Source organism: Haliotis rufescens, unplaced genomic scaffold (genome assembly GCF_023055435.1).
Source record: "Haliotis rufescens isolate VD_foot unplaced genomic scaffold, xgHalRufe1.0.p SCAF_39, whole genome shotgun sequence".
Lineage (NCBI taxonomy): Eukaryota > Metazoa > Mollusca > Gastropoda > Lepetellida > Haliotidae > Haliotis > Haliotis rufescens.
The window spans coordinates 2,076,973-2,144,127 of record NW_025964101.1 but is presented as its reverse complement, the minus strand read 5'-3'; the positions used below and the strand labels follow the sequence as shown (position 1 = coordinate 2,144,127).

Genomic DNA, 67,155 nt, shown 5'->3' with positions numbered 1-67,155 from the left:
ATGGCACCTTCACTTGGCAGGACAACAGACCAGCACAATGGTAGAGTTAAATGTGTGCCTCTGTCTTCTGCACGTTCGCCGAGGAAGTATTTCATCGATGTTGAAAGTAATGACAGTGGGGCTGACAGCCACGTCAGCGTAAACATTCATTCTTCATGAAGACGAAGAGTCAAAGAAGAGACGTGTTTCGTGTACCAAACAATCGAACCAGTGAATGAAAATGCGAAACAATGGACTAAACGATACAGTACAATAACACTCTTCAATGATCCTCTGACTTTCAGTTATGTTAACAGTCTATGTGTTACCAACAAGTGTGATAAGGAAAACCCATAAAATTTGGATGTGTTAACTAATTCTAGGTATGGAAACAAGAGGTATGGGCATGTGCCCATTTAACCAGCTGATTGAGCATACTGATTTCATATGCATACGCATGGGAGTCGCATTGATGTTTGGGCGCATTTTTGGCTATGGGTCAGCAGACGCATTAATTTGGAGACGCATTAATTTCAAGATTTACAGTATATCATCAACATATGTATAGAGGAAGCCAAAGTGTAATTAACAGAATCTGTTTTGATTTATGTGTTTATACACACGTTCTTTATCGCATGTGAACAGTACAAATCAACGGCGCAGGATTTTCAAACTGTAACAGAGAGATTTCTCTGTCTAATTTCCTCAACACAATCAGTAAACGCGCTATCGGTTCACAGAATTGTCCTTCTCCAGATTCTATCACTGGATAGTTTGTCTCGAATGTCCACAGGCTTCCGTACTAAGGTAGGAGTATTGCTTGGTGTGGCGAACAAACAAGCAAATACTTTTTTATGTAAATTGTGGGTGCGGGTGCTACCGGTAGAGCAGGACATTTACCTTTTCGTGGACACCTGGTGTGATCACTGATTGTCTGTAATCCATTCATCTGTGTTTCATCATTATTTTGACTTTACGCTCAGTGGATCTGTTCAGGCAGATAATCGAGACTGGTTATTCTCTGTCCTTTATAAATTTCTAAAATTGAGGTGCATAATTGTTCATCAATGTTGACCCATGTTGTCCAGAGTTTATTGGGGTGTTTCTGTGATACATGTTTTCAAATGCTACACCGTCATTTGTTTAATCAGTTCTGTTGTGTGTCAGGTCGCTTTATTGTTATCGTGGGCATGCTGAAGACCCGAGTTCGCTTCCCCACATGGGTACAATGTGTGAAACCGTTTTTATGCTTCCCCCCGCCGTGATATTACAGGTTTATATTGCTAAAAGCGGTGTAATACCATACTCACTCATTTATTCACTTTACTGTTTTCAAAATATATTTACTTTATGTTTATACGTATTTGCGACTTATGGGGGGTTTCGTGCTTGCAAAATCTTAAAAAAGTATTTAGGGTCACACGAAAATTCTTTATCATGCATTTGGATATGATTATATACAAAGTCAACTTTAACAAAAATAATTTTGGAAAGCTACGAGACCGCTGTTGGAAGCGAAAGAATACACTCTGGTCAAGTAACAGAAATGGCGCTTTGCGAAACGAATAGTCGATTGACGAGTTAAATTAGCAATTTACAGTTTACAACGAACCATTTCCGAGAGAATAACAAACGGCAAGACGTGATATGAACTCCATAAATGACTATCTGTAATTATTTTGCCTTTTCAATGTGGAACTAGCGTAAAAAGGACAGTTGTCCATCGCTATTAATTATCCGAGCTAATTTACTGTTAAGTGTTGGCTTCCATTTGCCCATTGCTAATCACCTATCAGCGCCATGTAACTGTTGGCTTCCCTTGTTAAGTTTCCACCTTTGTTATCTTGTCACTTTTGTTGTTCTTACAGGTACATAATATATGCACTCTGCCTCATAGCATTTATCACCCGGTGAAGGAGTAAGCGTATACTCCTAAACATTGTGGTCCTCATAATAAAGAAGTTGACATCCATAAATTCTTTTCCTCACACATTGATGTTGCATTGTACACAGAAATTTCATCAGTTAGCGCAAAAATTGCAATAAATATTTACATCAACAATCATCCAGTCTCATTAAGGCCAAGTCTTTAAATCCACTACGACACCTACTTTTGTTAATATCTGCATGAGTACAATTCCATATCGCGCGCGTCAAGTGAATTTTCTAATAAGGAAATCAGCGGCGAGGCTTCAACAGTTGCGGTACGAGTGAGCGAATTATTCAGACAAGCATATCTGCATCTCGAATACGAATATAACCTAGGAGGTCCGAATGCAAAGTTATAAAGCAAGTTATAATTCATCTGATGAAGGAGAAAATGTGTACTCCGAAACGTTGTGTTCCTCATAATAAAGAAGTTGACATCCATAAATTCTCTTCCTTACGTGTTTCACTTCCAAATGCCTTTCAAAGACAAGCTATAATACTGAGGATATTTCATAAATTATGTTGTTTCTGAGCACTATGGCATCTACATCTAATGTGGAGTAACAGCAAATAGGTATATTTGTGTTTCTGGGTAGGTTTCAATATCTAGGCGATAAATAAAAGCGACAATACCTTATCCTTTCCATATTCATTAGAAAGTCGATTGTACGATTCCGACGAAAAGCTGAGCGTATCCTGCCCTACCGGTGGCACCCGTCACAAACACATGCAATGGCAAGTCAAGTGTTAACCTGAAACAAGAACACGAGAATGTGTTACCATGTGTTATGCTGAGAGCAACACTAACATGTTCACGTTTGTATAGGAAATATTAATTTATTTAAATGTTCAGTGTATTTGTCATCAGAACTTTGGGCTCCCACGGGGTCAGAACCCAGGGTCTCAATATGATCAGAACCTAGGCCCCAAACTGGATCAGAACCTAGGGTCCCAAATGGATCAAAACCTAGGGTCCCAACCGGATCAGAACCTAGGGTCCTAACTGGATCAGAACCTAGGGTCCCAACTGGATCAGAACCTAGGGTCATAAATGGATCAGAACCTAGGGTCCTAACTGGATCAGAACCTAGGGTCCCAACTGTTTCAGAACCTAGGGTCATAAATGGATCAGAACCTAGGGTCCTAACTGGATCAGAACCTAGGGTCCTAACTGGATCAGAACCTAGGGTCCTAACTGGATCAGAACCTAGGGTCCCAACTGGATCAGAACCTAGGGTCCTAACTGGATCAGAACCTAGGGTCCTAACTGGATCAGAACCTAGGGTCCAAAATGGATCAGAACCTAGGGTCCAGACCGGATCAGAACCTAGGGTCCCAGTATGATCAGAACCGAGGGTCCCAATACGATCCGAATCAGTGGTCCCAACTGGATGAGAACCTCGGAACCTATATCATCACACCCAGGACCCAAATATGATCAGAACCTAGGATCCCACTATGATCAAAATCTAGGGTCCCAAATGGATCAGAATTTAGGGTCCCAACTAGATCAAAAAGGTGCTCGCAAAAAGGGTAAGCATGTCCTGCCCTACCGGTAGCACCCGCCATTCCCACAATGTTTATGGAAAAAGTAAATGTTTATAGCCCGTTCTTCCGCCACGTGACGGCGGCCTGTAAACAAACCAGACAATCATGTGATCGATAGATCAGAAACCACAGCGACACGACAGTGCATCTATTGATTTTGTTGAAATGAATAAAAACGATATGAGAGCTTTGAATTTTTGTATGCACGGTTCTGCTGCTTATAAGTAAAGAAAAACGTTTAAAAATATATTCTAACATCCCAAACATCACGTCGTGTCAGCTTAGTCTGGACGGAAGTCTTTTAAGATAAGGATGACAATAAGGACAAACCTGGGATTCGAACCCACCGTCACACAATCATGGCACGCAACTCTATAGTAGGTGGACTGGTTTTTCAATTCAAACAATGGCACATACTAGCTCCTTCAAAGCATTGTGCAACACATATGTTTGCTTGCCTCGCATTGGTTGTTTGTTTGAGTGTTTTTTTGTTTGTTGCTTTAAGCCGCACCTAGCTGTATGACCACGGTATGTAAATAAACGAAACTGCCACAGACAATCCAGTGATTGACATCACGAACATCCATCTATGCAATTGGGTTACTATGACATGTATCATCCAAGTCAGCGAGTCTGTCCACCCGATCCCACTTCGCCACTTACGACAAGCATATCTTGTTAAAGACCAATACTTACCGGATCGTCATTGTCACCTGTCATTGTATGCAAGTGTACACTATTGGCGAACGCGTCGTCAAACAACCAATCAAACTAACCCATGGGTACGTGTCATACACTGGTTTCATTCGTGACCAACTCGTGTTATTCCGGGACAAGCCGAATAGCGACTCGTGCTCGTGGCCATTTTCGCAGGTTACGGAAAGGGGCGAGTGATGACGAATGACACTGGTTTAAGAAGATGCAATTTGCCATACAGACTTGCTTCCCTTGTCAGAAGCTGAATCGAAGGTTTGCCTTGTTGTTTACTTTCCATTCATAGTTTACAACATAGTCTAACACCATCCCAGTCAGTGTATTTACCACTAATATGTGACTGGCGGTATTGGAGGTTTGAAGTGTATCACAATATTTTACGATGTATAAAGCCGTATTGCGATACGTATCTCGATATTGTATAATTCTAAATTTTGAATTTAGAAGCAATCTGATTAATAGAGGTACGAATTGAAGTTCATAAATGGAACAAACAAGATGCTGGTACAACATGGCGTTTACTCAGTCAATAAATACGCAGCCATTTTGGGGGCCATGGATGCATGCATATAACATTAAAACATATAAAAAATCGCTATTTAAAATCACCCGATATATCACCCGAAAAATGATGTGATACGTACCGTGGAAAGTATGTGCCACAATTTACCGATATACCGATAATACCGCAAACCATAAACTGTCGAGGGGGGGGGGGGGGGGGTGTGTGTTGGGTGGCCCAGTCGTCTAAGGCGTCGCGATTCGCTGTGCAGAGTTGCAATCCCGGTTCGCCCTGATAATGTTTCTCGTGGGTTTCACCGAAGTGGTAAACGTCTGAGACCTGCATCACTTCGGGCTTTCCTCCCACATTAAGCTGACACGCCGTGATATAACTGGAATAATGTTAAAAGCGGTGTTAAACCCAACTCACTCACTCACTTAACTGCAGCTGGCGGTAGAGCGGGACATGCTTGCGGCTTAATAGACTGTCATCACCGATTGTCAGAGATACATTCATGTAATTGTCAGCACTATTTTTGCTTGTTTCGCCCAGTGGAATCTGTTTTGAATCTCACTTTGTTCAACATACAGTATTTCTGAGACCTGTATCACCTCGTGATAAAACTGGAATATTGTTCAAGGCGGCGTTATATCCAACTCACTCAATCCCCAAAATGTTTATCATTTATTTTTGAATTTGATGAAAATCGATAGAGCGGGCGGAACATTGATTGTAGTACATGTCCAACTTGCACAAAGCGATCTTAGCGCTACGACTATTGTAAGCCTATGTTAAAGTGTGAGACTTACGATCATCTAAGCGCTGAGATGGCTTTGTGCAAGTGGGCCCATGTCTTTGAAGCGACTGTAAAATCACGGGACGACGAGAGAGGTTATGTGTTATCTGCTTCCGTGTAATAGTGAGTGAGTCAGTATGGTTTTACGCCGCTTTGAGCAATATTCCAGCAATATCACGGCGGGGGACACCAGAAACGGGCTTCACACATTGTACCCATGTCGGGATTCGAACCCGGGTCTTCGGCGTGACGAGCGAACGCTTTAACAACTAGGCTACCCGACCGCCCCTTCCGTGTAATAGGTTGTCTATGTCTTTGACTGTTATGAAACAATGTTGACAGTGTTAATTCATAACTGATGTACGTTTGTTTCTGCTGATAATTCGGTAGTCCCATTCCATGTCCCCTTCTCTAATGTGTATACCGTATATGATCGTAGATAAGCCGATCACTTAGATATGCCGAGGTATTAACTTAGTTGACAGAAAATGAATACATATATCATAACTGCCATACTTTTACTCGTAAAAAAGTAATATTTGTGGTAGTTTGACGATTGAATGTACACATGTTGTTTCTGCGATGGAAATAGAGAGATCGCGAGAACCCTCAACGGTGATTTGTCAAATTGTTCCATGCGAAAAAAATATCCGACAATACACAAAAGTGCAGTTCAATAACCCTAGTTATGGTTATTATTATTTTGAAGATATATAGTAAAACCTGCAATTAACATAACACAATAGCAGAATAGATTATTCATAGTAAAATAGTAATTTAACATACTATTTTTTCCGATCTTTGCATCAAAATTCTTTTCCGGTAAATTATTGGGTATGTTTTAACGTAATCACCGGTAGATTGGCAGAACACGTGTATACAGCTGATTGCATTTCCGGCTTTGTTTACGAGACAATACACACGGTAATATTTATCCCTGCATATAAAACCATGCCTAGCATAACAAGAAACACAATCGAAATTGTAAATCATCATGTCTAGTGATGTTTAATTGCAAATTTCATATTTTCATTGACAAAGTTTGTCATAGCGTTGTTCATTTACCTGAATCGATACATAGAGGATAAAACACGTCCGAGGGTTGGTGATATTTAAAACCGCATCCCGAGGGAGTTTCCGAGGGAAAGGGTTTTAAATATCATGACTACCCGAGGGGAAGTGTTTTATCTTACTTATAAACCGATTTTGAATCTTAAAACAACATTTATCTCTATTTTTATGTTTCGAACATACTTTCCACGAACCTTAGGAAACGGGCATAAAATATCTGTTGCTGGCATACGAATCTTGAAAAGGACATTCTAAAAAGCAGTGCAACTTATCAACGCCCCTGTAGCCATCTGCCACACTCACTGGTCTACAGTTATGAAGATTGCGAGTTCCATCCTCGTGAATGTAATGACAACATTTCTCTTTTAATTTTACATTTCATTACATGTTACAATCTGAACGGAAGTTATATTAATAAAATATCCTGGACATTATAAAATCCCTGGGATATTTTAACACATTATATAGCAAATATGACTTGAATATCCTATAAAATCACGGGGATGTTATATAAAATCCCAGGGACATTACAACGAGATTTAACCCGACTGGAGAACAATAGGATGACGCCACCGGAGGTTTATAACGGTACACAAAACAATTCGATTGCAATTCATGAGACGTAATTAGCTCATACATCCCAAAATACAAGGATGGAAAAGGATATGCACATGAGACATTTCTGATTCCATGATTTTGTACCTCACAAAATGTTCAATGAGAGATGGATAATTGGTTCAGTAATACGCCAAAGTTAAACAACAAACAAACACTACGTTTTGAGAAGAAACAATTATTTCAGGTCGGGGTTTCGAGTTACAAAAGGATGATTGTTAAACGCGGCATAAACCAACACTCGCTTACTCACTCACTCATCGTATCAACTAGTAATACTTTCGAAAATACAAATATGGCATTTTCATATTTATCGCATCATCACTGAAGTGTGTTCGTCAAGGTACGCTAAATACAATAATTATTCCCAACAAGGGGATATTTGCCATCCCAAAACACACTCGCGTGATAATTGTCAATGCCTAATTAAAAAACGAGGCCTCTATGCAAACCTAACAAAAAACATGATGAAGGATTCCTTTGTTTCACACATCCAATGATGAGTTCACTGTGTTTAATTAACGACATCGTTTCATATATTTTATCGTTTTTTGCTCATTGAGGTCTTTTTTAATTGATCGTAAAGGTACGTTGTTGGTTCAAAGGTTCATCTGATACGATCCAGGTCATCTATTTTGTATATGGCCTTCCATGTTCATTTTATGTACATGTAATAAACAACTTCCATGTTAATATCTAACATTACAATCATAATACCCTAGGGTATATTTATGTACATGCTACGAGGGGCGATTGATAAGTTGTGAGCCTACCCCTGAGGGAGTGTGGTACGGATGAAGTCCTTTGTGGTGATGATAGACTGATCAAGTACAGTGACGTGACATACACGGGAGGGTTGTTGTATTGGACACATTATTTAGTTTAGTATAAGCTATTGACTACAAAGGGGGTTATGAGATGACTTAAAATAGAGAAACAGGAAAAGCGAGCTGTTATCAAATACCTTTACAAGAAAGGCTTAACACCCAATGCCATATATGAGGATATGTTATCCACACTAGGGGAAGATGCCCCGTCATGTGCAACAGTGAAAAGATGGACGGCAGAGTTTAAACGTGGGCGACCGAGCACTGATGATGAACCCCGTCCTGGTCCACCTGTTGTGTCTTCAACACCTGAAGGGGCGGTCGGGTAGCCTAGTGGTTAAAGCGTTAGCTCGTCACGCCGAAGACCCGGGTTCGATTCCCGACATGGGTACAATGTGTGAAGCCCATTTCTGGTGTCCCCTGCCGTGATATTGCTGGAATATTGCTAAAAGCGGCGTAAAACCTCACTCACTTACTCACTAACTTCAACACCTGAAATGGTACAGCGAATCCTTGACATAGTCATGGACGACCGACGAGTGACACAGCGACAGATAGCCAACTTAGTGGACATCTCTCAGGAGCGAGTGCATTTCATTCTGACAGATATTCTAGGAATGCACAAGGTTTCTGCTCGATGGGTCCCCAAACTGTTGACAGCTGATCAGAAACGTCAAAGAGAGAATCTCTCAAGGGAGAACCTCAAGATTTTTTAAGGTGATCCAGATAACTTTCTCAAACGATTTGTTACAATGGACGAAACATGGGTCCACCACTTTGAACCTGAATCAAAACAACAGTCTAAACAGTGGAAACATGTCACATCTCCTACTCCAAAGAAAGCAAAGTCTGTGCCTTCAGCTGGGAAAGTCATGGCATCCGTGTTTTGGGGTTTCATGGTGGACTGGCTTCCTAAAGGCCGTACTGTTACAGGGGCTTACTATGTGGAACTTCTGAGACAGTTAAGAGAGAAAATCAAAGTAACGCGACGTGGAAAGTTGACGAAAGGTGTGCTTTATCATCACGACAATGCTCCAGCACACACATCACTGATAGCAATGGCCAAAATCCATGAGTGAGGCTTTGAACTTCTCCAACATCCACCTTATTCACCTGATTTGGCTCCGTCGGACTATCATCTGTTCCCACAGTTGAAAAGGCATTTAGCTGGAACTCATTTCCAGTCAGATGATGACGTCACTACAGCGGTCAACAACTTTTTGAGTGACCAAGAAGTTAACTTCTACAAAAGTGGCATAATGGCATTGCAACATCGCTGGCAGAATTGTGTTGACCTTAAAGGGGACTATGTCGAAAAATAAAAAACTTTGGTATCAAACTGACTTTGTTTTCTTTGTTAGGCTGAGAACTTATCAATCGCCCCTCGTATATAATGAATGTTTTAGCCAGTATTATAGCTAAAATGGATAGAATTATCATTAAACCGCCCGCACGTTATCAGAAATGAGCGGGCCACTGTAACTTGATAATGCCCTCATATTGCTTGACGACGGGCCATTATCAAGCCCGTTGTGAGGTGACGTCATAGGGTAGAGAAAGTGACGTCACGTATTATAGTGACGTCATCTGGTTTGTTCTATGACGTTTCCATGTTTGTAAAATGGGGTCAGTAACATTCGTGTTGATTGCAGTAAATGTTTCAAAACCGATGTTGTTGTTTCGTTTTATTTGATAACAAATTCCATCCATTTTAGCTATAATAACGATAACGCTATTTTTCAGGGCAATTATCATATGCAGAAGCCCTCGGTCTTTTCAACTGCCCTCCTTCGTCGGGCAGTTAATGGAAAACCTCGGGCTTCTGCAAATGATAATGCCCTGAAAAATAGCGTTATCCTTAAACTATCAGCAAGATGGATCTGACATCCCACATCGTAAGGTAAGGTTTGTTGATGCCTCGGTGATCATGTCGCGTTAATAGTGCGGAGGATATTTGCAAAAGTTTTTCTACAACGGCCAACACTGTTAACATAAGGGTAAAGCTATTTTTCAGGGCATTATCATTTGCAGAAGCCCGAGGTCTTCCATTAACTGCCCGACGAAGGAGACTGAGGGCTTCTGCAAATGATTATGCTCTGTAATATAGCGTTACCGTTATTATAGCTAAAATGGATGGAATTTGTTATCAAATAGAAATAAACAATATCGGTTGTGAAAAATTTAGTGCAATCAACACGAATGTCACCGACCCACGTTTACAAATATGGAAACGTCATAGAACAAACCTGAAGGCGTCACTATTGAACGTGACGTCACCTATCCTTATGACGTCACCTAACAACGGGCGTGATAATGGCCCGTCGTCAAGCAATATGAGGGCATCAAGTTACAGCGGCCCGCTTATTTCTGATACCAGGCCGGCGGTTTAATGATAATTCTATCCATTTTAGCTATAATACGTAATATACGTTGATTATGTCAGTGTATTCTTTTAGTTCATCGCTGAAATTCAAACTTTCTTGTTACAAATGAGTCCGATTGACTCCATTAATTTGTAATGGAAAATGGATCATTTGTGAACTTCTCGCAGGCCGCAAATGTATTTTGGCAGATAGAACATGATGTTTCCGGTCGTTAATTCGCAAAAATGACAAGTATACATATAGTTACTTATATGATATAAATGTCCTTTAACAAATTAAGAAAACTTAAATATATATCAAGGGTTGGACATATAATTAGTCAATTCACGAAAACCTTGCATGTAAATCTTGGAATCTCGCACAGTCTCGCGTGAAAGTGCCCCTTGATCTCACGCAGGAGTGATCGGTCTCCAACTAGCCCCGTGGCCCGTCCCTCGGTGTATGGTCTCTGGTGAAACCCTCGAGCATGTCTATGGTGCTGATAAACCGAGAAACGTAATCAGGAATTTGGGATTCAAACCTGCGATAATAGGTGTCTGGCATGTCTAATATTTCTTGACACAGCTCTGGGCCGCCTTTGCCAACTGTGACACACCATCGGCTTGTTACAGAACATTCTCTATCCCAGGTAACCACAATGTCCGTATTGATGGACTTTCAAACCATGGCATTATACATGGGACACATACCCCTCAAGTTGATAATCCCGGGGATATAGTTCCCTTACATCAATATACTCTAATTTCAGTTGTGGACGTGGAAGATGACTGCCGGTGGCCGGTGTCCCGGTATAAACTCTCCCCCGTACAAAGATCTACTTTAACCAGCTGACGGCGGTCTGTAAATAATCGAGTCTGAACCAGACAATCCAGTGATTGACATCATGAGCATCGAACCACGCAATTGGGATAGATGACATGCATCAACCAAGTAAGCGAGCCTGACAACCCGATCCCGTTTGTCGCCTCTTACTACAAGCATAGTCGCCTTTTACAGCAAGCATGGGTTGTTGAAGACCTATTCTACCCCGGATCTTCACGGGTCTTATGCCTGCTTGAATCCAGCCCTACATAATCACGTAATATGTTGACACGATTGAATTAGTGATTCCAACATCAATGCATTGAAAATTACCCGTGAAGAAACAACCAATGCTTGCTGTAACAGGCGACTATGCTTGTAGTAAGAGGCGACTCACGGAATCGGGTGATCAGCCTCGAAGACTTGATTTGATGCATGCGTGTTAAAGATGTAATAATGTGTTTGCATCTGTAATGCTGTCCTATCACTGTTGATCCGTCATCGAATAAACCACAACTTTAATAGATATCTCTTTCTGACATACATACAAGTCATGAAATAATATAATATTCTGACCATGTTTACATGAGGATTGGCGTTAGTATTCTTAAACATACCTTATTTGGGAAACTGATTAACAGGAAAATAATAATTTTAGGTGGAATTTTAGAAGCTGTAGTATAAAGTAATTCAGAGTTGAAAGAACTTACGTGCCTTCCAGCTTACCCAATTCGGAACGTGCATGTTTTAACACCAACTTTGTGTAAAACTGTCACATATTTTAGGGAAGACTACGACAGAGTACATTGCCATGATGAAGAGTCACCTGGCGATCACCAACACGCTGATAGCGGACAGTGAAGCACACGTCGGGTGTTTCAGAGGCCTGTCAGATGTACGGTCCGGGTAGGTCACCACGCATTAAGTCACAGGGAGTAAAGAATAATGATATACAGGTATCATTATCCCAATACATATAGGTTACGTGATACTTAGATACATGTTACATGATACCGATATACGCACTCACTCTCGTACCGGCCCTCACACACGCCGAAACCCTGGGTTTGATTTCCCGCATGGGTACAATCTGAATAACCTATTACTAGTCTTCCCCGCCATGATATTAGTGGAACTGCAATCGTGTAGTGAACTGATGCGTTTTTCAATTAGATATCAAACTGATGTCTTTTGCTGGAGTTTAAATAAAGACGACAGTGGGAATCTGGTTTATCCATTCATTCATGTCAGTAATTAGGTCACAAGATTTAATGCTCCACTGTGTCAGTTGTTGATGGAAGCTAGAACGGGCACCTTGTTGATTCCTGGATGTTATACTGTTTAAAGATATTTAATCTTGAAATTAAGGTTTGAATCCAGATTTAATGAAAATAATTAATAATAAAAACTAATAATAATAGAAAAGAATAGAGTTTTATATTTTCTTGAAGTACAACAAGACACACTAATGAGAATTCATTATTAAATTTCATAGCGTAAGTCTGGCCTTCAGCAACCTATGCTTGTGGTAAGAGGCACCTAACGGGATGGGATGGTCAGGCTCACTGACCTGGTCGAGTCATGTCTTCTTTTCCCAGATGCTCGTGATTTTGATCACTGGATTGTCTGGTCCAGACTTGATTACTTACAGACTTATGGAATAGTGTGGCGTTATACACAAACACACGTGTTGTAAATATAGTCTTACGGTCCTGGAAACAATAGAATACATAACTTCCGTGCACAGTGTGTAGAATTTATTAAATAGCTGCCCCAGACAGTTATGTGAATGGTCAGTCGGGCAAACTACATACTGGTGTTTTCCGTCTCAAAATTTTATAAAAGTTTACACCTTGATGTCCATCACGCTAAGCCGTTTCTACCCGTACACATGCATGGTCGTCGGCTTACCAATGGGTGGATGCAAGGGAGTTTGGCCATCCTTAGGCGGGAGGTTTATCTATGAAAAAACTATTGATGATTATTTCAGATGTTATGAAAGCTATTTTCCTGACAGAAAGGAGGACATTAAATGACATATACGGACCCTCCCAAAGATTCTGTGGAAATTAACACAAAGTATGCGTGTGTGAGAGAGAGAGTGGGTGAGTGAGTGAGTGAGTGAGTGAGTGAGTGAGTGAGTGTGTGAGTGAGTGAGTTGAGTGAGTGAGTGAGTGAGTGAGTGAGTGAGTGAGTGAGTGAGTGAGTGTGTGTGTGTGAGTGAGTGAGTGAGTGAGTGAGTGAGTGAGGATAAACAGATCCATTAAGAACGTTGACACAGCAAAGAGAGCCCGGGGGCCTTATTTCCACGGATATAATTTACTTTTACATCGCTCTTCTACTGAGTGTTCGATGTTCGCTCGACTGGTTTTCCTATTTATGCACTCGATTGTGATATGCTGTTTCTGAATCACGTAACTACTCGTACCGTATTTACAGAGAGTATTTCCAAAAAATGTTTATCAAAGAATGAACTTTATCTGAACCGTATGCTCACACAACGACTGAAATGGAAATATTATGTGTGTAATTGAGTCGTTATTGGTTTCTACACCTGACCAGAAACGCTGTGTTCATCACCTGATGAAGGAGTAAGCACCTGATGAAGGAGTAAGCATATACTCCGAAAAGTTTTGTTCCTCATTATAAAGAAGTTGACATCCATACATTTTCTTCCTTATTAATGTTAGCAGTTCGTTTATTTTGTCTTTACATACATATGACATTACTGCACACAAGAGTCGAATCAAATTATATTCTCTGGGCATCCTGTAGGTCGACTGTATGTGTTTTTTTGTTTGTTTGTTGTTTAAATGAGCGATATTCTAGCTATATGACGGTCTGTAAAAAATCGAGTCTGGACCAGACAATCCAGTGATTGACATCATGAGCATCGATCCACGTAATTGGAATACGATGACATGCATTAACCAAGTCAGCGAGCCCGATCCCCCGATCCCGTTAGTCGCCTCTTACGACAAGCATAGTCGCCTCTTACGGCAAGCATAGTCGCCTCTTACGACAAGCATAGTCGCCTCTTACGTCAAGAATAGTCGCCTCTTGCGGCAATCATAGTCGCCTCTTACGTCAAGCATAGTCGCCTCTTACGACAAGCATAGTCGCCTCTTACGGCAAGCATAGTCGCCTCTTACGACAAGCATAGTCGCCTCTTACGGCAAGCATAATCGCCTCTTACGACAAGCATAGTCGCCTCTTACGACAAGCATAGTCGCCTCTTACGACAAGCATAGCCGCCTCTTACGACAAGCATAGTCGCCTCTTACGGCAAGCATAGTCGCCTCTTACGACAAGCATAGTCGCCTCTTACGGCAAGCATAGTCGCCTCTTACGACAAGCATAGTCGCCTCTTACGGCAAGCATAGTCGCCTCTTACGGCAAGCATAGTCGCCTCTTACGACAAGCATAGTCGCCTCTTACGGCAAGCATAGTCGCCTCTTACGACAAGCATAGTCGCCTCTTACGGCAAGCATAGTCGCCTCTTACGGCAAGCATAGTCGCCTCTTACGACAAGCATAGTCGCCTCTTACGGCAAGCATAGTCGCCTCTTACGGCAAGCATAGTCGCCTCTTACGGCAAGCATAGTCGCCTCTTACGGCAAGCATAGCCGCCTCTTACGACAAGCATAGTTTGCTGAAGACCAATTCATCTAAAAAGCCGTAAAGGAACACCACGAACATGGTGTGACGATGCTAATGCAAGTGGAAAGGTGTTGAGAGACATTTGAAGGCCAAGGTAACCCTTATTGTTGTTTCTGCTTCTTTGTCAACTGAATCAACACCCTGGATTGGTACAAAATTTACAATTATTAAGCATACGATTGCCTGAAATTGAGGTCAAAGTCGTTAAACAGGAAGTTCCCAGATTTTTCTAGTTTAGCTGGAGGAATTGATCTTTCTATTTTAAATCCGTATTTTTAAGAACATGTGTTTTCCAATCTGCCGGATATGTGTACTTCCGTTTTGAAGTAACTAGAGACATAAGAGTTTTGGGGTTACATTTAGAACATGCAGTTTTAACAAATCAGAAATGGCGTCAGTAGGCTTGAAGTGATGTCGTAGGAGCGGATAGGAAACTTTGTAGTTGAAGTTGTTTCAGTTCTTTGGTCATCGATACTCTTGATATCAATCACTGGATTGTCTGGCCCATTGTCTTTACAGACCGCCGTCATAGCTGGAGCTGAGTGAGGCCTTAAACAACTAACAAACAGACAAAACACGAGTTTTTTTAACACGGTCAACTCTGATACATCTGCGTGACAACAGCCAGTCATCGACGGAGTATCTAGACACAAGGTTGATGACAAAAAAAATAATGAGCCATGCGTTCTGGATCCAACAATCCAGTGATTGATATTATGATAGCCTTGATATTCACGCCGTGGGGTCACCAGTCCTGGCCACCCCATCCTTAAGTGAGTGAGTGAGTATGGTTTTACGCCTCTTTTAGCAATATTCCAGCAATATCACGGCGGGGGACTCCAGAAATGGGCTTCACACATTGTACCCATGTCGGGAATCGAACCCAGGTCTTCGGCGTGACATGCGAACGCTTTAACCACTAGGCTACCCGACCGCACCCCCCCCCCCCCCCCCCCCCCCCCCCCCCCCCATCCTTAAGTCCCCAGCAGAGGTTGGGTGGGACGAATTATAAGCTAGGAGTTTATTAAAGAGAATAGTTTGTTCCCCAAATAACCCAAATATCGCCTGAAGCCCACGTCTGGTGTCCCGTCGTCGAAGAGTTGGAATGTTCCTTAAGCTCCTACTCTCTCATACCTCCTTGTTTTGTATTCTATAAAAAGTTACAATTTTCAATAACTATCCTATTTATGACCCATAACCTTAATATTCCTCCCAAACAAGGCTTCATATGTTGTTGTTGTTTTTATATTGGCTGTGACAACTCATTACCAAACCAACAACGCTCGGAAAAAAACAATGATCAAATTGTATTTCAGCATCCAAGCTGAATGAAATACTAGTATTTGTGTAGCTTGCATGCAGCAAAATACAATGGTATTCGGATTCTTTAAGATTGGTAAATTATTTCACAGATTAATGTGTTCAGAGAATTGTCATTTCGCCATTGTTATACATCGGATGTTATTTGTTTTTATAAGACCTGTTGTTTTGCTAATTAAAGTACGTCTAATTAAAATACGAACGTATTGTGCAAAACCAGAAAGTTTTAGGGCATGATGACATTTCAAATACAGACACTTATTTTGATCCTTCATGCATATCCACGTTGTCACACAAACATTATTGGAAAGTATACAAATCTGATCCTGCTTCAAGCATGTTATTATTAATAAATATATGAATAAACAGTTTTTATATCACTATATAATATCGCGCTCATAATTCAGTACCAGACATAGGGGAATTTGTGAGATATAAGGTAAGACCTCATGTGACGATGATGCAGGGATAATCCTCTCTCTCATCTTTGAATATTGTACACCGTCAATTCAACTTTCAGAACGATCGGAATACTTTCAGGTTGGCCATCAAAGCAGATTACCATGAGAATGGAGAACTTCAAAGCCATGATCTGGCTGTTACCTACCCTACTGATGGCGTCCGTGGCCGCCGACATGGATGAGAAGTTGTACCTCCTGAAAATCCGACTGCGACCATCAGCGGGCAGTAACCAAGCGCAGGAGGTTTTTGCCATCAAGAACCTCCTCACAGATGTGTCTGGCATTGACGTTCTATTTCTTGTTAAGGTAATTGCGTCCCGAAATATGGATTTTATCCTGTACTAGGCGTTTTAAGAACTATGAGGGGTGGTTGAAAACTCTCTCTCTCTCTCTCAATGTGTCGTTTTGCTAAAATACAATGCTAGTGATAGTTTAGAAAGAATGAATTTTGATTTGTTCAATGATAACCTTGCTAATATTTTATCTTATACTCGTATACTGTTATGTCTGCACATTATTTTGTTTTACTTTCAGGAACTAGCCAATCCATATATTCTTGCAGGTAAGATTATTTCTTGTCATTTACGTAAAACCTACATCGATTTTTGTGTAAAAAGTACATAATCCACTATCACAAGAATGTTCACTTTCACGATTCCTTACATGATCCAATTCATATACATGTATATCAGTATAAGTCATTCAGGTCCACTCGGCCTCTTCCGCCACAGACCTCTGACAGCCAATGAGTATTAAAGTTCGTATAAAAGGTGGGCTGTAAAAAAATAGGTATACGCTTAGATTTGAAGACAAAGCTAACCTGAATCAATTTGGACAAGTTAATAATGTTTACAACTACCGTGAGTTTTGTATCCTAGTATAAACACAAGCACAACAACAATTCAAATATGGATTCCCGCAAATGCTGGACGAGGTCAAGTGAATGAGTATGGTTTTACGCCGCTTTTAGCAATATTCCAGCAATATCACGGTGGTGGACACCAGAAATGGGCTTCACTCATTGTACTCATGTCGGGAATCGAACCCGGGTCTTCAGCGTGACGAGTGAACGTTTTAACCACTAGGCTACCCGACCGCCCCTTAAATTGGACTGAGACATGCCTAATTTAGGATGTGTATATATCCCACGTCAACATCGGAGTACAACTAATCTCGATTATCCGCTGAAGCCATCGGGCGTAAAGTGCTACATAGCGGTGAAGATTGTCGGGATCGGGAACCAGTGATTACACTAGGTGCTCACTAAACGTGCAGGAGTAGGTTAAGATATTCACACGTCAACATGTATACATTAGTTAGTATTTTAGCAAATGTGTCATACACACAGAGTTTGTTTCATGTAATAATTTCAGTTGTGGACGTGGAAGATGACTGCCGGTGGCCAGCACTGACCAATGTCCTGTACAGTATGGATGACGAGTACTCGGCTCTACCGCTCTATGGCTGTGAGAACTTTGCCAAGGAACTAGATGTGGAGCTGACTGGATTGACCAGGGACTTCGGAAACGGGACACTGCACGTTACAGACATGCTTTTCTACACTACAGGTAATCACCACCATAACAGCAACCAGCTCAACCAAAACTGTAGCGAAATGTATCTGTTTACGCTTCCTGTGATCACGTGACTTGTCCTCCTGTTCTGCATCATTCCCTGAACCGTTATAAACATCTTAAAAGTGGAGCTGCTTGGTTTAAATTGACGACTCTAACAACCGCTTGGTCTTTGATCAAAGCCAAAGCCATAGCGCTGAGACCATAGTATATCCCATATATCAGCATTGACTTAAAAAAGAACCAATAATATTTCCATGGGCACCAATTGTGTTCCCCTTTTTGCTGATCTGTTTCTATATGTATAGGAATCGGAATTTCTGGTCGGATTTGCAAAATCAGTCAGCTTCCATCGATTACCCCCGAACTAGAAATACACGAGACTAATGACCGCCTCACCTGTTTTATATTATCAAGAATACTATATGGCACGAATGACCAGAACTTGCTACTAACCAACTTTTGATGTACATGAACAATAATGTTTTTAAAAAGCAAACACTTTTTGAGGTAAAATCAAGCATAACTTTCTGTGAGGATTTCAAAGAACGTCGAAAATTGTTTGATCAGGCTTATGATATTCAAGACCTTACTAAGGTTTTCTAGACGTGTTATGATTGACATGTGAAGGACAATTCCAAATATAACGCATCAGTGACCAAAATGATGTCCCATACAATTCACTTGACTGCCACTTGACATGCCTTTGCGTCTGTTAGTGCGGCAGGATAAACCTTGTCAACACTAATATGTGATTCACAACAATATGCATATGATATATTCGGAATTGTTCAACGCACTCTTATGATTTTTGATGATTGTTCTTAGTACAATTTGTGAAGTCCATTCATGCCCCCTCCCCCCTCCTCTCGTGATATTGCTACAATATTGCTACAACCGGCGTTAAACCATTCTCACTCAATCTCTGTGATTATTTGTTTTCGCTTGTATGTATGATAGTCGGCGCACTGAGGTCACTTTGTAGAGCAAGCGAGGTAAGTTATGAAGTTATGAAATAGCGTTGGGTGCTACATGCGTCTCTATTCCAAAGGGTACACCACCACTGAATACCTGGACATCCTGAAGGACCACCTCACCATCATCAACAATGCGATTGCAAACAACACTGCAAAGCTGGCTTGCTTCAGAGTGCTGTCCGACGTCCCAGTCAAGGTCAGTCATACAGAGATTCCGGGGTAGAACAGGTCTTCAGCAACCCATACTTGCCGTAAAAAGCGACTATGCTTGTCGTAAAAGGCGACTAACGGGATCGGGTGGTCAGGCTCGCTGACTTGGTTGATGCTTGTCACCGATCCCAATTGCGGGGATCGATGCTCATGATGATGCTCAGACTCGATTATTTTACAGCCCGCCGTCATATAGCTGGAATATTGCAGAGTGCGGCGTTAAACAACAAACAAACAAACAAACAGTCAAACAGGCACCTGGTGTCGCCCCATTCGTTAGTTACAACAACGTACTGTGTCAAAGAATGCACCCACTTTGAGTGAGGGTGGGGGTGAGGGTGAGGGATGGGGTGAGATTGAGGGTTGGGGTGATGCTAATGATAATGGTGAGGATTTGGGGTGAGGGTAAGCGTGTGACTTTGGGTGAGAGCGGGAGTGATGACAGGGTTTGGGTTAGGGTGAAAGTGAGGGTGTGTATGAGGGTAAGAGCGTGGGCTGGGGTGAGAGCGGGAGTGATGACAGGGTTTGGGTTAGGGTGAAAGTGAGGTTGAGTATGAGGGTAAGAGCGTGGGCTGGGGTGAGAGCGGGAGTGATGACAGGGTTTGGGTTAGGGTGAAAGTGAGGGTGTGTATGAGGGTAAGAGCGTGGGCTGGGGTGAGAGCGGGAGTGATGACAAGGTTTGGGTTAGGGTGAAAGTGAGGTTGAGTATGAGGGTATGAACGTGGGCTGGGGTGAGCGTGAGGAAGAGGGGATGATGTGAGGGTGAGCTTTGGGTGGAGTGGTAGTGAATGGTAGGATGAGGACTGGTGTGAGGTTGGGGTTAGCGTTTAGGGTGGTGGAGGAGGGAGAGGTTTAGGGTAGGGGACGGGCTGAGTACATGGTGAAGGTGGGGAAATAATCAGTAATACTTATACCAGAAACAAATTGTTTATTTGAAATCACCCCAACCCCAAGATGACATTTTCTGTGAGCAGGAGTATTGATGTTGTATGTGTTATCTCTATTCAGATGATCTACCTGACTAACGTTCATCCATCTCAAGTGGAAACACTTATGAAAGTGTCCAAGCTACCAGAAAGAGCACAAGTTACCGTCAGGGCTTATGACAACCTGAATGATTACTATTGCTAGAAATCCCATGTTTATGAGCCGTATACAACACAGAAGCTGAACGGTGAACTGGAGACAATGAGATCCTTTCCCGGTATTGGTCTAACATTCTGATTTTTTGATTTGCTACACTAATTTGGGTGTAAACAGAATAATATAAAATACACTTTAGGAATGTCAACTCGAAATAAATACAGTCCAAATAAAGTGGACACCATAAGATTCATTACCGTTGTTGCGTTATTCAGTCATTCATGACATTCAGTCATGGGACTGCGATGTTGTTTTGCGACACGTCGCAGCTCTTACTTATTTTAGAATGCGGATGTTGCTTACAAACCTACAGTGACGTCATCCTATTCTTCTTTAGGTTTCTTCAAGTAGTGGAAAGTCCGCTAACTCAGTTGCTCGTATCCATGTCAAGTCTTCTCGACTTTATAAATTACTGAAGAGTGTTACATCACCCAAAATTTATTAACATCTTATTAATATCCATCTAATGTTGATTTTTGACTGGTTAAGAGTCCAAAATTCCATGCAACCTTACATATCCCCTTCAGTAACCCTGTTTTCCCACTGAGGCACTGGCGCAAATGTAGTGACGTAAATGCATGTGTGTGGCGGCTTGTACCAGTCACGACTTATGGTGGTTTAACAGTGCTTGCGTATTGATATGCCATGCCGCAGTTTAACATGGATAACCCACTCAAACACAGCATACTGACTCCGTGCCGAACAGTCATTGTTTTAGCCCTTTTATGCCGAGCGCCAGGCAGGGCAACAACAAGTACATCTTTTAACCTATTTTGGTATGACTCGGCTAGGTGTAGACTTGCCGACCTTCACCTCTCCGGGCGGACGCTCTATCCACTATTTTATTCAATCTTCATGTTTTGCATGTAAAACTAGATTTATAGGCGGTCTGGGAAACGTTTCTTCTGCTGCTCTGCACTGTAATCACAGCTGGGGTTTGTTAACAAGTCAGAGAACGGTAAGCGACCGCTCGCTTTATACTACCCAGAAACCCAAACGATATCTCACCCACCAGAGGTACATACATGACATACAGAGACTTGGCCGACGTCTGGCAATATTTCTTACTTTCCTTAATACTCTTAATAATATGAAATATCGGTTACCAATTTTAGATTTACTGTAATGTTATCTTCAATGATGTGGCTCTGATTTTGACATGTGGCCATACCGATATAATATAGGTCCTGGTAGATGTGTATCCGTGTTGGTAGCTGTGAGATCCAACATTGGGACTGTGTACAGGGTACAGCTTGCACGATACCACAAGGACATCCTGAACATAAATAAAGACAAGTATCTGCAGGATTTACCCAATCTCGTTGCAATTTCATTGGTGGGAGTTTCAAGGGTAGGCATTAGTCATTAAAGGTTTTCAATTCAAATGCTACGAATATTTAATCAACTGGCATAGTTAACGGCGGCTTTGTACTCGTCCTTGTGACTTTTCACTACTCTCGGGAAAGTAAAGTTATCGAACACTTTAATAGTACATATGCGTTATGGGCATCAGACACCAGCTGAATGACCTCACTGTGCACTAGTTAGACAGTAAGACACTATGTTCTTCTCTAAGGTTAAATAGTGCATTCCTTTCATCCTAGCTTTGATAACAAATTATTTCAGATATATTGCAAGTTGGAGGTGGGTTTATAAATTGAAAGAAAAAACGTCCAGAATGTGCGATCCAATTGAAATGAACGCAACGTCATGACATACTTGCGACGAATTGCACAATTGTCGGAGTAACACGAGGAACAGTTTTTCTCTGTATAACGAGGACAGTTTCTACTTCCTGGCAAGACTATCAAATATCAGTTTCCGTGAACAGTTAGTGTTTGCCCTTTCTATCTCCTCGTTTGTGGCCTTGTGGCCTGTCCATGTACGCTTTCCTGGTGTAATATTTGAGTGCCCTAATTTCAAAACTTATCACTGTTTCGCTTCACTATAATACACCCTCGAAAGGAGAGGTTTGCACCTAGTTCAGGTTTATGCAAGTCAGTCAGGTTACCCATTCACCATGTTTGTTGCTGATCCAAATGAGGATCAGGTGGACTCATTGTGTGACTGACCGCCTCCGTGGTCTAGTGGTAGAGCGTCCGCCCGGAGTGCGGAATGTCCGGAGTTCGATCCCCGGCCGCGTCATAGCAAAAGACGTTAAAAGTAGGTACTTGTAACTACCCTGTCTGGCGCTCGGCATTAAGGGGCTAAAACAAGGACTGGTCGGCTCGTAGTCAGTATACTGTGTCTGAGTGGGGTATTCATGTTAAACTGCGACATGGTATCTCAGTGAGCTAGCACTATAAATCGGCATCAGTCCGGACTAGTACAAGCAGCCACACACACACACGTCGCTATATAAGTGCAATAATCTTGGACGCGACGTTTAACCCCATTTCACCTCACCTCATTGTGTGACTTGCATCGTAACCAGACTGCAAGAAACGTTGCTCATGATATCAAACACTTGTCTGCGTGTTTCAGACACGGTTATTAACATAGGTCACGATGGAGTTGATCATAGCTGTACACGGCACACCACAACACTCACCCGATCACGATAGAGTTGATCATAGCTGTACACGGCACACCACAACATTCACCCGATCACGACAGAGTTGATCATAGCTGTGCACGGCATACCACAACACTCACCCGACCACCTTTGCGTCTTCGACAGTTTGTTTGATGTGTAGCATCACACTCAGCAACATTCCAGCTACATGACCGCGTTGGACCAGACAAACCATTGATCGACATCGGGAGCATCGACCTACGCAAATTACCATGACATGCAATCAACCAAGTCACCGAGCCCGTACAACCGACCCGTTGTGCCAACATAGATTTTTAGTGGACTATTCTCTTTCCACAGGGCTGCAAATCAAAGCTCACAGTAAGAGATAACACGAAGTACGAAATTACAGCTGTATTTTTCTATCACTAATGCTACAAGGATAATAAATATTTCTGAAAATTCACTCTGACTGGAGCAGTGCTAACATCACACATTATACCTTTCATTTCCAACCAAGTATATTGAGACTGGACATTGATCAGTCTGACGTCCTGTCGACAAAGTCCAAGCACTGCTATGCTTGTCGGGAGAAGCAGACACGCGATCGGTGACTTGGATGATTGCCTGTCGTCGTACTCCGACACCCTCGGCTGTTGTTCATGCTATCAACCACTGGTTTGTCTGACCAGATTCGGTTATTGACAGGCCGCTGGGGGTATGGTTCGAATATTGAGGCTTGCTGCGTAAAACAACAAATAAATAAACAAATGACATCTGAAGTCCTTTCGTCGTTCACACGTTCATTTGTCAATATAGTGTGGAGACAACGGCATGAAACAAACGAACTGTAGATCTTGTTCATGTAACAACCTCACATATAAATAGCCGCCCCCTGGTCTAGTGGATAGAGCGTCTGCCTGTTGAGCGGACTGTCTCCGTGGCCTAGTGGATACAGCGTCTGCCCGAGGAGGGGGCGGTCGGGTAGCCTAGTGGTTAAAGCGTTCGCTCGTCACGCCGAAGACCCGGGTTCGATTCCCGACATGGGTACAATGTGTGAAGCTCATTTCTGGTGTCCCCCGCCGTGATAGTGCTGTAATATTACTTAAAGCGGCGTAAAACCAAACTCACTCACTGCCCGAACAGCGGACTGTCTCCGGGGTCTAGTGGATACAGCGTCTGCCCGTTGAGCGGAATGTCGGTGTTCGATGCCCTGGTAGCGTCATACCAAAGGACCTTGAGAGATGTTGAGAGATGATACTTGTTGCACTCGGCATCAAGGGGATAAGACGAGTAGGGGAAGGCTTCTATGCGCCGTGCTTGCTGACACTTTTACATCCACTATTATAAGTTGCATGAACCTTTTCCATATGAATGATTGGCCGTGCCCGAGTCAGCTTAAGGTGCCTTCGTAGGGTGCGCATGTTAAACTGCCACATGGTATCTCAGTTGGCTAGCACTATAAAACCGGCATTAGGCCGGACTAGTTCAAACAGCCACACATAGTACATGCACATCGCTACATACCCGTAATAATCCTGAATGCGACGTTAAACCCCATTTCACTCCACCTCTACATATAGCAATATCAGGACGTAAAATCAATACTTTTATGTATGTTTTAACGAGCACGTCAACACACTGTGTATCCTATACCGTTGTGTACTGTAGACTCATAGTTAATTCATCAGACCCGTCAACAACATGTTGTCGCATGGCTCGATGCATATATAGGGCAACCTGCGACCCCAGCTACCCTGATAAGCTCACTGCGTCCCTGTGCCTTGACTAACATGAGGACACTGGGGCATACAACATGCAGGGATAATATATACATGCAGAGTGGAACGTTTTACACAAACCTGGTGTTAGGTCAAGTCATGTAAGATGAGCTCAAATGCTGTTGTGAGGTTTTCTTACAGCGACAATTTGATACTTATGAATATACGTCGTCAGGAGTGTACGTTCACATATTCACGCGTGCAGAGGAATTTGTGTGAAGGGGAATTTCTGTCTTTACGTGAAGAAAATATCGCAGTAGAACTAATCAACAAGTTGTTGTGGTAAGGCGTCACGTACATCAGATGGGGAATTTCTGTCCACACGTGATGAACGCCTTGTAGCTGTCTGTTTCGTATGTGATCTTTGTCAGCATGTACACTTGATAACCCAGTGATGTTGAATGGGTTCTGCTGTGTGAATTGTATTTACAGTAAATCCTCATTAATCCGGACACCATTTATTCCGGACACCACTATTGTTGAAATGGTTTTGTCTATTTCATATACATATAAACAAAGTGAAAGTACTCGGTGCCCATAACTCGTTAATCCGGGCATTTGTTAATGCAGACGATATCGTCCGGATTAACGGGGTTCATTGAATATCCCCCCCAGTAAATGCACATTATTGACAAAAGCGATAATACATCACTCTAATACTACTATTTCTTGACACATGACTTTACAAATAAGTTGCAGGGCTGATTTGGGTGCAGGTCTTGGTGACAAAAGCATGATGCCTTGGGTAAAATAGTTTATAGTCTATAGTTTATAATAATAATAATAATAATAATAATAATAATAATGATAATAAAAAAATAATAAAAATAAAAATAAAAATAATGATGGAACATGGATTTTGGTGCAGTAAATAGTATTGATGATGATAATGATGATGTTGATGATGACGACGACGACGACAACAATCATTATCATCATCATCATCATTACTATTTACTGCACCAAAATCCATGTTCCATGCAAAGGTCATAATAACAGGACAATGTATGAGCATTAGTGCTCTCGTGTCATTCAGTGTAACAACTACTTACTGATATTATACAAGTATTATAGCTAGCCACATATAATACCATCATCTACACTCCACTTGCTTTGTATTGTGTCACCTGTATCCCTAACATGTATCCATGTCTATTTTCCTGTTTACTTGCGTCGGGAATTGTGTCCGTGAGTAGTAAATAGGTCACTTGACATCCGCAAGGTCAAGGGCAGTGTGCTCCGTGCAGTTTAGCTCATAGCAAGCCTATACAATTATTCCATTTTATAACCCTATTTAAAACATTACATGTTGATAAATGTTTCAATGCAAGTAATTCGAATATAACACATGTCAAATACCGAATTCCAAACTACCAAGACAACAGCCAATGCAACACAAGTATTAACCAATAGCATGCTTGTTTACATCACGTAACCAATCCAGCCACGTCCAGAATAATCTGGAGGAGATGAATGGTGTATATATACAAAACAGGACGCAGACAAACAGTTGATATTTTGAATGTCAAAGTTATCCCTTGAAGATTATTATGGCGTTAGCTAACTTGATACAGCATAGTAGCCCTGCACACAGGGTGCACAGATTGTCTTCGCAGCTGGATCGCACTGACTGTTTGGACGATGACTTTGAGGCGGTCGCTGAACGCTCACGGCTCATGAAATATGAGAGAAATCGGAGGGACAGTTTCAAAACCTGGCCGTCGTGGTGTTGTCAAAGGCCAGAGTGTTTGGCTAAAGCTGGGTTCTACTACACAGAGACCAGTGACAGAGTGCAGTGTCCATTTTGTTTCGGTGTCCTCAAGAAATGGGAGAGTTGGGATGAACCAGTGTCTGAACACAGACGTCATTTCCCCTATTGTAAATTCATCCGAGGAGAGGATGCTGGGAATGTGCCAATAGAAGACAATACAGAACTATTGCAGCATGGGACGATGCCTGCAAGTGCCAGAAGTGAAGCCCCAAGTACGGTTGACTTTAAAAAGGAAGCAAATCGGTTGGCATCATTTTCCAGATGGCCGCCAAATTTGAATCAGACTCCTGACGTTCTGGCTAGAGCAGGGTTCTACCACATTCCGTGTGAGGAGAAACCAGACCGAGTGAAATGTGCGTTTTGCCAGGGGAAAGTGTACAACTGGAACCCTGAAGACGACCCCTGGATGGAGCACGCTAAGTGCTTCCCTTCCTGTCCCTATATAAAGCTGTGTGTGGGACAAGATGTCACCGAGACTATGCACCGAGAGCATGGAGCTGTCGAGTGAGTAATATAGTTATAATATTTCATAATCGCTGTAGGGGGCACGGGTGGTCGTCTGAGGCGTAGCAATTCGCTGCGTTCCTTGTGCACACCAGAATGAGTGAGCATGGTTTTACGCCGCCTTTAGCAATATTCCAGCAATATCACAGAGGGGGGCACGAGACATGAGTTTTAAACATTGTAGCCATTAGGGGAATCAAACCCGGGTCTTCGGCTTGACAAATGAAGTCTTTAACCACCAGGGTACCCCGCCGCACCCCGCACGCCAGAACCTTAATTTCGGTTCGCCCTGATTATGTTTGTCAGCGCCATACCTGTGCTCGTGGGTTTCAGTAAAGTAGTAAAAGTTTGAGACCTGCTATCCTCCCACGAAGCTGACACGCCCTGATACAATTGAAAAACTGGTTAAAACGGCGTTGAACCGAAATCACTCACTCACTCATGTCACTGTTTCATTCTTAATCATCAGTTTCAATATGACATTTTTTCCAAAACACAGTTTCGTATTTGAGTACGCTGAATATGCATTCTGTTTTGAGTACGCTGAATATGCATTCAGTTTTGCAAGTGTCTCAAAGCCATGTTGTTTACTGATCTAAAAGCTGATCATCAATTCAGAAACAGAAACATGTGAAACTCACGGTAAGGGCAAATCTGGAAATAACTATCTGTTATACTGGGTAAGTGTACAGTCGCCATAGTGTTACCTGTGAACAAGGCTAATCAACAATGTAGACAAGTACAAAATAGTTTGTCTGGAAATAAGTATGGTATATTTTTGTCGAAAACATCAGGATTGGTTTCGGTTCAATGCTGCATTTTAAATAGGAAATATACAACATCAACGCCAAGGAATAATCATTCTCAGTCATCTGTGGCACAATCCACAAATATTGACTATAGTTTCTTATTATCTGCTCATTCAGGGAGAAAAACAATGCAGAATCTGGAAAAGAACCTGAAGATAACATGGCAAAACTCATGCGCAGTGAGGCAGCTCAAGCTGTTCTCCAGATGGGGTTTTCCCAAGAACTTGTTCAAGAGGTTTTGAAGAGGTACAGTAAATCAGGCAAAGGACATTGTTTCTCGGCACAAGAGTTGGCAAGTGATGTTCTTGACATGGAAAGTTCTCTTGAGACAACAAACACTATTTACCCAACTTCTTCTTCCACTGAAAGGACATATGGCAGTGGAGCAGGGGCATCTGACCCAGGCTCCAGAAAAACGTTTGTTCAACACTCAGCAACAAGCAATCCTGCATTTTTGGAAAATATCAGGGACGAGAACTCCCGAATGAAGGACCGGTACCTGTGTAAAATCTGCATGGAGACCCCTGTGAGGGTGACCTTCATGCCCTGTGGTCATCTGGCGTGCTGTGGACCCTGCTCGATGGCCGTGTCCAGTTGCCCCATCTGTCGGACTCCCATTACAGGTTGTGTACGGACTTACTTCTAGGATTGTGGAGAATGTCTTTGTGTCAAAGTTACACGGTTAAAGTAAAACCTATACAGACACCCTCATGGAAATGAATCTGGAGTAAAGGGGGTCAGTAAGGGTCCATGAGAAAGTGAAGGGACAGATAGAGTGTATATGAGATACATAGAAGGGGTTGGACGTGAGTGAGTGAGTGAGTTAATATTTAACGTCACATCGGCAGTATTTCAGCCATATCGTGACGAGAACTGTCATTTAATACATATATTTGAATGGAATAAATACCTGTCATCGAAGGACAGTAAAAATAACTAGAGTATCACAGTTTTGATTTTAAAACTAGTTGAGAACATTAAAAAGAATACATTTTCAATCAACAATACAATATAAAAATGGGCTATAGATCACCAACAATCAAAGTTAGGCCACCTTACTGGGGACCGTGGGGACTTACAATACTGGATTGGCCGTGATACTGTATGTGAGATATACAAATAACATACACAAATCATATAGAATGAGCGTGGATGTTTGAAGCAGGGAAAAACGGAGAGCGATGGTTCATGAAAGTACATGAAAGTTTCAAGCAGATGTACATCAGAAATGGAATTTAAATGCATTTACGTTCGAAATGAAGATTTCATGTTTGATAGCTGTTATTATTTTTTGTTTACATATGTGTTTACAATGCTGTTTTATTTTACTTAATAAAGATATTGTTAACGAGATATATTTTATTCATTTTTGACAGGTTACACTGTCAGATTCAAAGCTCCCAAAGTTAACCTGCATATTGGGAAGCAGAATTATATAGGCAGAGCACTGCTTTCGTGGGTAGTAGATAGTAGATAGTTGATAGTTGATAGTTGATAGTTGCAACTGATGTGATACCTGTCAAAGCAATGTTCCTGTCAGTTAACTGAAAGATATCAGCTGAATGTGACAAGTTTGTGTGGTTAGTGCCTTTTGAAAGATGTTTTCTCCAACAATACCCAAGTTCTAATACATAAAGCGAACATTCCCTTCGAGATTCACCCATATCTTCCCTTCGAGATTCATCCATTTCTTCCCTTCGAGATTCACCCATATCTTCCCTTCGAGATTCACCCATATCTTCCCTTCGAGATTCATCCATATCTTCCCTTCGAGATTCACCCATATCTTCCCTTCGAGATTCACCCATTTCTTCCCTTCGAGATTCACCAATTTCTTCCCTTCGAGATTTGACCCATATCTTCCCTTCGAGATTCACCCATTTCTTCCCTTCGAGATTGACCCATATCTTCCCTTCGAGATTCACCAATTTCTTCCCTTCGAGATTCACCCATATCTTCCCTTTGAGATCCACCCATATCTTCCCTTCGAGATTCACCCATATCTTCCCTTCGAGATTCACCCATATCTTCCCTTCGAGATTCACCCATATCTCCCCTTCGAGATTCACCCATATCTTCCCTTCGAGATTCACCCATATCTTCCCTTCGAGATTCACCCATATCTTCCCTTCGAGATTCACCCATATCTCCCCTTCGAGATTCACCCATATCTTCCCTTCGAGATTCACCCATATCTTCCCTTTGAGACACCCATATCTTCCCTTCGAGATTCAACCATATCTTCCCTTCGAGATTCACCCATATCTTCCCTTCGAGATTCACCCATATCTCCCCTTCGAGATTGACCCATATCTTCCCTTCGAGATTCACCCATATCTTCCCTTTGAGATTCACCCATATCTTCCCTTTGAGAAACACATATCTTCCCTATGAGACACACATATCTTCCCTTTGAGACACACATATCTTCCCTTCGAGATCACCCATTTCTTCCCTTTGAGATTCACCCATATCTTCCCTTTGAGATTCACCCATTTCTTCCCTTCGAGATTCACCCATATCTTCCCTTTGAGATTCACGCATATCTTCTCTTTGAGACACACATATCTTCCCTTTGAGATTCACCCATATCTTCCCTTTGAGATTCCCCCATATCTTTAGGGATGGGTTCTATTATGTTGATAATTTATTATACGCAACAAAAACTTGATGTTGATCACAATAGAGAACATTGTCATGTAATTCATTTAACAACCTGAAATAGTTTACTGTTTTTGCATAGATACTAGGGCTGAAACGATATCCCGGGACACCGATGCATCGCGATTCACTCCATACGATACGGTGTGCGATTTGTGAGGTGCTGTATCTCGATTTTTCACGATACGTTTTTTTCAAAGACGTATATACGTACGTCTTTGTTTTTGTACATAAACTTTTATCACAGATACGTTTTAAATGTGTTTAAACTCTTTCAGGCACCGGCCAAGCCTTAGTCACGTCAAAATAGTATATATTTTTCTGGACCTACCTGTCATACCATTCATTTATTAAATCTATCACATCTTACAATGTCTGAAATACGAATTCTATTTCAATTTATCATTTTTTATCGATAGATTAAAAAGTTATTCACTATTTCCCGCATTGTTATTGAAAGTATAATTCTCGGACGCACACTTCGACAACGGGTGCACATCGAATATGTCAAAGAGCAAAACAAAGACGTTTCAAGCAAATCTTTATATATATTATACAAAGTGATAAATAAAATCAACAAAAATATATCTAAAAGTGGTCCAACTTACAGCTAAGTTATTATTTCCATTTTTTCGTGCGATCGCGTGTAATGTTAGTCAAATGACATCTCGGCTTTCGGCGCCTCGAATTCTCGGCTCAGACACGATATTCAATGCCAAAATATTTGCATGAAAAATCTTTGTCACAGCTTGTAACCTAGTATGATACGTCCACGAAGCTCCATATTTTTAATATAGATCGCGATTTCCTGCTTAAAACGTTCAGAATAACACGATTTAACCAAAATATTTCGTAAAAATCTGAAATTCATCGTCCACGAGGATTTGTAATTTGATTGCCTGCCTCAGGTCACGTGCTCAAATTTGACCAATCATGAACCTTGTAGCAGATTTCGGCAAGAAAGCGTCATTAGGAACCATTTTTTATCCAATGAAACTTTATGTTATACCTACGAAAAGACTCCAGGCAATGTTACGAGCGTGTAGATGAAACAACAAGCTATCTAGCGATGTGTCATATGTCAGTCTTCGACGAACGTGTTATTCATACGAAGCTTTCGAAAACGGAGGTATTTCTTCATGTTACTTAGCGGACAGCCGCTGTTATCTGAAAATGGGTGAAATCAGATACTATTCATAATTCTTTTTAACATAATTTTCCAATTACGTAAATGAAAATAAAAAAGAAATAAGTAGATCTAGATCTTTTGAAATCTTATATTTGCCCCAAATCGTCAAATTTTCGCTTCCTTGGTCCTTAATCTGGACGTTATGAATGTGTTAGCTTACATTTTGTATATTTACAACGAACTTAATTAAGTTGTCAATGCATTATTTAAATAATGTTATAAACATAACTTTCATATTTATAAACACCAAGATTAGACCTTTCAAATAGTATGTAACATGGCTGTTGCTACAATTGTTTTTAATTGTTTTTTTTGCCTTTATACATGAAAATGGCAGATCATTAGTTACTGGACACTGGTACATTTAGTATTTACTCATAGAATCTACTATCTAGTCACAACTCACAAATATGTAGAACTGTTACGTTGTGTTTGCTGGCCATAACATGGAAATGGCAGATGATTCATTCAGTTAAAATACTCATTACAGTATATATTTTATGACTCATGAACATTCATTCACTTTCATTCAATTTTTCATTTTAATAAACTAAGTTTAATTCATTTATCTCTTTTCTTCTCGTCACTCTGTGTATCGTAGCGTATCGAGATACGTATCGAATCGTGATGTAAGTATCGAGATACGTATCGTATCGTGACCTAGGTGTATCGTTGCAGCCCTAATAGATACGTTCCAAATGTGCTCTTGCTATTCAGTATGGTGGGGCAGTGAAGGTGATTCTATTTCTCATGGCTCAAATAACCGCTTACGGCGAAAACATTTGGTAACTGTCATAAAACATGCATGTCTGTTATAAAGCACGGCCTTCTTCAACGCTGCAGGGAGAAAATTTATATATAATTTTATTTCTAGATATCTTAAAGCAATGATTAGATATTGTGTTATCTTCATGCAGTGTTATCGTGGGTTCGAATCCCGGTTAGGCCTGGTCATGTTTCTACGTTTGTCAGCACAATTACTTCCGTGGGTTCCACCAAAGTGGTAAACATCTAAGACCTGCAGCACGTTCGTCTTTCTCCCCAAATGAAGCAGACGCGCCATGATATTACTGAAATAATGAGAACGAGAGAGAGCTTTATTTCAGTAAAGGGGCCACCGGCCCATTACACAAGTAGGAGATAAATATTTCGTTTTGTAAGATTTGCGTGATGTTATGCTGAATGGATGTACGGAAATTTCATTTGAACACGACGCCGTAACATCACGCAAATCTTACAAAACGAAATATTTATCTCCTAAGTAACATGAACGTTAATTAAAATCGATATTTAGGAGGAACTAATTTACTGAGCGCATGACACAACAAAACTGTCGTTAGTAATACGTCTCCTCGTGCTCACCTTCGAAAAGATGCATGATATGGGGTGCCGCGAAACCGATCAATGGTTTCGAGGTACTCCAATAATGAGGGTCCATTTTACGAAAGGGGTGGTCACATGTTCAAGCCCATTTCTCAGAAAATAAACAAACAACAGGAAATATCACAAATTCAATTCTTTATCACAGTTCCCCATCTTACTTGTAATTTGTAATTATGCGTATCTATGAAATACAAATAATCAAAATTAGAAAAGATGTATATACTGTTTTGCCCCTGTACAAGATAGTGTCAACTCGCCTGAAACTGAGGTGGTGACAAGAGACGTCGAACATGTGCGAAATTTCAGACATGCAGCTTAGCTGGGATAGAAAAAGTTGTTTACTGTTACAGTGAATTAACATATGTGAGAGATACCGTGGAAAGTAGCAGAAGAATTAACCTGGAAATTATTCACGGGAGCAGTGGACAGTGGCAGGATATTTGTATCTTTGACAGGTACCAAATTACGTTCGTTAGCGAGCTGCTGCTGTCCCTGAAAAATGTTCGAATAATGTCGTTTTTGAGACGAGCTCGAGTCAATGGAATACGACTTCAACGATTCATCGGTTTTGTGGCCGGTTATTCTGCAAATCTCGCGATTTTCAATACCTGCGTTTGACAGCAAAGTGACGGCAGTTTGCAGTGTGAAATTCCCGGTCTTGGATAATGTTTATGCTGCGCTCAAATGGCGGTCCCCTGATGTGCCTGTGTATGGCAGCACGCAACCCAACAAAACTCGATTTTGAGTAAAGGTCTCCCTCAGCATTTCTGACTTCGGCATAAAAGAACCTCAGTCTCTCATTCAGTTGAAAAGCAGGAAGCTCTTCGAACGTGGGTTCAAAACCTCGGAAACCAAGCCATTCTGGAAGTGAAAAGATTGCCTTGTTCAGGGTACAAATGTGACGGTAAGTGGGAGTAATTCGTTGTTATTACGGTGTCGTGTTTAAATGAAATTTCCGTATATCCATTTAGTATAACATATCTCAAATCTTACAAAACGAAATATTTAATTTATGTTAAGATTTTGGTCAATCTCGTTATATTATTGCCAATTTTTGCGATGACACATTGGTCACGCTTTACATTGCTATTATGGCAATGGTGTAAGGGAGGTAACTCTCGCTGATGTTGATCGAATCTGCGTAGGAAATTTTGGTATGTGTTTATGTATTCTTTTATGTTTCAATGGCTTAAGTCGAAATATTTTAACTCCCAGTAGATTTGGAGAGGTTCCCATCCACGATGTCCTGTACTGCTTTTTCATCAAGGGACGCGAAGCGGTGACTGGACGCTTGAACTTTGGGCTCTACGGAAACGCTTGCTGTATTTCCTAGTTCAGGGGCCATCTCAGAACGGTTTCCAGCTTCAACAGCTGTTGTGGGTTATAATAAGAACAAAATTAGGTGGGTGTATGAAAGTCATAACTATTATAGAGTTGCAATAAATGTTTTTTACTCTGTTAAAAATTGATTTTGTTTTGTTTTTTCCTTTGGCCAAGCCCAAGAAAATTACATTAATTATGATTATGATTTTGTAAGTAATGGAAAAAGGTAAATTTCATTTACCTTCAAATTCTTGAATTATCTCAGAAAATGTCTCGTCGCCCCATTCACTCAATATTTCATCGAAATCTCCGATGTGGAAGTCAGGGTAAATTTCCATCTGTTCCTCCATGTTGATGATTTCAAAAATAGTTCCATTAATTAATGTATACATACACGGTGATGAGACCCCAAAAATTCAGCGATGTTATGCTCATTCGACAACACTTTTTAACCAATCAAATCAGGGAACATACCTACTTTTATGTTACAATACATGATATCAGAATTTGACAATTTCAGCGCCAGTGAGAAAGTTATTACGCTTTTCAAGAGCAAGAAATATAAATTTAGCTTAAGCATTAATTATGCGCGGGTTTTTAGATTACTTAAGTAAAGCACAAACGCAAAATGGACTCTGCTTTAACAGAGATTCCCTGTGTATGGATTATGTCATATTTAAGTATTATTGTTAAACCTCCAATCATGAGATACATACTGAATGTGGCGAGTTCCCTTATATGCCAACACATACATTACAGGTTTAAAGTTATGAGAACTCGTCTCTGTCACTACTGGCATCTTATCATGCACTTACTTATACGTGTATACGTTTACAAAATGTACATACAGATTGACAGAATTGATAAGCTTAAAGAAATATATAGTTAGAAGGTAAATGATTAAAGTTAAACCTTATTGTCTTGCACAGTTGGCGCACTGACGTCACGCAGTAACAGTTCTATTAGGTAATTAAGAGTCACCTGTCCGTCGTTGACGGTGTCCGTCATTTGTAATTAGGGATTACTGACTGACGCATGTTAAATCTAAGCTTCATACCAATAGATAAGCATTAATGTCAGTCTTTTTAAGTCAATTTATTCATGTCCACTCAAATGTAATGGTATAATATTCATTGCTTATAATATCTTAAAAAAAGGTAGTACGTACTTCTGTAAATACATATATCATGTATAATACTAAATAACTGTACTGGTAAGGGAGAGGAGACACGGCCGGGGTGGCAGTCGACACACGGGACTACGGACCCCCAGACCCGGGACTACCGGTCACAGTATTGGTCGACGCCTTCCAGTGTTCATGTAATAAAGACTCCGCATAAATAAGACTTATGTCTCATGTTCGATCCCATATGGCCAGTCTGTGACCTTGTTACGCCATTGCTCCCTTAACATTACTTAGGACAAGTGCGTGACGTAAGTATTGTTCTCATAACGTACAAGCCTATCCTGGCCCTGCACATAGGTCAGGGAATGTCTTTCAGAAATGGGGAATATGATCTGTAAAAGTTTCATTTCCTTAATTTTCTGTGACTGTGATAAACTGTAAGCTATCATACATTTCAGTCTACTACGTTTGTTTCAAACATGTAACAATCCTTATTAAGGGCGGAGTGGAACCATGGGAAATTCGAGCGGAGTCGTTGAAGAGTTATGTCCCTTGAATTTGTTATAGCACGTCATTCGTGTTGAGACAGTGAGGTAAGAATGGAGGTATTACACTGCTTCAAAACATTTTTTCTTTAAAAGGAGGTGCCAGACGGCTTTCATCAGACAAAAATATTTTCAGGAACTAAATAAATAATCACCATGGTATGGTATCTCAGCGGGCAAGTACAATAAAATTTGTGTGAGTCCTAACTTGTACAAGCAGCCACGCACATGTTTTTACATGCACATCACTATGTAAGTGAAATAATCTCGTAATCTTGACTCGACGTGAAACACCACTTCACCTCACATCACTGTAGTGTTTACGATAGTATTCATGTCATGTCATAGGTCGTAGGTCATAAGTCAATGTGTGATCCCGTAATGCGTCATCAGTATTGTTGTGGGAATATGATCCAATCAAAAGGCATGTGGCCGCCATGTTGTAAGGCCTAATCAATCTACCAACAATAACATAATAAACTGAGTGTTACAAACATGAAAAAATATGGAATTATAATATTTAATTTCTTGCGTGAAGTTCAGTCCTACGAAGAAACCAGTGTGCATTTACTTTGAATTTATAATCTTTGCTGTGATTGGACCATAGATGTAAAGTTGTGAATGTGTGAGCATTTGTTTTACAAACAAAATTGCATAGAAAATCCCTACAAATAATTCATAGGAAACCAGTATATGCATGGTCTGTCCAATGAACGTGTCAACAAAGTGAGACAGCTGACAGACATACATCGTCTTGGACACTGTTTACTATGTTCATATGTAGATATTATTGATAAAGAGGTATCCCATACATGTATCAACTGCAAGGAATGTTCTCTGGAGACAGAAATAGTATCAAAATGAATACTCAGTCCACAATAACGATAGAATAGATTAAGTTGGTTTGTTTTTTAACGCTGCACTCAGCAATATTCCAGCTATATGACGGCGGTCTGTAAATAATCGAGTCTTGACCAGACAATCCAGTGATTAATATCATGAGCATCGATCCACGCAATTTGGATCGATGACATGCTTCAACCAAGTCAGCCTGACCACCCGATCCCTTAAGTTGCCTCTTATGACAAGCATAGTCGCCTTTTACGGCAAGCATGGGTTGCTGAAGACCTATTCTACCCCGGATCTTCACGGGTTCGATGGAATATATATTGACCAGACTTTGGAGCACTGACGTATTTGGAGGATTAATGCAGAGCGCACTATTAGGCTTTGTGTCTGAATCGGGAACATATGAAATTGTACAACTACAAATACCTACTACAAATAATTCATAGGAAGCTAATATATGTATGTTTTGTCCAATGTATGTGTACACAAAGTGGGACAGCTGACAGACAACACACCGACACTGTTTGTCACTTGGGGGTATTATTGATAAACAGGTCCCCCCTGCATATATACACTGCAAAGAAAATACTCCCGAGGCTGTGAAATATTATCTCATTGAATGCTCAGACCATAACAACATTAGAATAGATTAGACATTTGGGCACTGACCTGTTTTTTTTATTATTCTGCGGGTACTGTTAGACTTTGTGTCTGAATCGGGAAAATTTGAAATTGTATATTGGCAGGTAGATTCATATGTAAAACATTTACTTGTAAACCATTTCCTCCGTTTCTTTGTTGTCTGATCTGTGTTTTTATTGAATGAATGAGACAGTGTTTAATTACTTACTGTTTGTAAATTGAAGCAGATTAGCTTATCATGTCATAGGCGTATAAACCACGGGGTGGGATGGCATCCATCAACCCCCAACCCCAACTGTTGAATGTGTGATAAAATAATTTCGTTTGTATTGAATCATATCTTAGAAGAATAAAAACTTATTTATTTATGAGAATCGCCCAGAATTTCGTACATCACCATTGTTTTGAGTGCCGTGATTTTTAACACTGACTGTAAACGACTGGAAGCAAATGTGCAGCGACCTTCGGGAAAACGTGTGACTTTAAATCGTCAAGTTCATGATGGGATTTGAACCCACACTGACAGAATGAGGCACCTAATCGCCAGCATGGACGGATACAGAGTGGGGGTCCTTTTAAAAAAAGCTGTATCCGCCCATGGCCAGCACACAAAGTCAGCGATCTGACCCACTCAGCCGAGGCTTCCACTCTGGCAGTGGTACATGTAGGTCCTCGAATAGTTCTGTATTGTCTTCTATGGGCACAATGCCAGCATCCTCTCCTCGGATGAATTTACAATAGGGGAAATGTCGTCTGTGTTCAGACACTGGTTCATCCCAACTCTCCCATTTCTTGAGGACACCGAAACAAAATGGACACTGCACTCTGTCACTGGTCTCCGTGTAGTAGAACCCAGCTTTAGCCAAACACTCTGGCCTTTGACAACACCACGACGGCCAGGTTTTGAAACTGTCCCTCCGATTTATCTCATATTTCATGAGCCGTGAGCGTTCAGCGAACGTCTCAAAGTCATCGTCCATGCAATCGCCACCTTCAATCTGTGTAGAGCTATTACCTGAATGAGTGTCAGCTGTGTCACACGCACGTTTAGTCGCAGTCACAGCTTCAACCTTAGACGCAGTAATCGCGCGTAGTGGCTGTAGTGCACTAGTGATACGTTGACTACGAGTTATGTGATACTGTTCTCCCATGTATAGACCAAACCCCATTCATCTAGAAAGCTCTAGATCTCGCAGCAGGTAGATCCAACCTGTTTCCATGTTGTCAGCAAGTCTACGTGTCATGCACTGAAGCACAAGCACAATACACATGGATTGCCTTACCAGATTGAAGGTTGCTATCAATAGCATAAGCTGTGTGATTGCTAGCAACTAACAAGATACATGTAGTTATATAACTGGTTGTTTTGTTATGAGTAAAGAATTGGTTGTTTCATGGTGTCAGGTTCTGGACGTATTGTATATACATATATGTCAATAGTGTCTTTTTCACCCATGGGGGTTACGGGTTCGAATTGGAACCCAGCAACATATGCTTCTGCTGCAGAGAGACGCCTTCATCGTTTTTTATATCTAGAAATAAAATTACGCATAAATTTTCTCCCTACAGGGTTGACGAAAGCTTTATAACTTCTGCCTGTACGTGTCTGTCTTAACGTACACCATTTTTACGGATCTCGATGAATGATTTGGCGGAGCAAGGGCTTTCATGACGTATAAGAACAAAGTCATGACATGCATGTATTAGTTACTAAATACAGCTTCAGTTGCTAAATTTGCTCCGACATAAGCGGTTTTTTGAGCCATCAGAAATAGTAGCACATATATTTCCCCACCATACTGATACAAAATAGCACACATGGAACCTATGTTTGCAAGAAAGTACTGTTTGGGGTTGTGAAATGAATAACTTGAGTAAGTTCTCTATTGTGATCAACATCAAGTTGTTGTTTTTGTGTATCAACATTATGGACCCAATCTAAAACATAAAGGTGATTCTAAGAGGGAATGCAAATGAAAGGGGCATAACTCTATTATCACTCTGCGAATCTGGTGGCTTGAGGTAGCACTTAATGAAACTGTTACGGGCTTTAACAGAACGCAGACGAATGGAATATTTGACCAAATTTCCCGATTGAAAGCACGACAATCTCCTCTTATTTAACATGTTCTACCAGTCAGATACCTTTTTGTAGGTTTTTGTCTCAAGTCGAAATCCATTTCTTGAGGAAAATGTGGATTATGACCTTTTTATCACTGCTGGAAAAGGTCCTTGGTTTCGAAATGTAGCGTCTTAAAAATATGTCTACATCTTTGTCTTTATTAATCTCCATGATGGGTATAGTCAGGGTGTGATACCATATGTACCAAACCCTGTCTCCTTGATGGATATAGTCAGGGTGTGATAACATATTTACCAAACCCTGTCTCCTTGATGGATATAGTCAGGGTGTGATAACATATGTACCAAACCATGTCTCCATGATGGATATAGTCAGGGTGTGATACCATATTTACCAAACCCTGTCTCCTTGATGGATATAGTCAGGGTGTGATAACATATGTACCAAACAATGTCTCCATGATGGATATAGTCAGGGTGTGATAACATATTACAAAACCATGTCTCCTTGATGGATATAGTCAGGGTGTGATACCATATGTACCAAACCATGTCTCCTTGATGGGTATAGTCAGGGTGTGATAACATATGTACCAAACCATGTCTCCATGATGGATATAGTCAAGGTGTAATAAGATATGTACCAAACCCTTTCTCCTTGATGGATATAGTCAGGGTGTGATAACATATTACAAAACCATGTCTCCTTGATGGATATAGTCAGGGTGTGATAACATATTTACCAAACCCTGTCTCCTTGATGGATATAGTCAGGGTGTGATAACATATTTACCAAACCCTTTCTCCTTGATGGATATAGTCAGGGTGTGATAACATATTTACCAAACCCTGTCTCATTGATGGATATAGTCAGGGTGTGATAACATATGTACCAAACCATGTCTCCATGATGGATATAGTCAGGGTGTGATACCATATTTACCAAACCCTGTCTCCTTGATGGATACAGTCAGGGTGTGATAACATATGTACCAAACCATGTCTCCATGATGGATATAGTCAGGGTGTGATAACATATTACAAAACCATGTCTCCTTGATGGATATAGTCAAGGTGTAATAAGATATGTACCAAACCCTTTCTCCTTGATGGATATAGTCAGGGTGTGATAACATATTACAAAACCATGTCTCCTTGATGGATATAGTCAGGGTGTAATAACATATTACAAAACCATGCCTCCTTGATGGATATGGTCAGGGTGTGATAACATATATTTCAACACATTTATCAGTGAGTCAGTGACTTAATGGATCAAATTGTTTTTAAGTGTGGCACAGCAACAGTGACTACTGACAAGATAAACAGCATTTATGCACTCAACACTCAGCCCTTGTCTACGTAGAAATTATTATTAAGAGACAACCAGTAACCAAAGCTAGGCCACATCGCTGAGGATCATGGGGACTTACGGTACCTCAGCTTCCTGCACGATGCCCCAGCATGATTTACGTCATCACGTTAGCTACAGGTGATTATGTCTCCGTGGTCTAGTGGATACAGCGTCTGCCCGTTGAGCAGACTGTCTCCGTAGTCTAGTGGATACAGCGTCTGCCCGTTGAGCAGACTGTCTCCGTAGTCTAGTGGATACAGCGTCTGCCCGTTGAGCAGACTGTCTCCGTGGTCTAGTGGATACAGCGTCTGCCCGTTGAGCGGACTGTCTCCGTGGTCTAGTGGATACTGCGTCTGCCCGTTGAGCAGACTGTCTCCGTAGTCTAGTGGATACAGCGTCTGCCCGTTGAGCAGACTGTCTCCGTAGTCTAGTGGATACAGCGTCTGCCCGTTGAGCGGAATGTCGGTGTTCGATGCCCTGGTGGCGTCATACCAAAAGACCTTGAGAGATGATACTTGTTGCACTCGGCATCAAGGGGATAAGAGGGGGAAGGCTTCTATGCGCCGTGCTTGCTGACACTTTTACATCCACTAATATAAGCTGCATGAACCTTTTCCATTTGAATGATTGGCCGTGCCCGAGTCAGTTTAAGGTGCCTTCGTAGGGTGCACATGTTAAACTGCCACATGGTATCTCAGTTGGCTAGCACTATAAAACCGGCATTAGGCCGGACTAGTACAAGCAGCCACACATATTCCATGCACATCGCTACATACCCGTAATAATCCTGAATGCGACGTTAAACCCCATTTCACTCCACCTCTACATATAGCATTATCAGGACGTAATATCAATACTTTTAGGTATGTTTTAACGAGCACGTCAACACACTGTGTATCCTATACCGTTGTGTACTGTAGACTCATAGTTCATTCATCAGACCCGTCAACAACATGTTGTCTTACTTACTTACTTACTTTGGAGATTTAACGTGCGCTTTCCGACTGATGCGTATTTCGCACACGGGCCCGGCCAGGCCATTTAATGTGTTTCCGAAAGGGGCGAAAGTGGTGTGTGCAACCCAAGAGGGGGCTTTAGGGGTTGCTTATATAGAATTTGGGAATTTTGAGATTTGGAATAGATGCCAATGGGGTAGGGGAGGAGAACTAAGGGAGCTGGGTATGGTGGATGTTTGTGTGTTTATGTAATTTTGATTTGGTGGATTATAGTGTTTTTAGATGCGTTTTATTAGTTCCGTTTTGATTAAGAATACGCCTAAGGCCTTGAAGTTTTCTAGTTTATTTTGTGGGTTTAGTATTGCTTCTAGAGTGAGAGCCTTGTTTAGATTGAGCGAGGTTTGTAATGCGGTTCGATGTGTTAGGTAGTGTGTGCAGTAGATGAGTGCGTGTTCTGGGGTTTCTGGTTGTTTGCAGTGTGGGCAGTTACCTGTAGTATGTTTTTTTATTTTTTTTAGGTGGTTATTTAGGTTGGCGTGTCCTGTTTGGAGTTTAGTGATTACTCTGTCGATTTTTTTTGATGGATGGTGAATTTTTGGTTTGGTTAGTGGTTTGCTGAGTACTTTTTTGATTTGGCTATTTGAGTTGTCGCAAGGCTCGATGCATATATAGGGCAACCTGCGACCCCAGCTGCCCAGATAAGCTCACTGCGTCCCTGTGCTTTGACTAACATTACACTCCACCTCTACATATAGCATTATCAGGACGTAATATCAATGCTTTTAGGTATGTTTTAACGAGCACGTCAACACACTTTGTAAATAGGTCACTTGATATCTGCTAGTGCAAGGGTAGTGTGACCCGTGCAGTTTAGCACATAGCTAGCCCATACAATTATTCCATTTTATAACCCTATTTAAAACATTACATGTTGATAAATGTTTTAATACAAGTAATTTGAATATAACACATGTCTAATACCGAATTCCAAACTACCAAGACAACAGTCAATGCAACACAAGTGTTAACCAATAGCTTGCTTGTTTACATTGCGTGACCCATCCAGGCACGTCGCGAACCGTCGCGAGGAAATGAATGGTGTATATACATGATATACAAAACAGGACGCAGACAAACAGTTGATATTTTGGTGCACAGGGTGCACGGATTGTCTTCGCAGCTGGATCGCACTGACTGTTTGGACGATTTTGTAAGGTTTTGTCTCAAGTCGAAATCCATTTTTGAGGAAAATGTTGATTATGACCCGTTTTTCACTGCTAGAAAAGGTCCTTGGTTTTGAGATGTGGCGTCTTAAAAATATGTCTACATCTTTTACTTTATTACTGAAACTACAAAATAGAACACTCGTGAAAGATATGCATTACAAAATGTTATTTTCAGGTAAGTATTACAATCAGAAATCTATTATGTTAGACTTAATTATTTATAACCACTTTATATTTGAGAACATGGATGTTGTTTCGAAGACTTGTCACATACAACTGATGTCTACTAGTTGACTGACAGGTACATTTTTTAAAGATATGACGTCAGTTGTTTCCACGAAAGCAGTCCTCTTTGCATGCCAACCATCTTCCTGGGGCAATGGAGTTAACTGACTGTAAAGGTCCAGTTTATACCCTTGCCGAACCAGGCTGCCGTTATGGAGTTACGTTTTGGCTGGACTAACGAGTCTATGAATAGTCCAATCAAAATCGCTTAACGAACAAGACATCCGGTTCCTAAACAAAATGGTTTTCGAGTGCAGATTTCGGTCGACTGCAGGATTTGCAAAGTGTGTGTACCGCCGACATATTTTGGAAATCTTTCATGTTTTTATTCGAGGTGCTCACGTGATTTGATGCACTTCGCGGGGTAAGACCCGTTTTATCACAATATAGATCTTGATTATTGAACAGATCGTCTTGGCTGGGCGCCGCCATTTCGTTTGATGCAAGTGCAAGTAAAATGAAAGATGGAATCTGATTGTCAATAGGAGGAACATAGAAGGGACATAACTCGTAATAGCCACTGGTGGCGCTACGATCGAGCCCCGAAATTGCAAGCTTGTTCGGCAAGGGTGGAAACTAGACTTTAATAGTCAGTTAACGCCCTGTCCTCGGGAAGGTGCATCCCAACAAACAGGTTTACTAAACAGGTATTCACTTTTGGTAGTTTTGAATCTGACAGTGTAACCTGTCAAAAATGAATTGAATATATATTGTTAACAGCATCATTTTTCTTTAAAATGTAAACATACATTGTAAACACATATAGGTAGTAACAAACCAAACAGTAAATAATGACAAATATAGAATAAGTAAGATCTCCATTTCAAACGCTTAAAAAAGGAAGGAATTTGAATTCCATTTCTGATGTTCTGATGAAACTTCCATGAATAATCATAATCTATCGCTGTCCGTTTTTCTCTGCTTCTATCCCAAGCTTATTCTAAGGTAACATCCAGACTAAACGTTAAGGACATGAAGGAAGGTAAATAATATTGAGAACGAAAAATGTATCTGCGACGCAATATACAGTGATGGAACAAAAACGTTTGTGAGACTAGCACATCATCAGTGCCAAGATAAATTCAAGGACTTGTATTTATCCAAAACGTGTCCAACCTCTTTGTGAGTGGTGCAGCTTTTGGCCATTGCAACATATAGTGCCATTAGTCTCCTTGAAATAAAAATTCTACCCTGATATTCTCTTAAAGGAAAAGGAAACACAACTAAAACATGCAGCACCCATTTGTCCATGATGGATACAGTCGGGGTGAGATTTCATATGTGCCAACACATTTATTCATAATGGATATAATCAGAGTGTGATAACATATGTACCAACACATTTCTCTATGATGGATATAGTTCCAGACGCGATAACATATGTACCAACCCATTTAGAAATCATAAACAAAGGTGTGATACCATATGTGTGTGAGTGAGTGAGTGAGTTGGGTTTAACGCCGCTTTTAACAGTATTCCAGTTATATCGCGGCGTGTCAGCTTAATGTGGGAGGAAAGCCCAAAGTGATGCAGGTCTCTGACGTTTACCACTTCGGTGAAACACACGAGCACGAGCAAACCTAAAAACATAATCGGGGCGAACCAGGATTCGAACCCACAATCATAGGTTTCTGGCGTGCCAAAGGGACGCAATTCTGCACAGCGAATCGCGGCGCCTTAGACGACTGGGCCACCCGTGCCCCCGTGATACCATATGTACGAAACCATGTCTCCTTGATGGATATAGTAGGGATGTGATAACATATATTTCAACACATATATCCATGATGGATACAGTTCCTGGTGTGATACCATTTGTACCAAACCATGTCTCCATGATGGACATAGACAGGGTGTGAAAAACAATGATGGGTATACTTGAAAGCATATGTCAATCATGATGACGTCATTTCTGCTGGGAGGACTTTTTTCACCACCGAGGAAGCCTTCTACACCTGTCGGATCCAGGCACTCCAGCATTGTTGTAAGAAGAGTGTGGACCTTGGACGGGGTCATGTTGAAAAATAATTAGGAGCCAAGCCACCCCCGAAGAAGAGGGAGTAAGCATTTGGCACATTTGGATAATACTTTGATAAAAATAGATAAATACTTTCATAAATAATATGCTGGGTAGCTGCTAATTTGCTGTTTGGTGAACAACTTGCTGTTGTTATATGATTATCATCGGATAGCTCAATTGCAGTTGTTTAAACATTATTAAACTAATTAAAAGAATGAACGAACGAACGAACAAACGAAAGAATATTAAGCTGTATCAGGCTCTGTTCATTTGTGTCACTTTTACAGCATGTATGGCTTGAGAACGGTGACACGATTAGGTAGGTGTATGCCCTATCACAGCGGACTGTAAATAATTGAATCTTAGGCAGACAGAAGCAGAACAGGTTATTCAATTCTTATTGTCAGTAAAGGCAAGGATAATGGGACTTAACCCCAAGATTGGAAGGCTCATCTGGTGTTCATAAATGAACTATATCTGCAAATTAGCCAACGCTATGACTGGAAAAATTAGGACAAAACAGATCATACTGATTTCTGACTCACGAATGTATCTCCAGGAAAGACGTCTGACATCACCACTTCATGTGGGTAGCAAAAGCAACAAATTCATCTCTTCGACGACATATCTCAGCTTAAATCGAAAATATTTCAAATCATCTGATTATTTATGAATAAGCTTTATTCTGGGTATGATTTTAGCCAATAACAGGATTGCTGGAATATTTAGAGCAAAACTTGTCATATTCATTTCTGACCCACGGATTCGTCTCCTTGAAAGCTGTGCTGACGGCCGAATACCGCAGCAAGGCTGACTTCAGTTTGGCTGCTGCTGGACCCTTGAACTGAACAAAAGATAGCTGCTCCCCTGCTGGACCCTTAGCAAACACGTAGTTGAAGCCCTTCAGAGGTCCATCGGTGAACTCTGCACTGTACTGTGGTAAGGGTACGCTAGCACCTAATGTCGGCACATCAACTGCTCTATTGACCTTAAACTCAGGGAACTTATTCCTGGCAGCTTTCAGTTCTGTGTCATGTATAAAGCTGTTAAGGTCAATGTTGTCGTCCACTAAGAAGGCGACTTGCATGTTGTTGATGTAGGCAGGACTGCTCCAGTTGTATCTGGGGTTGAACTTGGGATCTGACAAAGATTTTCCTGCAGTATACTGCGCAATCTTTATTACGTGGTTATCAAACATGTTAAACTTAACATCCCTTCTGTCAGATCCTGCCAGAGTCAAATTTGGAACCCCTATACTCCTCGGATCCACTCCCCATGATGCCGCATCAAGAAGCTCTTTCTGGTAGAACAAGTTTTCAACGTCATCTCCTCGAAGGTCCACTTCCACTAGTGGTTTAGGAAGCACTTCGGAACTGAGGACCCGCGTGTAGAAGTTGACAGACTTCGAAAGATTATCTGTTCTTGTTGCAAACTCGAACATACCGTAGAGTTGCCCACTGACCCCGGCTGCTTTCTTCCATCTGTTGTCAGGATGATTGTCCAAGAAGGCTGTGGTCACCCCCTGTTGTCGACAGTAATCAATGCCAAGATTGTACTTGAAGGTTCTTTTGAGTTGGTTCAGTTCCAGTTGCTCACCCCTCGGGCCTTTAAAGTAAGCCATTGATAAACCATTGAAGTTTCCACTGTCATACGTAATACCAAGCTGGTTTTCGGGAACGGCTAGTCGCTCAGCCTCGTTGTGAACTGTTACTGGTCTGTTGACCTTGACCTGATCGAAACCAAAATCGCGTGATCTTCTTTCTAGTTCAGCAATGTAGTGGTTGAAATCGACGTCGTCCTTGACCCAGAAACACACAAGTGGGGCTGCAATGTAGCACTGGCTGGTGCGACGGTCACGGATGTCAAAGACTTTTGAGGATGATTTCTCCACAAACTCTACAAGTTGGATGATATCGTTGTCAAAGACGATGAAGTTACCGTGCACCTGCAGACACAAACGAATATTACCGTTCATCGTGTGTCACAGATATAATCACTTCATATCATAATGTGTGGTTGGCGGGCCTACCAAAAAACACAAACACTGTATATAAACTTAAATACTTAAAATGTTCTCATGGTAGACATTGCGCATGCATCGATCCCTGATCAACTGATCCCAAAATGTCAGTGATATGCTAAATTTAACACATTGTTGAGCCTGGACCATGTTCTGAACAGGCTGCATTTGTGTTTCAGACAAGACATCTTTAGGATGATCAGACCTATGGTGATCTTCTGCCTTGCTTAAATTCAGCTGTCCATTTCCTGACGGCTGGACGTCCTACTTGATACCATCTACGTAAAATATGGGGGTAAGACATCGAGGCAAGAAGTAGGCATCCAAATGGGCACCAGTTGTGCTCTCCTTCCAGCGGATCTGTTTCTTTATGCATATCAGTCGGAGTTTCTGCTCGGGTTGGCAAAGTCAAAACAAGTAAATTTGGCTGAGACATTTAACTTAAGCTTCAGGTATATCGATGATCTGATATCATTCAATCACAATGAAAAAGCCAATTCCCTTCCACTGATTTACCCACCTGAACGAGATAAAAAGAACACCATTGAGACGCCTCATCTGTTTCATATTTAGATTTTTGCATAAAGATACAGAGTGACAAAACACTCTCCGCAAGACTGTATGACAAGATGGATGAGTTCAACTTTCCAATATACAACTTTCCCTTAATGTCGAGCAATACTCCAGCAGCTCCAGCCTTTGGTGTTTACATTTCACAACTTTTGAGAAACAATCGAGCATGCTCCTTCTACCAAAATTTCAAGGAGCGTCATACGACTCTTGCTCAGAATTTGTTTGATCAAGGTTACAACTTTCAAGGCCTCAGTATGGCTTTCCAAAGTTTTTATGGTCGATATGTGGAGGATATTTCCACATTTGACGCATCAGTGACAAAATAATGTCTGGAATAGTAAAATCGCATAGATTTCTTTGGATATGCAGAGGGTTTTGTCACTTTATTTATTTGTTATCTCTGTGTTTCTCTCGTATCCGGGAACTTATTCATGGTTCGTTTCTCAGTTTTCCCAATTTTCACAGTTTCCCTCACCTACCAAAAAATTCAGATAACTTCTCGAAAACAGATGCAGTTACCTGTCTGTACATTGGTGCTATGTCACGTGTTGAAACCTCCCACTACTCAAAGTGAGATCTATGAACCAACTGGGTTCAGGAATATTGCAAGTTGAATATCGTTCTTCACTTTACGCTGACCGTCTGATTACAGAAAGTCACGTCATCCGTTACAGATTTTGCTAATACGTGTCAGGTGCACGCAGAATATGCAAAAAGGTGTTCACTATTAGGCCTTCTACTTAGTGCACTTCATGATGCTGAGACATCTTTTCTGTCAAATCAGGGTAATATTAAAACTGTTGAACCCAGCTCACTCACTCACTCACTTTGGCTGTCAGCTATTTCAAAATTAATTACGTGTATATATATAGATATGTATGAGTATATATATATACGCCGTTTTTAACAGTAGTTCAGTTATATCACTGCGTGTCAGCTTAATGTGGGAGGAAAGCCCAAAGTGATGCAGGTCTTCGACGTTTACCACTTTGGGGAAACCCACGAGCACGGGTATGGTGCTGACAAACCTAGAAACATAATCGGGGCGAACCGGGATTCGAACCCACACTCATAGGTTTCTGGCATGTCCAATGGACGAAACTCTGCACAGCAAATTGCGGCGCCTTTGACGACTTGGCCACCCGTGCCCCCGACAGCCAAAGCGGTGTTGGGATGCCTTCAGTTATGCGTGCCAGTACTGTCAGCCTACTTCCCTATTTTCTTATACTGAACCCATGAGTAACGTTATCCACGACATACCGACGCCATAAATACCATTGCCTCCTATATACCAGCATAATTAATGTGTATATTTATCCTTACATACTGACCTCATGAGTACCGTTATCCCCTATATCTGGTACTCCCAACTGGGCAGGGTTAACCCCTTGTGTTCTGGCGTCCAGGATCTCCTTCTGGAACATCCGGTAGTAGTGAGAATCTCCACTGAAGGTGAAGGCCAACTCGGGCACCAGCATCCCACCAAGAACCTGCGTGTAGAACTGCGTGGACGCTGTCAGGTTGTCCGTCGTCACGGAGATGTAGGCGATGCCATGGAGGGAGTTGAGGTTGCTGGACAGAGCGGGTTGCATGAGAGCAACGACCAGCAGCAATGTTGGTGTTGACAGAAGCATTGTTCTGGTTAATGTGAAGGAAATGGTTGCCAAATGGTTGCCAGTTGTATATATGTTGGTCAAGTGACAAATATGGAGTTCTGTTGAGTCATTAAATAGTTTGATAACGTACCATATTTAAGAAGATAAGATAGTACGACTAACTGTCACACATGTGATGGTAACCCTCAACCTGTAAGTTGTCCCAGTGACACATTATGCAATATTCTAGCGAGTTACGAAACAGTGTGGGAATGTGTCATATTTGAGCTGATAAGAGAGTAACAAAAACGGCCACACAGAGTCTCTGTGGCTATATTATATAATCTTAAATGTGAATAGGATATACATTTTACAACTTATATGACAATCAAAGGACGAGGTAGGTAATGGTAATTGTGTATTGATCGTATAGAGCTTGATGATAATTAGTGTGCGAGGCCACTTCCAGATTTACAAAGTCAATTAACCGACTTTGAAACTTTGTAGAATATATATTAGTATGAATATTACTGCCAGAAGAGGGGGAAATTATTGTTGGTACCATTCTCTGCAGGGATTGATACCATTCTCTGGGAAAGGGGTTGCAGATTTTTATAAAATTTCAAACAAAATTTGTTTCGCGCTTTTGGCACCATTGCGTCTTCACAAAGATGTGTTCACACATTAACACATCGAGCTTCGCTTCAGGGGCGGATACAGTTTTACCAGGGTTCAGGGATGAGGAATACATATTTTCTTATTAATCTCTGTACGTCAGTTTTTCACTGACACTCATGAAGGCACAAGGAGATAAGGTATGCTGAGTGCACAAGAACTATTAGTCAATTAAATTTATAAACGACCCGGTATACAAATTATATACGATTCTTTACTTAGACTGTTCGGGATCGTTTATTACACAAACTGACCAATAACGATTTCCTGTGCTGAATGTAGGTAATAAATGGATACCGCAACTATATAGAGCCAGGCCACAATGATATCATTTTGAGATATCAGCCAAAAAAAATTTCAACTTTGATGTTTAAATGAAGCAACTTTCAAATCCTTGGCAAGAAACTAATAACCTTTTATGTTTTGTAAATACAAGTGGATGGTCCTTTTTGGCTATGTGGGTCGGAGTTTGTGACAGTAATATCACTATTAGTGAAATCATGAACCATATCGTTTGTTTGGTATAAGACAAAAGCCCTTTGTACATGGGAATACAATCCCATTTTGTTTTTAAATTCTTGTTGTTGAGCTCAGAGAGGCTTCGTGGTATCCAAATATAGGCATATGAAACGAGCACTCACGAGTGCCTTGTGCAAGTTCTCATAATAGTACAAGAAACCACACACACGTGTGCATGCACATTCCGATGTAAGTGAAACAATCTTGACGTGACGTGAGATCCACTTCACCTCACCTCATCCCACTTTTGTGTTTACGATAGTATCCATGTCATGTCGTAGGTCGTAGGTCATAAGTCAATGTGTGATCCCGTAATACGTCATCAGCACTGCTGTCAGAATACGACCTCATTCAAGAAGCATGTGGTCGCCATGTTGTAAGGTCAAATCAATGTACCAACAAACACAAAATAAACCGAGTGTTACAAAGCAACAGGGATGTATTGATTATGTGTGTATAATACCGTGATATGACTTAACCTATTTGAAATCATAAATAGAGGATTCATCACTCGTGTTTTTTAATATGGGAAATATCAACCGAGTCTTAGTTAATCGGTATTTGCCGAGCCTTTGGCGAGGCTAATACCGATTAACGGGACGAGGTTGATATTTCCCATATTAAAAAACACGAGTGATGAATTCTATTTATCATTTTCACATTTTTGCTTCCCAATTAAGGAATAATTGCATTAAACATTAACATCAGCAACTTGTCGAAATCTTACGTATAGATCGTGCGTAGTGATACATGTTTTCCATAGCCGTGTAAACCAAAATAAACAACCTCTTAACTCCTTTATGGCATATTCCTTCGCTGAGAAAAAGATTTCCTCGGATTATTTTAAACAAAATACTTGAACAGACTATTTCACAATAATTGAAACTTTAATAACGGTAACAACAACGATTCTGTGTAATATGATTATATCTCGGGTGTAACTTCACTTATAATATATAGTTTCAAATCAAACTGCTCTCTCACTTGAAGATGGTCTCGCGGCTGAGAGGTCAGAGCATATGCACTAGTCGGTGTCACTATCACTTTCGATGACAATCCGGTGTCTTTTGACTGGGACCGGGCTTGGAGGTTTAATGAGATTAATCGTTATGTTTCCACCAGTAATGTTGCCAGCAAACATAGTGTTGACACCACCAGAAACATTTATTATTTGAGACCGCTGACTGTGTTGTCTACTGTCGATTTGGACATTTCGCGAGGGGCCGCTCTGCATGACGGGAGTTTCATCAACAAGCTGGGATGTCACAGTGAGGGATGGAGTGTTTCGTGAAATGATGTTGGATATTTTCTTGTGCTGGTCGGGATTAATATGGCAGTAATTGTTCACAGAATGGATGTTTTTGTGGCCAGTTGTCTGCATTATTTGATTTGGCGGAACATTATTGTCATTCAACTTTTGCACAAGGTGTTTGCGCGCAGAGTGATTTGTGCGTCGTTTCGATGTTTGGAGACTGGCGGCATCGCACGTTTTTCATGAGAGGAAAGTTTGTTTTACCCAATACGATAGCGGATAAACCACTGATCGCAGGCATACCTACAGTGGGTGTGCCGATGTAAAAGGGATCGTCATCTCGACAGAAGTCGAGTGGACGCGTGGAGGCATACAACTTATACACCTGCACAGGGCACCGAGAGGGATCAGCAACATTAGCCCACATTTTGGGCCTAACGTCGCGACAATCACGAGGATTCTCACCGGACCTATTCTTTTCTTGTCTCATGGACAGTTCAAGATATTCGTGATCGTCTCCATCAACATGCAATGTGATGTCCCCCCAACACATGTTGTAGTGATCATTGAAACCTCTTAACCCGAAATGGATTGTGATGTAGAGCCATAGACAGTTTATTATGCTCATTGGGTTACTGATTCCAATGGATCCGGACTGCCACAGGGACTCGATCTCTTCATCACCAATCGGGTCGGCTCTCCTTGGTAAGTTGCCACGCCCTTCTTTCTTTAGTTTAATTTTTCTCCCCTTTAATACTTCCCGTGATCGTGAAAATTCTAAAGATGACGTGAGTGAATAGCCATACCCCCTTCGTTTTAGTGATCTCTCGATGCTGCTCTGAAAACCCGTGAGACTGTTTGGTTCATAATTTTCCCCATTTGTTTTTCGAACACTAATGAAAAACTTGCAGAGAAGTGTGTCTAGTTCGTTTGGGACGACTTCGTGCATTTGGCGAAATTCATTTTGGACTTTTAGAAGGTTATCGAACAGTTTCAAATCGTACAAAGTTTTCTTGGCTGTGTTTTTGTTTTGAGTGTCTAGGATCACACCATCGATCATGCCGTCCTCAACTGCCACAAATCTTCCTTGGGCATCTTTCGGCTTTGTGTTCGTCGTCTGCTTCGCCGTGCTCGACGATGACGTTTCGATGATGAAACTTTGGCCACAGGGAAGTTTTGATAATCTGCCTTCATCACAGTCAAATTCAAATTCGGTACCGTCAACCTGTAACTTGTAATATCCATTTGTCAACACGGATATCACTGTAGCACTTCCCCTTTGATCTATTAAAACAGTCTCCAACATCAAAGGTATCCATGTTGTTTGTAAACACCTACTCACGTGCACCGGCGAAAAAAGTCCCACTTCCGGTTATCTAATTTGCATACTTATGTCATTGGGGTATGACATACATGTTTTTATGTCATAAGCTTATGTCATGGAGAAATGCTTTAGTAATATCTTGTGTGAACTTTAATTCTACGAAGAAACTAATGAGCATTTGCTTTTGAACCAGAATCTTTGCTGCTATTGGATCATTGATGTAAGGTTATAATGAATGTGCGAGTATTTGTTTCTCCAACAAAATCTGAAAATCACTATAAATAATTCATAGGAAACCAATATATGCAAGAAAGACAAGTGATAGACATACACTGTGTTGGACACTGTTTATTATATATATAGATAAAGAGGTCTCCTTTCATGTTTGTTTGTTTGTTATTTAACGCCACACTCAGGAATTGTCCAGCAGTATGACGGCGGTCTATAGAAAGTCGAGACTGGACCAGACAATCCAGTGATTGACATGATAAGCATCAATCCACGCAATTGTGACTGATCATCAACCAAGTCAGCGAGCCTGACCACCCGATCTTGTTAGTCGCCTCTTACGAAAAGCATGGGCTGCTGAAGACCTACTTTGCCGAGGATCTTCACGGGTTCCATGCATTTGCCAACTGAAAGGAAAATACCCCCGAGACTGTGAAACATATTTAATTGAATGCCCAGGCCACAATAGCTGTATCCTATATTTAGGAACTGCAGAAAAAACATTTTCCGAATATCTTTTTGTTGTTGTCTGCTTTTTTATTGAATGATAACTAACTTTTCAGGAATGAGACAGTGTTCACTTCCTGTTTGTTCATTTAATTACAGCATTACAGCAGATTACAATAATAATAATGATAATAATAATAAGAAGAAGAATTCGCTGTCTAGGCTGCGTGTAGAGGGGGCAAGGGCCTTGAGCTGATGATGAGCCTAACAAGGATCACCCAAACCCTCTTTGCTGCTTTTAAAAATTAAAAAAAAAAATTAATAATAATAATAATAATAATAATAATAATAGGCTTTTCAAATTGCACATACTCTCACACCACTCAGGGGCATGCTCAAAGCGCTATCGTTTACCCTGATCACTAGATCAATGTGCACTCAAGAATCATTCTCACCTCCCTGGGGAGTATACCCAAGCTGCCTGTTAGGCGCTAGGTTAACGACCATATTGCCATCTCATCCTACCTGCTGGGTGAACAGAGGCACATTTCGAACAGTCACTTGCCCAAAGAATGGCCACATGTGTTACATGTGCTTCAGACTATTAGCTAAACATGTGACAGACATAGGAACCGATCTTTTGAAGTAGGGTGGCCTTGCTCTCCCAACCCCACAACGAGTTTCAATATTTTTACTCTATGCCATGGTTGAACATAGCATCTAGCTGTATATACTTTTCAAATAATTTGGGCCGGTTTCCATTTATCTCAAATAGAGGTTCATAATTTTTTTTAAAGGAGTTTTTCAGAAGAAATCTTAGATTAAGAATGTATATGTTTAATTGAATAAAAAATACAGTACGGTGGTGCCAGGATAAAAATATTTTAAATATTTTTAATATGTCATTTATTAACATTAATTTCACTCGTGACGCATTTTCTGTAATCACTCGTATCTCGTTGGTCACTTACTACATCTCTCATTCTTCAGGCCGTTCCCACTCCCACTCCTACGCCTATCCGTGTCATTTGTATAAATCATTAAAACTTGTTTTAAATCATATCGTGTGATAGACACTTCCGTGGTCCAAGTCACCCAAGAACTTTACCACCAACCAGTCACATATCTACACCATACGCAGGCGGGGCGATATCGCTCTTTCAACATGATGTTCTCGTCAACCGAACACCACAGCTTATGTTGACTAAAGGGAGAAAACTCATCCAAGAGTGTGGGTCTCTCTCTTGCGAAATCAGTCCCAAGGTAGGCACGGTGCGGAGTGCATGGGCTACTGATCGGGCTATTGATCAGGCTGTTAACCACGGTCTATAACATTAATGTCTGAGTGTAGATGAGAATTACATTCAGCCACTCGCTTCAAAGAAACAATTAATTTCAAATTTCTGTCTTATTGATGTGCTCCTTAGAATTGAACATTAATTGACCCAGCTCATCTTTGGGATAAAGCAGCCCTGTAGTCAATGTACAAACACCCACATACCTTCAACAGGGCAGGCGTCACAGGAGTTGGTTTTCAATTGCTTTACGAGTCTCGCATAGTGTTTCATCCTGTTCTACGCGGTTACATTCCTGCTCATGCACTAGATATCACCATATCGACAAGCTCAACTCAGCCTGGCTACATTCGAGGAGAGGAACGCTACCGTCACATTGAAACAGCGTAACCTTGGAGGCTGATCATTGGTTTCGCACAGGGCGTGTGTGAGTGTGGGTGTGGGTGTGGGTGTGGGTGTGTGGTGGTTGTTGATGAGATGCGGGTTCGGGGATAATTAAAAATGCTGCCCCCAAAATGCTGGGAAAATTTGTCCTCAGTTTATACCAAATTATATTCATCGTTCACTGGACCTTATGTGTGTTCTGAAATGTAACGCGCTGTAAGTCCAAATAAATGTGTGGCTCCTCCTTTCATAAAAGAGAATTGTAAATCTTGAAGCGCTGACTGAAAACATAATACGTCTCAAATAAAGCTCACAGGCCGACCAACCAGAATATTAACTGGTTGGGCCCTTATCTTACTTCCAAATAGTCAATATGTGCATACGAATGGGTGCGATGTCCCTTCCTCCATAAAAAAAACCCTTATCATTTGATATACTGGGGGCCCGGGGTTTTGTATCGAGATTAGATATTTATTTCTGCTACAGCTACTAAACCAGATAGTTTTGATTTAAAACTATGAGCATGTTTTTTTAAACAGAAAACATCACCATCTCTTTTTCCTTTCAACAGTCGATAAAATCCCAGGCACTCACCAAGAATATCAAATAGTCGATCTCTAACCTCAACATGTGACAGTAGAGGACGTCAATTACCTTAACCACTCCGATAAGCTGAGAGACATAATATTCAGCACAAAGCGATTAGGAGTGATAGCACACACGCAATGTGATCAATGTGTGAAAGCGAAATAGTACCAGTTTTGTTTGTTTTTTTTGTTTGCTTTTAAACGCCGCACGCAGCATATTCCATCTATATGACGGCGGTCTGTAAATAATCGAGTCTGGACCAGACAATCCAGTGATTGGCGTCATGAGCATCGATCCACGTAAATGGGATTCGATGACATGCATCAACCAAGTCAGCGAGCCTGACCACCCGATCCCGTTAGTCGCCTCTTATGACAAGCTTGGTCGCCTTTTACGGCAAGCATTGGTTGCTAAAGCCCTATTTTACCCAGGATCTTAACGGGTTCCCTTGCATGTGCTCACTGCAAGGAAAATACTCTATCCCGGACCTATTCTATTCCGGATCTTAATAGTACAGGTAACTTGTTGTAATTGTTGTTGATACCTTTATGACGATGCGCGTGAGAGAGAGAGAGAGAGAGAGAGAGAGAGAGAGAGAGAGAGAGAGAGTCAAATTCAGTATGTGTTTATTTTCATTGTATAAACAGCTTCTTTGGTTTTTATTTCATACCTGACAGTCTAGACTTCAATTCAGTTTAATATCCATTTTGGTAAATTAAATACAAGTTTATAAATATGTTTATAACTTAAACATGTCTGCCAGTTTCCAAATAACATATATCTGAATATCAAATTGAATTTTTAATATTAAATATTGTCTTTACATTTCAGCCCATTTGCAAAATGTGTAATAGTTGTTTGTAATATACTAAGATACCAAAATGTGCTTAAGTAAAACCATAAAAACTTTAAAACATTTTCCTACTTTAGATAAAGACTTAATATAGTTCGCACTTTAGTGGTAAGATCACAATTGGTGCCCATAGGGATGCCTACCTCTTGCCTAAATGTCCTCAAATTTCACATAGAAGTCATCTTTGAGGACGTTCTTCAGATGACTTTGCTTTTACTTTTAATAAATTGTCCTGAATTTTTGACGACAGAGATGTAACTATATCTAGGTCTCCAGGTATAGTGGACACTGTCCCATGGATCTGGAAATGAAGTTTTTCCTCAATTCTATTGCGTATGGTGTGTAAATTGACAGAATTGAACCTTTGTGTTTTTAGAGGCCACTTGGTATTAGTGTCTTCGGTTTAAAAAACCAAGCCAAAAGTTGAAAGTACCGATGCGTGGTTTTAGCAGATATCTTCCTCAGTTAACATACTGGCCTTGCATGTGGCATTGTTTGATATGTCCCTTACACCAAGTTCTTTCTTCAAACAATTATAGTGTAATGGTCATGTTAACTTGCAGAACTACAAATGTGTAGGAAAGAAAGACTTTGGATGGCAGCTGGCTTGGAAAAAAATATCTATTCCAATTCTGTAACCAATTTTGTTTACTTTCACCAATGATGATAAACTTTATGCGGCATCAATGTGTGCCGAAACGAATACACCAAGATTTTATTCAAGTTTAAACTCTTCAAATATTCACTACTTACTGTGTTCTATTATCTGTGTAGAGTGTAGCTGACCCAATGTAACATACATTCACCATTCACAGTTCCAGGATTTGCACCCGGCACTAACAATGTCACTGAGAAACTGTGGTTTGAGTGTCATGTCTTGTTGTCTGGGCTACTTAACATGTCAAATGACTGAGACTTTAGTATAAATAGTGTAAAATCCTTCCGGGGGAAACCTACCTATAAATAGCTTCCTTCCGGTTTTTCCATGGATCTAAAAATAAGGGTAAAAAAATACGCTGCGCAAACAGTTTCTGCGCATTCATGTGATATAAAAGTAAGCGGTTTTCGCTCATAACGCACGAAAGCTCACGTTCCTAATCATGGCGGAAATGGTTGGATCAGATGCTGACAAGCTAAGATGTCGCTTTAAAACATATTCAGAATGGCCTGGAAGAAATAATGCTCTTCAGCTCGCTGTTGCAGGTTTCGTCTTCACAGGTATGATATCCAATATTAACACGAGAATATATAAATGATGATTAAAATATCACAAACGTTAGTTGGAACACCTTTACATTTCAAGTTCGTCTTTGAAACAGGCCGACTCTATGATTCTGTTATTTTGCATGTGATTAGCAAATGACACAATTATAGAAATATGCGCACCATATTTCAGCTACGTCTATAATTGAAGTAGTAATATTGACCCATGCATTATCAGAAACATGGTCACATGAAAAAGATGATACTGATTCTTCCCTTCCAGGATATAAATGCTGTTATCTACCCGGTATTAAGATATCACAGTTTGGACGCGCATCGGGAGGTATAACACTGTTTATAAGAGAGAACATTTCGAAATATATGAAATGTGTCTGGTACTTCGAAAATGCTATTTTCACGCTGTTTGACAATAATTTGTTCTCATGTGAAAAACATGTATTGTGTATCTTTACATATGTTCAACCAGGGGACCAAGATGGTATGACGATAAACATGAGAAAAATGGAATTGACCTCCTCTTAAATTCTTTTATTGATTTTACAGCTAACTTGCTACCTGTTGAAACTATACTTTGTGGCGATTTAAATGCTAGAACTGGACGACTTGATGATAATTTCAGACTTTTAACTGATGATGATGATTTATTAACAGAACTAGTATCAGATGAGTTTGACAGCTGGGTTCTCCTCTGACCAGCAAACTAACACATTTGGAAAATCTGTAATTGGTATGTGTCGATTATTGAATTTGCACATTCTAAATGGTCGATGTGATACTGACAAAGAAAAAGGTGATTATACATTTGTTGGACATAATAGATGCAGTGTAATTGATTATGTCATTCGATCATTCTGGTTATTTGAGAAAGTTCTGTTTTCTAAAATTATTTCTAGAAGTGAATCAGAACATCTCCCTATGATATTTAATCGGTCTACGAATATTGATTTATCAGAGACTACAACAGAGGTAGGTTCAGATGACCAAATGATCAGTGGTACTAAGTATTCATGGAATGAGGATAAAAGGTATATATTCATTAAATGTTTAGCATCGCTCAATGAAGAATTGGAGGATGCGGTACATATAACAGACATTGAATACGGGATTAAGCTAATCACAGATATCTTATTGCTATCAGCTGATTTTATGAAGCGTTGTGTAAGACCATTTTCAGGTTTTGAAGATTGGTATGATGCTAAATGTGAATGTTTTAAAAAACAGAGATGTCATTATCGCAATGTTTTTCGTAAATATAAATACAAAGTATCTCTCTAGAACTATCTTGCTGCAAGAAATAAGTATAAAGTTTTATGTAGAAATGCTAAAAGATTTTTCGAGATTAGACGTCAATTTGAATTGATAGATGCAATGAAGGATTCCAAAACATTTAGGCACAAAGTTCAAGCTATATCAGGTACTACATACCTACAAGGATATAAATAAAATTAATTCAGAGACTTGGTACGAGTATTTTAAAGACCAGTTCAGTATTGCAGAGCCAGACATAGCTACTTTTTATGAAGAGGATACACACACCTTGAATACTGAAAGTGTACTAACGGATGAATATACTGATAACAATTTGGTTAAGTCTGTCACTGATGACATAAATTAATGCCCCTATCAGCAGTGAGTCAATACAAGAGAATATTCGTATGTTGAAGTGTAATAAAGCAGCTGGAACAGATTATGTAATTAGTGAAATGTTTCAATGTTCAGATAATATTCTTGTTCCATATTTACTTGTATTGTTCAATTCTCTATATTAGAAAGGTGTTTTCCCTTCGGAATGGTCAAAAGCAACCATTATTCCATTGCATAAAAAGGGTGGTAAGAAAAATGTTGATAACTATCGGGGATATCTGTACTGAGTTGTTTTGGATTCCATGATTCTTAGTGGAAAATTAACGCTTTGGTCAGATGCAATGGGAAACATTTTGAAGAACAGTTAGGATTTAGAGCTGGGTATTCCACAATGGACAATGTTTTCATTTTTAAAAATTATCTTTCAAAAAGAGGAGGTTAATTATATGCATGTTTTGACGATTTCGCTAAGGCATTTGAAAACTCTGGCACTTATTTGGTAGACATGGAGGGGCATCAAAGATGGAAAATCATTCAAAGCCATTTACGAATCAGTTAAAGCTTGTGCACGAATCAATGGTAATAAGCTTACAAGTATGTTTGATTGCCCTTAGGGAGTGCGTCAGGGTTGTGTACTAATTCCATTCTTGTTCTCTTTTTTTTCACAAACTTGTTCTTGAAATTCTCAAAATCCAAAAACGGCATACAGTTATATCCAGATCTAATAGAAATATTCCTTTTACTTTTTGCTGACGATGATGTCCTTTTCTCTGATTCGGTAATTGGTCTTCAACTTCAAATCAATATTTTGGAAAATTATTGAGACACTTTGAGTCACTGTCCGTCAGTCTAAATAAAACTAAAGTTCCTGTTTTTAAAAGCGGTGGGGAATATACAAAGATGCATTTATAGAGGTAGTTTCATCTTATGCTTACCTTGGAATATTGTTTACTAGGACTTTGAGTTGGAATAAATATCTTGAATCTACATCTGTTAAGCTAAGTGAGTGTTGATGTCAATCCTACAAAGTTTATTAAAATATTTTTGTTTTATTATTATTTTATTTCTTTTTGGAGTATACAAACATTATGTTTACAGAATATAGTTCACATGCAATCTTAAATACATACAAGTTACAAAGTATATCTATAGATGATAACAGTGTCATATTGTTGGATTGTGCAAGTTCGTGGTTTTAAACGAATAGGTGGTGACAGAGAGACCAAAATGTCATGAACTGTGTGTATTTACATTGTGAATATGATATATTTCTGTCGATGTAATATGAATCAGTTATTTCTTGTTTGATGTGTGGGAAATTTGGTACGGAGTTGGAAATGTTTGATTTGAATATGTTTTGCTTTGTTACAGTTAGAATATGATTTAATACATCATTTCGTTTTTGTTGATATCCTGATAAAATTGTCAATTTTGAAAATTCTAGTTCTATTCCAGTTTTGTCTTTGATCCATTTTGTAAGGTTGTTCCAGATATGTTTTACAATTTTGCAAATGTACATATAACTATTCTCTCTTCAAACAACAATTTATACTCGAAGAATATCTAATATCTGTTACAATAAAAAAAACGTCGAGTCTCGCTAGCGCAATTCAGAGCAGGTTATCATAATTTAAAGATCTTTAAAGGTATATTTCTAAAGTCTAACAATATCTGTACATCTTGTAACATTAATGCTGTAGAAAATGAGTATCATTTTATGCTTGTGTGTAAACTCTATCTTCAATGAAGAAACAAGTATATTCCAAAGAAGTTTACATCTTATCCAAATATCAGTTTGATTTGCATACTCATGTCAACCTCAAATATTACATTATTACAAAATATTGCATTGTACATACATCATGCGTTGTTAGTTAAAAGAAACACGCATGCCTTGTAGATACGTTGAACTGTGGGCCTATGACATGCCTATGTGGGCCTATGACTATGTAATTAGTTTGCCATGATTTGAAGGACAACACTGCCCATCATTCCAATGGCGATTCAAAGGAGATCTTCCTTCAGGACGAGGGAATGCGTGACAAAAGGGGCAATTAAACTCGGAAATGCAACATTATAAGAATTAATTTATTGTGTTTTTTTAATTTGCTTTATTTTTTTACTTTTTTGTTTTGTTGTTGTTTTTGTTGTTGTTGGGGTTTTGTGTGTGTGTCAATACTTATGTAATTTAGGTTTTTATCCGCCGTCGAGCATTTGAACTGTTAACTTACAGCTATAACATATTCTGTTGGACATAAGGATATATCCAATGAGCATTGTTTTGTCCTGAGGAAAAGGGATTCTCACATTGAATACTGGTATATAAAAACATACCATCAATACAGTTTACGCCGGAGAAACTGACGAACTAAGGATGTAATGTTATCATCATAAAAAAAATCTTTTTATTCATTATATACTTGAGAATGAAAGAGAACGTGACATTTGCACAACAGTTATAGAAAAGTGATATGTTCATTGCAATGAAAATAACTTTGTGGGATCTACTGGCAACAAAGTTACCCGACCGTGCGCCTGTTGCAGGCGGCAATAGCCGGGCTTCGGGGGAATTTACATTTCTGTGTTGAGAATGAAAATATGTTACATCCAGTAAAATATTTACCAGATAACAGTTCTTCTTATTTGCTTGAAACTCTTCCTATTGTTAACATCTATGCTTCAAATGCATCGCTAATCCAAAAGCGATATTTCAATGCGCCTGTAAGTTAGATTAAATACCTCAAACAGAAAATGAGTATTTATTAATTCAGAACGTGTGAAATAAAATGTCAGCACTACATGTACGTAAATTAATGAAACATAATTCAAGTATTTAATTGAGTTTATTATTATTGTTAATTATATTTTTACATAAGTCCTACAATGTATAGCTTGTTTTCGTGCAGGAAGCCATGTGTGAAAAGGTCAATATTTATAGTACGGAGAATTTAGAGTTTGCGTTGTAATTCATTTAGGTAGTTTGTTTACAACAGAATACAACAACAAATGAAGTATATGATAAATGGGGTATTTTATGTGTCTAGTAAAATACGGTGTATCTCTCATCAAGTGACTTGGAAGAGCAGAGTGGTTGCTTGTCATATGAAATATCCTCTATTTATTAAAACAAACTTTTTTGTTCTCCTACTGTATAAATTAGAAGAAATTATCATTTCAAATTGTCAAACCTCATATCATATGTTGGTATACATATATTTGGAGTTGTATTTTCCGACATCCATTGGACAAAATAATGAATACGTATTCTACATGTCCTGAATACTGTTGTCCACAGTTAGTACTGAGTGCTACATATGTGTACTTGTCTTCTCTGTAGCTACAATGTATGTCATGTAAACACCTTTTCAGATAAGGTTCAAGTTGAAGAATAAGAGAAATGTGTTTTTGATAAGTTATATGAACTTAATACAATTAATTTTGTTGAGAGCTGAAATATATATTATCGAAGGAGTTAGACTACTCACTTTAATTATGTATGTCTAAGTATTTATTTATGACTGTTTTCAGGCGTAACCGACAAAGTAGAGTGCCATTCATGTGGGATACTCCTCTACAACTGGCAAGATGATGACGATCCGCTACTGGTTCACAATAAATATGCTCCAGATTGCCAATTCATGAGACAAACATTTCCACAGATAAAGGCACCATCTAAACCAATGACAACCTTCACTGCGAAATATCCTCATTATTCTGATTATGAAACACGTCTCAGGTCGTTTGACTCATGGCCCTTAAAGTGTGTACCACAATCCCCTGAAATGATGGCAAGGTCTGGTTTCTTCTACACTGGATCGGGAGACAGAGCTCGATGCTTCCACTGTGGTGTAACCCTGAGAGACTGGGGCTTGGACGACTACCCTTCCTCCGCCCACGCACAGTGGTCGTCTAGCTGCCCATTTGTACAGCAGTTAGATGTTGATGGAATGAACAAAGAAATAGAAGCTTTGGGCAGAACAAACATTCCAGGACTGGAGAGTTTACGGGAAGCATACCCGGGAAGTGATACAGGTACTCGTGCGACTGTGATGAACCAAGGAACAGGTGACACTGTCCCTTGCTCAGACGTCAGCAAGACTTCTCCTCTTCCCTGCACTGAGGACAACGTACAACTTTCCCAGCCTTGTTCTGGAGGAAATGTGACTACTCCACAACCATGCTCCGAATACAGAATGGTCATACCTCCAGGGGCAGAGGTAGCAATTGGAATCCGTGGTATGTAACTATTGTTCAAGATATATATGACCGTGATAAAATGATATATCAATTAATCCCTATGTGCTTAAATGAATTAGTAAGAAGTTTTTGTTTTGAGGATAGATTAGGAATTTGTCTGTAACGTTTGCCCTAGATCTTCGTGTGAAGTACTTGTTCATTCTTGGCTTATTTTGGTTTATATATATATTGAGATGACATTGCTGATATAAATTGTATTTTCCAGATCCAGAATGCAGTTCTTCAGATTGTATGTTGTACGTGTCTTGTGAAAAGTGTCGGGAAGTTTGAAGTCCACAGCATAGTGACATTTTAACTGATGCGAATTTGATTTCCGAGCTCGAGATGAAATCACGTGTCAGATTTTGCGTATATAAAACTTGCCTAAAACCACAGACATACTTACGATATTTGAACCGGTAAACTAGAACTTCATTTGTAAGGTTTAGATTTTCTTTGTCAAGATCTTATCTGTAGCAAAAACTAGAAAATGTCTACTCTGTTTCACAAGTATTGCAAAATGAACGCAGCATACATCCAACAAATACATTATACATGGCATCTGTAACTCCTTTACCCAATGATGACTGTTGTTAAGTTAATGTGTCCAATATAAACTTTGTTGTCTTTATAACCGGGCTAGGGAAATGGTGAAAATCCTTTTTACGATTTTAAATTCAGACTATATCAATCCTGCCAACAAAAAACTAAAGAAAGGATTAGATCACAAGAAGAAAACAGATCCAATAGGCTCGTTTGCACCAGTCCTTCAGGTTGCAGGACGTTCCACACAGGTTATGTCAGAATGGATTTTAAGATGATGTTTATTTTTTATCTGAATACGTGTAAACATGTGATAACCGTTGATGATGATTACTCACCAAAATTAGCTGATTAACCCATCATCCGCACAAGTTAATAATAAGGTATCCGCGGTAAAATGCGCTTTTATAACTTGCCTAAGTCCCCTGGCTATTGCGATAGGGTGGTATTATGGTGGTTCAATACGTAACTGGATTTTACTGGCCGATATTTTCGTTGCTACATAATGTGAAAACCCCAGATTGTCACTGCTATTCTGGAAGTAGATTGCACACGACACTGACAATAGCGCGCCACACCTAGAGTCAGTCTGTGCGCTTCAGGTCAAGAACTTTCCTAGAAGCCGTGTGCAGAGGCGCGCTCGGCCTAACAAATGTATTATCCGACAGTCTTAAGACGACATAAAGAATAATATGAATGTATTCGAAATGCGTGTTTCAAGTAACAAAAATTTTTGAATATGTGTTTATAGTGTTCATTTCAATCTTTGCAGCTGTTACATTGAACAGCCAATGCTAAATTCACACTGTGAAACTCGAATGTTTCTGTTGATATATTATCGTGATAAAAAAAAAAACCGACAATGGATAGACCATGCTCCAAGATAAGCGGCTTCTGTACTATGACCGTTGCTAGTTGCGCGTTAGTTATTAGTTTTGTTTGTTTTCAATACAATCATGTACTCATGTACTAGATATGCATCTCAACTATATAAATGTGTTGCATTAATTACTTAATATATATTGTTTGCACTTGTTAGTGTAGATTATTTCTGACCTCTGTACGGCTGTCCCTTGTTCTTGGGAGTATATCATGTCAGATACACAGGTGAAATCAACTGGAAATGATTTGTAAATGGCTATGCAATTTTTGTATTATTTATGAAATAAAAGCGTGGTGATTGTTTGTGTGTGTCCATCTTTTTAGTTTTGTCTTTTTAAATTAAAAGAAAAAATATACTTGTTTTGGCAACCATTTGCCTTAACGAATGCAACAGCAACATTTTCCAGAGAAAACAATTCAAAAGCTTGTTACTTTATATGTAATCTGATCTGTTCACAGAGATGTTGCTGGGAAACTGTGGTCATGTTGTCAAGGGTTACTTAATATGTCAAATGACTGACACTTAAATATCAAAAGTGTAACACTGTTGCACAATAAGAAATATATCTTTAGTATAGTTTATAATACCTTTCTTCTCAAACACAAAATGACTTTATTAATGTTATTGTTGTATCATACACGTCATATCTACATAGTTCTGCATCAGCAACAGTAATGTGAAATAATATATGACAGTTAGGAGTTTGCCACCACCCCTAAATAATAATAGTACTATAAACAAATGACGTGTATAGGAGTAGAACATTCATAAACTAAAGATATGCAAAAAAGTGTCTATATATTCCGACAAATAAACAACGGAGTATTCGCTCAGTTGTTTAACTTGACTTCAAAAACAAATAATATGAGCGGTTTTCTTTATAGAATGTGTGAGGTTCCAAATAATTTAATTTGTGAAATAAACAACACATCAATAAACACCGTTATGAAGCAGTTACAATATCAATTCCTTGATGGGTGTAATCTTTAAAAACAAACATACAAACATTCTTTTCTCCACAATTTAAGAGTAAATGTGTGTCTATGTCAGAAACCACAAACATGATTATTGGTGAAATTGGTCAGCAGTATAACTGTGTGTAAATGATCTTCTTCACGGCTTATATATACACAGTTTACAAAGGACACAACCTATGTTTCGAAATAAAGAAAACCTTGAACACATGCATACAGTTTGGACTTCGAGATGTGTTGTATGTCTGTCCTATGTAATGAGAGAATATTGGAAATTGTCTACATTCGTAGCTTGTACCTTAATATTTGGGATCCTAGATTGAACTGTGAGAAATGTAACGTTATAGGTATTATCACTATTTGATAGTGATTCATGAACACATGCTTATGATGTAGCCTGCTTTTAACAGATATTTCATATGATTAT

The 67,155-nt window shown here is 40.1% G+C and overlaps 4 protein-coding genes and 1 long non-coding RNA gene across 6 annotated transcripts; 4 read left to right on the top strand and 1 right to left on the bottom strand.

The window, feature by feature from the left end:
- The first annotated feature begins 16,541 nt into the window (after window positions 1-16,541).
- On the top strand, window positions 16,542-20,704 carry LOC124147216. Of its 2 annotated transcripts, none has more exons than XM_046517853.2 (6): window positions 16,542-16,584; window positions 16,686-16,912; window positions 17,141-17,168; window positions 17,980-18,174; window positions 19,232-19,353; window positions 20,376-20,704. In XM_046517853.2, the coding sequence occupies exons 2-6, from the start codon at window positions 16,709-16,711 to the stop codon at window positions 20,496-20,498; spliced, it is 672 nt and encodes a 223-aa protein (XP_046373809.2). In that variant the 5' UTR covers window positions 16,542-16,584; window positions 16,686-16,708; the 3' UTR covers window positions 20,499-20,704. The 2 variants fall into 2 exon arrangements, with proteins under 2 accessions (XP_046373809.2, XP_046373810.2); XM_046517854.2 differs by having other exon boundaries at window positions 16,547-16,584; window positions 16,666-16,912.
- Window positions 20,705-26,227: 5,523 nt separating this feature from the next.
- LOC124147217 (baculoviral IAP repeat-containing protein 2-like) lies at window positions 26,228-29,241 on the top strand. The gene is made up of 2 exons (XM_046517856.2): window positions 26,228-27,081; window positions 28,008-29,241. The coding sequence occupies exons 1-2, from the start codon at window positions 26,357-26,359 to the stop codon at window positions 28,534-28,536; spliced, it is 1,254 nt and encodes a 417-aa protein (XP_046373812.1). The 5' UTR covers window positions 26,228-26,356; the 3' UTR covers window positions 28,537-29,241.
- Window positions 29,242-32,918: 3,677 nt separating this feature from the next.
- LOC125372234 lies at window positions 32,919-34,588 on the top strand. Its single transcript, XR_007218033.1, has 2 exons — window positions 32,919-34,027; window positions 34,342-34,588. It is a non-coding gene; the product is annotated as an uncharacterized LOC125372234 (long non-coding RNA).
- An 11,342-nt stretch (window positions 34,589-45,930) lies between these two features.
- Window positions 45,931-49,941, bottom strand: LOC124147218. The gene is made up of 2 exons (XM_046517857.2): window positions 49,456-49,941; window positions 45,931-47,476 (listed from the first exon to the last, which is right to left on the bottom strand). The coding sequence occupies exons 1-2, from the start codon at window positions 49,756-49,758 to the stop codon at window positions 46,229-46,231; spliced, it is 1,551 nt and encodes a 516-aa protein (XP_046373813.2). The 5' UTR covers window positions 49,759-49,941; the 3' UTR covers window positions 45,931-46,228.
- An 8,444-nt stretch (window positions 49,942-58,385) lies between these two features.
- LOC124147184 (death-associated inhibitor of apoptosis 1-like) lies at window positions 58,386-66,041 on the top strand. The gene is made up of 3 exons (XM_048381485.1): window positions 58,386-58,502; window positions 63,621-64,328; window positions 64,555-66,041. The coding sequence occupies exons 1-3, from the start codon at window positions 58,394-58,396 to the stop codon at window positions 64,617-64,619; spliced, it is 882 nt and encodes a 293-aa protein (XP_048237442.1). The 5' UTR covers window positions 58,386-58,393; the 3' UTR covers window positions 64,620-66,041.
- The last annotated feature ends 1,114 nt before the right edge of the window (window positions 66,042-67,155 follow it).

Excerpts from the sequence above, each read along its gene's own strand:
- LOC124147217 (XM_046517856.2), top strand. The coding sequence starts at position 26,357 with ATGGCGTTAGCTAACTTGATACAGCATAGTAGCCCTGCACACAGGGTG. Across the intron at positions 27,082-28,007 it reads CGAGAGCATGGAGCTGTCGA|GGAGAAAAACAATGCAGAAT; the intron begins GTGAGTAATATA and ends CTGCTCATTCAG.
- LOC124147218 (XM_046517857.2), bottom strand. The coding sequence starts at position 49,758 with ATGCTTCTGTCAACACCAACATTGCTGCTGGTCGTTGCTCTCATGCAA. Across the intron at positions 47,477-49,455 it reads GGGATAACGGTACTCATGAG|GTGCACGGTAACTTCATCGT; the intron begins GTCAGTATGTAA and ends TTGTGTCTGCAG.
- LOC124147184 (XM_048381485.1), top strand. The coding sequence starts at position 58,394 with ATGGTTGGATCAGATGCTGACAAGCTAAGATGTCGCTTTAAAACATAT. Across the intron at positions 58,503-63,620 it reads TGCAGGTTTCGTCTTCACAG|GCGTAACCGACAAAGTAGAG; the intron begins GTATGATATCCA and ends GACTGTTTTCAG. Across the intron at positions 64,329-64,554 it reads GGTAGCAATTGGAATCCGTG|ATCCAGAATGCAGTTCTTCA; the intron begins GTATGTAACTAT and ends TGTATTTTCCAG.
- LOC124147216 (XM_046517853.2), top strand. The coding sequence starts at position 16,709 with ATGAGAATGGAGAACTTCAAAGCCATGATCTGGCTGTTACCTACCCTA. Across the intron at positions 18,175-19,231 it reads CATGCTTTTCTACACTACAG|GGTACACCACCACTGAATAC; the intron begins GTAATCACCACC and ends TCTATTCCAAAG. Across the intron at positions 19,354-20,375 it reads TGTCCGACGTCCCAGTCAAG|ATGATCTACCTGACTAACGT; the intron begins GTCAGTCATACA and ends ATCTCTATTCAG.